A 72,089-nucleotide genomic window follows, 5' to 3' on the forward strand; every position below is an offset into this window, starting at 1 on the left:
TCCAAATGCCAGGTCACAGCTGCATCAGACTTTCTATGTCTCATTATAGACCAGCCTTCATCATAGTTAGGTGGTCGATTGATGACATCACCCTAGCCCCGCACACTTCCGACAGGAAGTAACCTCTTTCTTCAATTGTATGTCTTACTTTTACTCTCTAATTCTTATGGGTTTCATCCTGTGCAGACTGACATGAAATGAAATGATGATGAACTCTGCCGTGATGAACTCTACTGACCCGTGGGGGCGTGGCTAAGTCCCAAACTTTGAATATACATCATGAAACATGAATGTGAAATTACTTCCTAATGCCAGGTCACAGCTGCAACAGACTTTCTATGTCTCATTATAGACCAGCCCTCATCACAGTTAGGTGGTCGATTGATGACATCACCTTAGCCCCGCCCACTTCCGACAGGAAGTCACCTGTTTTTTATACTGTATGTCTTACTTTTACACTCTAAAACATGTTGGTGTGTCATGGATTCCAACCCTGTGCACACTGACATAACATGAGATGATGATGAACTCTGTCAATGCCTACAGACCCGTGGGGGAGTGGCAAAATGGCTGTCCCTCGCCATATGCATACGATCGTCTCTTATTCACAAACGCATCATCCTATTTGCACCTGACTTTTTATGAGTGAAACTTGTGAACCTCTGAGGAGCCCAATACAGTTTAATTGCAATTTGACTCCACTGCGCCCCCTAGGTTAATCAAACAGCTGTATCTCCTTGCCACATGGCCCAATCTGCTCCAGATTTTGGGTGCATGGCCAGTGAACGCTGCCGAAGACATCGAAGCGGATCGCATGGAGGACGGCGCGCGAGCGTCGGCGGTGGCCGGCGGGAGGCGGTGCTGGAACATCCGCGGTGGCTATAGGCTTGAGCGGCGCTTGGCTGCGAGGGCCGCTTGAGGCTCCGCGGAGCTTTAATTTTGTACTTGTAATTTCAAAACTCAGTCCTCCATATATTTGTTGAGGACAGTTACAAGTACCTGGGAATACCACAAGCAAATGGCAACCTCGATGAGGTCACAAGGAAAGGAGCCACAGTCAAATACCTCCAATGAATAAGGCAAGTCCTGAGAAGCCAGCTCAATGGCAAGAACAAGATCCATGCAATAAACACCTATGCCTTACCAGTAATCAGATACCCTGCTGGAATAATTAGCTGGCCAATGGAAGAGATAAAGGCCACGGATATTAAGACTTGGAAGCTACTAACCATGCATGGAGGGTTCCACCCCAAATCAAGCACCCTGAGACTGTACACAAGCCGTAAGGAAGGATGCAGAGGACTAGCAAGTGTGAGAGCCACTGTCCAGGATGAAACATCCAAGATCCATAAATACATCAAGGACAAAGCCTCAACAGACGATGTGCTCAGCGAATGTCTCAGGCAATGGGGAACAGAGGACGAGGTGCTAGAGGTACCATCATGGGAGGACAAGCCCCTACATGGGATGTACCACCGACAAATAACTGAAGTGGCTGATATCAGGAAATCCTACCAATGGCTGGAAAAAGCTGGACTCAAGGACAGCACAGAGGCCCTCATCCTGGCTGCCCAGGAACAGGCCCTAAACACCAGAGCAATAGAGGCTCAGATCTACCACACCAGACAAGACCCAAGGTGTAGGTTGTGCAAGGAGGCCCCTGAGACAGTCCAGGACATAACAGCAGGGTGCAAGATGCTGGCAGGGAAAGCATACATGTAACGACATAACCAAGTGGCGAGCATAGTGTACAGAAACATCTGTGCAGAATATGGACTGGAAGCCCCAAGATCGAAGTGGGGAACACCCCCAAAGGTGGTGGAGAATGACCGAGCTAAGATCTTGCGGGACTTCCAGAACCAGATAGACAAGATGGTAATGGAGAACCAACCGGACATTGTGGTGGTGGATAAAGAACAGAGGAAAGTTGTTGTGGTGGATGTAGCAATACCAAGTGACTACAACATCAGGAAAAAGGAGCATGAGAAACTGGAGAAATACCAGGGCCTCAGAGAGGAACTGGAAAAGACCTGGAAGGTGAAGACCACAGTGGTGCCTGTGGTCATCGGGGCCCTCGGGGCAGTCACCCCCAAACTGGAGCAGTGGCTAAAACAGATCCCAGGAACAACATCAGACAGCTCAGTCCAGAAATGTCCAGTTCTAGGCACAGCCAAGATACTGCGCAGAACCCTCAAGCTCCCAGGTCTCTGGTAGAGGACCCAAGCTCAGAGGATGAAAGAGACCACCCACGGACGATGAGAAGGATATATATATATATATATATATATATATATATATCCATGTTTTCATGGATATATGGATATATATATGGATATATGTGCCTTACCAGTAATCAGATACCCTGCCGGAATAATTAGCTGGCCAATGGAAGAGATGAAGGCCACAGATGTTAAGACTTGGAAGCTACTAACCATGCATGGAGGGTTCCACCCCAAATCCAGCACCCTGAGACTGTACACAAGCCGTAAGGAAGGAGGCAGAGGACTAGTGAGTGTGAGAACCACTGTCCAGGATGAAACATCCAAGATCCATAAATACATCAGGGAAAAAGCCTCAACGGACGATGTGCTCAGCGAATGTCTCAGGCAATGGGGAACAGAGGACGAGGTGCTGGAGGAACCATCATGGGAGGACAGGCCCCTACATGGGATGTATCACCGACAAATAACTGAAGTGGCTGATATCAGGAAATCCTACCAATGGCTGGAAAAAGCTGGACTCAAGGACAGCACAGAGGCCCTCATCCTGGCTGCCCAGGAACAGGCCCTAAACACCAGGGCAATAGAGGCTCAGATCTACCACACCAGACAAGACCCAAGGTGTAGGTTGTGCAAGGAGGCCTCTGAGACAGTCCAGCACATAACAGCAGGGTGCAAGATGCTGGCAGGGAAAGCATACATGGAACGACATAACCAAGTGGCGGGCATAGTGTACAGAAACATCTGTTCAGACTGGAAGCCCCGAGATCGAAGTGTGGAACACCCCCAAAGGTGGTGGAGAATGACCGAGCTAAGATCCTGTGGGACTTCCAGATCCAGACAGACAAGATGGTAATGGCGAACCAACCGGACATTGTAGCGGTGGATAAAGAACAGAGGAAAGCCGTTGTGGTGGATGTAGCAATACCAAGTGACTACAACATCAGGAAAAAGGAGCATGAGAAACTGGAGAAATACCAGGGCCTCAGAGAGGAACTGGAAAAGACCTGGAAGGTGAAGACCACAGTGGTGCCAGTGGTCATCGGGGCCCTCGGGGCAGTCACCCCCAAACTGGAGCAGTGGCTAAAACAGATCCCAGGAACAACATCAGACATCTCAGTCCAGAAATGTGCAGTTCTAGGCACAGCCAAGATACTGCGCAGAACCCTCAAGCTCCCAGGCCTCTGGTAGAGGACCCAAGCTCAGAGGATGAAAGAGAGGGTGAGAAGGGAATTTTTTTTTTTAAATTTTATATACATACGCTTCTATTGTATTTTAAGCAGTTGCTTGTCTCCTTCGGAATAAGAAAGATGTTCTGATTATAATGATCATCGATCATGATCTATGCTAATAATGTGCAGTATAAAAATAGTTTAAAAGTGAAAAAGTAAAACAAAAGAAAAAAAATGATCATTTAATAAACTCTGGAATCCTGTGCATAATATAGTCACAACTCACCTTTAAATGAATTGAGGTATTTTACATCAAATCCTTCTTTATCTTCACCTAAGGAGCAATAACTGGAATCATGTTTGCTCTCTGAGACCTTGTTGTTGACATCTCCTGCAAAGATCAGAGAATACAACATGATACTGTACACCAGGGGTGTCAAACTCCAGGCCTCGAGGGCCAGGGTACTGCAACTTTTAGATGTTTGTCTGGTCTAAAAAACCTTAAGTATATGACTGAATTAGCTTCTCAGTGCAATCAAGTTGATGACCACCCCATTTTATCCAGCCATGTGGCATCAGAAACACATCTAAAAGTTGCTGGACACCAGCCCTTAAGACCTTGAGTTTGACACCCCTGCTGTACACAATATGATTTGATGTTATTGTATGTGAAAATGTACTGAAGTACACAGTACTACATAATTGACTTTCTATTGACAGATTCTCAAAATCTTCAAATATTAAAACATTATCTTAATACTAATGATTATTACCTAGGATCATTTGTGCCTGTGAAATAATATCACTCACTGATATACAGAAAATGACCAAATACAGTTTTATCTAATTCTGGAGTGAGCCACCTTCCCTTTAAACTCTGGTACACTGACTAACATGGTTGGTAATTACTAGCTAAAATGCTGCAAATCAAATGCTTTGGTGTATCCAAGCATCAAGTAACCTACAACATTCAGCAAAATTACAAAACTATATGTACTTAAATGTCTTAAGATATTCTGTATGAGTCTTACCTCTTTCTCCACGCAAAACAAATGAAACAAGTTCAATTAATACTAATGGCTTGCACCTGGACTTGACGGATTGTACCACGTTGACAGAGGAGGAGGGGTACAACAAAAGGATTATTCCATTTTGTTTCTGAAGCACACAAGGTCTGATTTTTTTCAGGAACAAGAAAATTTTGAGTAATATTTTGTAACTTTCATTCAATATTTCAAAGTTAAATAGTTTATCATACATTTTTCTTTAATTAAGAGGCAACAGTTAGATGGTATCTCCCACCAGCAATGTTGTCACTTCCTTTAATCATTTCTGTTCAATCAATTAATCATGTTTATTTGTATAGCACATTTCAGCAGCAGGGCAGTTCAAAACACTTTATATCATAAAAACAAAAACTGTTGTCTAATGGCAGACACAACACCTGCAGAAAAAGATTGGCTGATGTACCTGCCAATAGACAATTTAGACTACCTAGACAATCTGCATGTATGCAGAGTAGAGACATTGAGATAACGACAAAATATCAATCTTTAAATTTTTGTCTTAACAGTAACATAAATAATCATGATATTTTTGGCACTTTAAATATTTTTTAAATAAACGATTTTTATTTTTATATTTCTAATTCTGTATTACTCCATGACTGGTTATCCCTTCTTTCAAATTCAAAAATACTTCATTGATCCTTGGTCTTCACAGTTTATTAGCAGTTCCCAAAGGTGTGCTTCTCTGTATCAAGAGGTCTGATCTATCTCCAGGTATTTGTTTGAGCCAGTCTTCCAGTTTAGGGGTCATTACCCCAAGGGTTTCAGTGACCACAAGCACTACTGTTGCTTTCACCTTCCACATTTTTTGTAATCTCCTAAGACCCAAACTCTCACATGGAGTGCATTATTAATTCATCTATGGGCTGATTGGGACCTAATGATTCCAAAAACAAAGAATTATTGTTTTACATGATATGTGGACAACATTTTTCTCAGAAAAATACTTATTCATTTTAAATCACCATGTTTAGCACCATGGTAAATATATGCAGTTGCTAACTTTTGTAAACTTACACAACAAAAGAAACACTGAACATCTTGAGTCTAACCTGTAATGTGTTATAATCTTCCACCACCACCAAGTCATAAAATAATGGCCTAACATGTGGACACCAGACCCCATCTAGAGCAAAATTTAGTATTGTGGACTAGACAGCCCAAAATAAGTCAACCACTCAAGTTCTAGGAGGATGATGGGGTTTTTTAGCCTTTGGTATTTCTCTAGTTTTTTTCTGTACCTTCTGTTCATTCAGGATAGCTACATCATAACAACTGCTTTGCTCTGCTGCTCAATGATCACCATGTTCAGTTGGTTTGCTTTTCCCATTTTGTCTTCCTGTATATGGAAGGCCCACAGGATCTTAGCTTGTTCGTTTTCTACCACTTTGTGTGGCATTTCCCATTTTAACGAGGTGTGTTCAAGGTTATATTCCCTTCAGATGTTTCTTCACACTATACTGGGTACTTGGTTGTGGCGGTTGTGGTTCTGTCATTGGACTTGCCTTACTATTTGTACAGTGGCTTTCTAAAGTATCCATAGCCCTTGAACTTGAATTTCCAGTTTTGTCACAACTGGAAATATATTTTCACAGAATTTTATGGGAAAGACAAACACAAAGTGGTATATACTTGTGAAGTAGAAACAAAACTAAACATGATTCATAACAGTTTTTACAAATAAAAGCTAAAAAGTGCGGTGTGCAAAAGTGTTCAGCCCCCTTTCCCTGAATGCAGCCAATTGCCTTCAGAAGTTGCCTGATGACTGCAAATGGTAAAAAAATTCAACTCCTCTATGACTGCCTCAAAAGTTGGCTAAGAGAATATTGGGGAACAAACAGCATCATGAAGTCCACGGAACACACCAGACAGGTCAGGGATAAAGTTGTGGAGAAGCTTAAAGCAGGCTTAGGCCATCTCACAGAGTACTGTTCCACGAATCATCTGGAAATGGAAAGAGCAAATTGCACAGCTGTGAACCTACCAAGAAAAGGCCATCCACCTAAACTTACAGGCTGAACAAGAAGAGCACTGATCAGAGATACAGCCAAGAGGTTCATGGTGGCTCTGGATGAAATGCAGAGATATTTCTGAAATGCAGTATAGTATAACTATTAGTCATGCACTGCAAAAATGTGGTTTTATGGAAGAGTGGCAATAGAAAAGCCATTGTATAAAGAAAACTATAAGAAGTCCCATTTGCAGTTTGCCAGAAGCCATATTGGGATACAGCAAAAACGATAAGACAAGACCAAAATTTAACTTTCTGGGAAAAATGCAGAGCACTATTTGTAGTGGAGAACAAACACTGCACATAACTCTGAACACACCTTCCCCACTGACAAAAATGGTGGTGGCAGCATCATGCTCTGAGGGTGCTTCTTTTCTTCAGGGACAGGGAAGATTGTTAGAGTTGATTGTAAGATGGATTGAGCCAAATACAGGGAAATCTTGGAAGAAAACCTGAACACTCCTGAACCTGGAGTCTGCAAAAGACTTGAGGCTGGGGCAGAGGTTCACCTTCCAGCAGGACAATTACCCTAAACATAAAGCCAGATCTACAATGGAATGGTATAAATAAAAACATATTTCTGTGTTAGAATGGCAAAGTCAAAGTCTAGACATAAACTCAGTGGAGAATCTTTGGCAAGATCTGAAAACTGCTGTCAAGTCAATTTTATTTGTATAGCACATTTCAGCTGCAAGGCAGTTCAAAGTGCTTTACATCAAAGGACTAAAAAGTGATAAAATTAACATACATTTACCGTAAAAAAAGAAAAACATAGAAATTAAATTCAAAGTAAAATCAAAATTAAAATCATATACATTAATTATATTGATACATGTACCAATGATTAAGATTTAGAAACAACTGTAAATTGTTGTTTTTTTGGGGGTGGGGGTGGGGGGGTGTTGCCTTGATTTAAAGGAATTCAGCTGTGTTGCAGTTTTCTGTAAGTTTATTCAAGATTTATGGTGCACTGAAGCTAAGTTCTGCTTCAAAATGCTTGGTTCTGGTTCTGAGGATGCAGAGCAGACCAGAATCAACAAACTGTTAGCAGTAGTTTGGTGAAAAAAATGGCTCTCTTATGGTTTATATTTATTTTAATCCACACACTTATTCCACACACGTATTATTCATAATATTTTAAATAAAAAATATTTGATCAAAAATATATATTAATTTCTGTATATTTTTAGGTGCCACATACACCTTTTGTCCAATGTAAGGTTGGACAAAAGGTTGGGTTTAGGCATCCAACTAACCTTTATAAAATATTCAGTCTTATAGCACAGAGTAATCATATTTCCAACTCATCCCCAGTGTAAGAGTTGGCAATTTACACACAATTCATGTGTGTAAACAGCGACGTGAATTAGAAAGACACTGTAGTAATTAGCGGGACCTTCCGGCAGACAACCAATCAGAACAAGAGCTTGTGTGAATATTCATAAGGTCCTGCTATTACACAGAGTTGCCACCGGGGGCACTGTGGCGATACACAAATTATACACAAAATCTGGTTTATGTGTATTAAACGGACATCTCGTTTTTTTTGCATTTTTGGGGTTATTGGACCAATAGAAACCTTTCTACGCTTTTAGATTTTTGTCAAAATTAGCAGGACACCGCCCCTGTCCCGTTAATTCAAAATGTCCTGCTAGTGTTGCGTGTATTCTGACGAAATGTCCTGCTAAACCACATATACCAACGCACACACACACACACACACACACACACACACACACACACACACACGCACCTGTACCTTTGGAGTGACCAGCTAACAGTCATGTCACTGACGGCTACAGGGAGCCGACAAACACATGAGAAGATCAGAAAACTCCAAGGAATTTGCTTCTTTGTACGTTAGGTGAATAAAATCAGAACCATACAGCAGCGTCTGTTAGTACTGTAAGCAATAACTGAATGTAAATACCTTCCTATATGTTGTTATTCTGTACCTGATTTGTGCTGTTGCAGTTAAACACTAAATTATAATCCATTTGTTTTCCATTTTTAAATCGAAAAGATCATCTGAAGATCCAGTAACTATAATAACGTGAAGGATTTGGACACCATCAGCGACAGACTGCTGCATCCTGGGTGCACAAAGGAGCGTGATCACAGATCCTTCCTACCAGCAGCTCGAACCAGGAATGTTCCCAATAAACTCACTCAGTCATTTTAAATCGCTTCCTAAAACTTATTTTTATTTGGTGGAGTTTAATTGAGGCCTGATTCTGTAACTTTTCTGTTGTGATGTTTTATTTCTATTCTTCTTTTCATCAATTTATTTTACTGTGTTTTCATTTTGTACAGAACTTTGATGCAATTTTAACCAGTTTTTAATGTCAGGTTGACATTTACAACATTGCTGGTATTTCCAGTTTTTACAAAATGTTCCTGTAAATATTGTTGTATTTTCTCTGCACCAACATGTTGTACATCTTTAATAATCCCTCTTATTTCTTCTTATCTGGAAAAGGTAAAGTTTTTAATAACTAACATGGTTCCATTTGTCAACTTTCTGCTGGTAAACTCAGGACAGAAAAGGATATTTGTATTTTATTTTCACTATTTTCTAATACTAAGTTAGATAAAATCCACCTTGTTTTCAGTAGTTTGTGTTACCAGTAGAGGTTAGTTTGGTCGCAGTTCCTTTATTTGACTGAACCCAGGTGATGAAATGCTTTGACATTTATTTTCTTTGACTTATTAATAGATGAGTAAAAGTTAAAAGAGAAAACAAAGAAAACAAATGTTTGCCACACATTTTAAAAGTCGGCTGCTGGTTTTGGACTTGATCTTCATATCAGTCTTCATCTCTTTCGCTATAAGCAACAGTTTGCCCAGCTTCTAATAGTTTACAGAGCATTCGCATATTTGATCTTTAATAATAAGCACATCCTTATTTAATGTGATTTTTATTGGCGATCCTCCATACTTCCCTTTTCTTCATGGTGCAGGAAGATCAGTGGCCCTGAAGGCAACATCTTCTTTAATCACCATGAATCAAGCATAAAAGCCTTCGCCTTGTTCCTTGTTATAACCGCCAGCATTCCCTTTTTGATATGCTTTTGCTCCCTCCCTCTTTCTCCCTCCTTTTTTTGACTCACTCTGCAATCTGTCACACTCTCTCCCTCCTCCATGCATTCTTTCTCCTTCATTCTCCCTCCCGTTCGCGTAGATTTGCTGTGCCGAGGCTTAGGGGTCTGGAGAGCAGCCTCCTTCAGCGAGCTTAGGTGAATCAGTTGCCATGGCAATCAAACCCAAATAACCAACAATGGCATGTTAATTATGGTTATTACTGTACGAAGACTGCTCCAAGAAAATGAGCGACGGTACTTTTCTTTGTGAGGATTAAAGAAAAGAAAATGTCAGAGGTGAGGCAGTTTAGACAACATAATTCATAACAGAGCCTCGGCTGCTGAAGTGTTCGGCTCTGCAAAGGGCTGCGAGTCGCCGCCGCTGTTGTGCTGCTAAAACGAAGGGTCCACAAATAAGCTTAGTGGCCTTGGCTCTCAGGAGGGGGACAGGAAACCTGCCAATATCTGAGCTGAAAACCTGGCCTGAATAAAGCTCAGCTGTAGCTGCACTAAAACCCAGTGATGTCATTGGAGCAAGTTCACCTTTGGAAAACAGAAACAGTGGAACAATAATGTGTTCGGTCTTTATGGCTGAAGTAAACGTGAATTCTGGGTGTAATTTAAAGTCTGAGGTTAATGTTGACATCTTTATTTAAATCGTTAGATTATAAGCTTTTGGATATGAGTCAAGACTCTGACTCGTTTTGCTGCTTCGTCTTTAACATTCATTTCTACACAATGTAAAAAATAAAAACCTCAGCGGTACCTTCAGGTGAAAATATCTGTGAGTTACATCAAATCTCTGTAACTTACTGGATGCTAAAATCATACAGGATCATCATGAACCTGATGAACATGATTCACTCTGAATTAGTATCACCCTCTACAAATAGAAATCCTCCTTCATTACATGTTTAAATGCCCTGAAGCTCTGCAGGGAGGCTGACATTCAGCTGTTATTAAGCTGTTATAAGCAGTTTTCTCTGTCCAGCAATTCAGGCTAAAAAAATATTACCGATGTTGAAACAAATAAAGTTTTTGCTTTAAAAACACAGAATCTCCCTTCTGGTTTCCTGGAGGCATTTATCAGAGTTTGACCTGAACCAAGTTCAGACCCTCAGTTTAAATTTAACTCTTCAGTTTTAAAGGCAGACGAGTCAAAACGTCGGTTAGAAACTGTCAGCCACATGGAAACAAAAGGAAGGAAGAGGATCGTTTCTTCTCTATCAATCAAAACAACTTCATTTTTAAGTCTGTGAATAATTTGAATATATTTTGCCAGTGGTGTTCCCAAAAGCAATGCTTATCTTTTTGCTAATAATTAAACCGTATAGCAACAGCAGACAGTCCCTCAGCTGCTGTTCGCTTGCACTCAGATGCTGTCAAGAATGTCACCGTTTTTGGTTTTCACTCCCATTTTCTCAACAAAAGTGCATTTTATCTGTATTTTCCTTTAGTGCCAGGTATTTTCTTCCTCCTCTCTGATGCTAATGGACCTCCCAGGTCTGCTAATGTACTGTAGCTGCTTCCTGTACGTCCCTCTGGCAGGCACGTCAACGCTCATCTTCATGTGAAAATCCAGCTCTTAAGTCTTTTTAAGAGGCTTTCATAACATCCATGTTTACCGCGGCGCGGCGCGGCCTACGCTGCCGGTGAGCAGGAAGGAAGCCGGAGTCTGGGAGATGAGAGGAAAACAGGAGGTGGATCAACAACACGATGCTTTGCCATTTTCCAAACCGTCTGTTCCCTTTTGCATCTTGCCATTACCAGAGTTAGCATCTCATTGTCAGCTTTCTGGCTAATTAGATCCAATGCCGTCTGTGTGTGTGTGTGTGTGTTATAGTGGTTGTCATGGGAACAGTCTTCCTCTATTACCCCACTAACAGAGCTCCGGCAACTTACCACCTTTCATACACCCACGTTTTGTTCGCTAATATGTAAGCTACTACAGCTTCTGGTGCTTGTTTACCGAGAAAAACAACTTTCAGGACGGAGTTTCAAACTCTTGACAAGAACCTGATGAACTTATCTGGATGATAATTATGATTATTATGCAGCCAGCCTGTTTGAAAAGCAGCTGCTTGAGCTCATCACATAAAATTCATCGATGCAAATCGCCAACAGAGGCTGAGATGCAAATGTCAGGTCACGGGGTTAGGTGGAGAAGTTCAGGGGTCAAACCCTTTAGCTGGTGTGTGTGTGTGAATTTTCCTCTCCGTTCTGCTGTTTCACAGGGTAAGTTCATTGTGTATCGGGGGAAGTGGAAGCCGGAGAGGGAAGGGAAAGGAAGGACAGCACCAGGGAGGTTTAAGCTGCTGTCAGTCAACGTCACTCTCCACTATTTAGATTCCAATTACACCTGTCAGCTCAGTCTGAGCCTCATCCGTCTCCCTGCATCTGTAAGCCCCTCACACACGCTACGGCCCGTGTTCTACAAGACCACGCGCTCATTCTCCTCCTTTCTGCTTCGCATCTGCAGCCTCCCGCCGCGTCACTCAGCATTACCGTCTCTGAGGTTCTTCTGCTTCTTCACTCCTGTGTATTCATCATCGCTTTAATCCGCCTCCCGTCTGCATTACCGTATGCGCAGAGTGTGCCTGAGTTTAATTCCTGACAGATTTCAAACATGGAGACGGGAAAACAGGAAATGAATCCTGCAGTTGCTCATGGTGGTTTCCAGTGAGTTCACAGATGCTGCACTGCAAACAGTTTTACCAAGTGATTTCCCTCCAGTTTCCACTGTAATTATCTTAGCATCTTGAAACAAGACAAAACTAACTTATAAGTAAGTTTTCAGCCAAATATAGGAGCTTGTTTTAAGTCAATAATTTCTTAATCTTGATGAAAATATTTAGTTCATTGGCAGATTATTTCACTTATAACAAGATATTTTTCCCATTTTACAAAGAAAATCTTATTCATCAATATAAAGAAACTATTGACTTAAAATAAGCTCCCTATTTGTTGGTGAAAAGTTACTTGTAAGTTAGTTTTGTTTCACGTCCAGTGCACTAAGATGTTTGCTGTACATACTTGGTAAGATTTTGTGTTTTTGCAGAAGAAGACAGAACTCCGTGTTTCAGCCAAAGGTTAATGAGATGATCCCATTTGATTATGGAGGACATTTTTAACACATTTTAAATTCTCATTAAGAATATTCAAAGTATTTTTCTATTCATCCATTGTCTTCTGCTTATCTGGGATCGGGTCGTCGCGGCTCCTCAGCCCCTCCACTGGGGGTCAGACAAATCCAAATAAGACATTTGATTCTGATGTAAAAGCAAAAATAGATTTTGATGTTAGAGTTTATTTTCATCTAGTTTCTGCATAGAATGTGCAGGACCAATGGTTCAAGGTTTGTAAAAGTCATTAAATGTTTTTTCTTGCTTCCAAAAACATTAAATGACCTGGTTCACAGTTTTAATATGAACATGGCCGAAGCTCAGAACAAACCAACATGATAATGTAGGAACTGCAGAGCAGTTGTTTTTTAATCTTCCTGGTCTTAGTGCAACACTAAGGAGAAAAGTCCCGTCAGACCGTCAGTTCCCAAAACTACACACAAATAAAAAACCTTGTAAAACCATCAGTGCAACCATGCCGGAGCGCACACAGAGTGAAAAACTCATGAGATCCAAAATACTCCAGCTCTTAAGACCACGGAGGGAAAGATTTCTGGTTTTCCTCGACCTGAAGCATCTAGACTTTCCCTTTGAGTTTGGAGCAGCTGCTTCCTTCATAACAGATCGCAGCTTAACGCTAACAAAATGAGCTGAAAAATGAGCAAAAAAGCAGAATTCTATCAAAAATATGCATTTAAAAAAATGGCATAAAAAGGCAAACAGAATAAAACCCTGCAGTTTCTGCATAATAAACTTTGGGGTCAAAGGTCGCCATAAGGATAGACACCAGGAAAAACTGCAAACAGATCTGAGCTTAACGTTAATTTGTTGGCTTCAGTAAAACAAAGCTGATGCGGATTATTCCTCCAGTCAGTCAAAGTTTTTCAGAGCAGAACCAGGAGGAGGGTCTTAGCGCTGTCAATCATGCTCATGTACTCACTTTGCTCTCTGCTACTCTACAGCTAATTCACCAGACTGTCAGTGCTAAGGCTAGTTAGCATGGAAACCGATGACAGCTAAACCGTTTTCCTGTGATGGTAAACTGTTTCTGTCATGATTGGTGGTGGTAGTGGTGAGGAGAGAACGCTGAGAACCCAGGTATGGTGAAGATGATAGTTTAATGATAACTTCACAGTCCAGGACAGGCAGCACGGTAGCAAATTAGCACACAGCTAATACCGGTAGCAACTGACAAAGACTGAAGACTGACACAAGAAACCTCAGGACTATACAGTTCAACTGAGGAAACTGGCTGACTGACGTAAGACACGACGAATGACGCTAACAACGACGAGGATCTGACAAGAGACAGAGACAACAGGTGGACTTAAATACACACGGGGTAATCAAGGGGACGAGACACACCTGGGAGACAATCAACGGGGAAGACAGGACTGAACACAGAAAACTCAAAAACAAACATACAGAAACACGGAACATAACAGTACCCCCTCCTCAAGGGGCGGCTACCAGACGCCCAAACATAAAAGTCCAAAAACCAAAAACAACCCATCAGGGTGGGCGGAGGGGCGACGGCAGGAGGGCCAGAGTCCAGAAAACAGTCCAAAACCAAAATCCAAACGGGAAACTAAAACACGGAAAAACAGTCCGGGGGCCGACCACGGCACAGGAGGCGGTGCTCCTGCGGGAGATCCGGAGGGCGGCGACGTCGGAGGCGGAACTGGAGCCGCGGCAGGCGGTGACGTCGGAAGCGGAGACGTGGAGGCGGGTCCGGCGGTCTCCTCCGCCGGCGCGGGAAGCGGAGACGTGGAGGCGGGTCCGGCGGTCTCCTCCGCCGGCGCGGGAAGCGGAGACGTGGAGGCGGGTCCGGCGGTCTCCTCCGCCGGCGCGGGAAGCGGAGACGTGGAGGCGGGTCCGGCGGTCTCCTCCGCCGGCGCGGGAAGCGGAGACGTGGAGGCGGGTCCGGCGGTCTCCTCCGCCGGCGCGGGAAGCGGAGACGTGGAGGCGGGTCCGGCGGTCTCCTCCGCCGGCGCGGGAAGCGGAGACGTGGAGGCGGGTCCGGCGGTCTCCTCCGCCGGCGCGGGAAGCGGAGACGTGCTGACGGTGGCGGCCGGAGACGGGCTGACGGTGGCGGAGCAAAGGTCCAGCTTGGAAGGTTGGGAACCTGCAGACAGCACCGCCCTTGCTGTCTGAAACTCCCGCTCCACATCCTGGAGTATCTCCACTAACTGCCCCTGAGGGAGATACGGACCCCACTTCTCCAAATAGATTGTGATCCAGGTGGCTGCGTTAAGCCGACCGGCCGCCGAGTAGGGCTTGGCTAACTCAGCCTGGTACTTCCTGATTTCCCCGATCAGGAAGCGACGCTCTGCTGGGTCCATGTTGTTAATCGCGTTCCTCACCGGTAGTGGTCAGATCCTACTGTCATGATTGGTGGTGGTAGTGGTGAGGAGAGAACGCTGAGAACCCAGGTATGGTGAAGATGATAGTTTAATGATAACTTCACAGTCCAGGACAGGCAGCACGGTAGCAAATTAGCACACAGCTAATACCGGTAGCAACTGACAAAGACTGAAGACTGACACAAGAAACCTCAGGACTATACAGTTCAACTGAGGAAACTGGCTGACTGACGTAAGACACGACGAATGACGCTAACAACGACGAGGATCTGACAAGAGACAGAGACAACAGGTGGACTTAAATACACACGGGGTAATCAAGGGGACGAGACACACCTGGGAGACAATCAACGGGGAAGACAGGACTGAACACAGAAAACTCAAAAACAAACATACAGAAACACGGAACATAACAGTTTCTCCACTTTTAGCGCATTGAGCAGCGTGTACACGAGCATGACTAACAGCACTAACATCCAATACAGATTCATAATGTTTCTGTAGCCTCTAACTATGCTTGTTCCACCAGTGGATGACGTGAAGAGGAGAGATTATTTTTCTTTGGCTTTGCTCCATATCTGGGCAGAAGAGAATCTGACAGATTGACAGTTTGTCATAATAAGGAGGTTTTTTTCCACAGCTGCTAAGGTTGACATCAAACAGACTGCCAAAAAATAAAATAAAATACAAGGCCACATAACCTAAAATAATCATTAATTCAAAGGAAGTAGCTGCAGAGAGATGAAACAATGGAAGCTGTGTCCTTGGACTCGACTCGCCGTCAGAATGAAGAACGTTTCGGAAACCAAACGTCTGCTGCCAGATTTAGTTCACGAGTTTCACTCTTTATCTAATTTTTATTGCTAACTGAAAAATGAAATGGCAGAGGTGTTATTAATGTTAGCTGGCTTTTTAGGAAAAGAAACAGCTGAAATGGGTCCGTTTGACAAGTGGAGGCAGAAGCAAAATTTAGAAGATGAAGTCAAAACAAAGTTTAAATCCTTTAAGTGCTGGAAGTGATTTTGAGCCGGAAAAGAAAGTTTTCCGGATGGATGGATGGAGAAGCCTGGCAGGCAGGGAAATCAATAGGAAATCGGGTATTTGGCTTTATGGATGGATACATGCTGCGCAAGCAGGATGGATAGATGGATGGACTGACTAATAGATGGATGAAAGGACGAATAAAAGAGGTCTGCAATGCGAGATGGGCAGCAGGGTGGAGGAGGAGATGGATGGATGGACTGATGGCTGGCGAGGTTGGCCTGAAGGGGGAAAAGCATTAATCAGGACTTTTGACAGTTTGAGTGACTATATCCTGCCTGTCTGAACCTTCGTGGCGTAACCTGCCGCCCCGCAAGAAAAAAACAGCAATGGAGGCTGAGTGGGGGGAGGAAGAGGAAGGAAGAGGAGGAAGATGGGGCTGGGGAGGGGGAGCCACTAGATTGGATGTGAGGAATTAAGGAGAATATTCAACATTTCCGACTTCCTTAAACTCCCCTTGATAAAGTCTGTATTTATCGCCTCTCTGGGTTAAACGGGGAACCAGAAGCAAAGCGTTTCCCAGCTGGAAGGTCCCGTTCACAAAGCAACATCAAGGCCGTCAAAGGCCGGGCCGCGATTCAAAGAGTCGTGACGCAGCCCAGCTTGCACACAGTCGTAATAAGAACAGCATTGAGATTTAGGATGAAAGGCGCATGCCTCTGAAGTGATGTGTGCAACCGCTGGACGCGGAAAGCCGTCAGGCTCCATCTGCGGAGGATGATGGTTAGCGCGTCGGAGGCCTTTCTCTGCCACAGCTTCTGCCACTCCATAAATCACAGACATCTGGCGGCTGAAGCTGTGCTGCTGGAAACTGTCAGCCATGTGGAAACAACGAGGAGCACGCTCTGAACGCCACCCCCAAATTCATTTACGGCTTTTGTTTGTGAAAACGGCATCAAAATGCTAAGAGTTTTCAGCTGCAGTGACGCCACATTGGTTTTTGTTTTACTACTTTGTGATTTTATGATGAACTTAAGAATTGAGCTCAGCTAAGAATATTTTGAGTGACTCGGGTTTCCTTTTGGTTTGAGCTCAATGAGATAAAACACCAAGTTGGCCAAGCAGCCAACATCTTTATAATCCACCTGGTTTTTAATGCAACCTGTCTGCCTCGCATTAGACACAATCTGAGACTTTCAGCGTTTAACACAACCTGAAAATCTGCTCTGCTGCCAAAACGGTAAAAACTTTTTCTAATGTTAACATTTGAGACCAAAAATATCTGATAATGATAAAAGAGGAAAATGGTAAATTAGATTTTATTTTCTTCTAATTTTATTTAAATTGTCTGCAGTAGATAAAATCTTTCCTGGTTAAACAATTTAATAATGAAATATATTTGTGAATAGGAAGCAAATGATACAATGTTTTCTAAATCCTTTACAACAGATTTGGAATATGTTGACAATTTGTTCAACCTCATTTATTCTGACACCTCAAAATAAAATCTAATACAATCAATTGTCCTCTGAAGTAACTACAGAAAACCTGCATGTATAAAAGTTGCTCCTTATCCAGCCTGGAGGAATTTGAGGCATTTTTTGAAGTAGAATAATCAAACATTTCAGACTCTAGATATTAAATCAGATTCTCCTTCATCTGTCGTATTAAACCTGATTAAATTCACTCAGTTTGTGGTTGTAATGTAACATCTAAATAAAAAACAACAATAAGTGTTTTCATTTTTACAAAAAACACATTTTCTGTAACTGAGTCACACATTTTAAACCAAAGTTAGACATCAAGTTGCACAAAGAAGTTTTAGTTTGACTTCATATGAAACATGATACATTTTCAGCGTCACATTATAGCCATGCTGTGCTTGCAGCGCATGCATTTGATTTATTTGCAGCCAAAAACAAAAGGAAACTGTGTTGCTATTTTACACTGATGGCGGTGTTCTTAAACACATTTATAAAACGCTACACCCACTAAAAAGAGCTAATTAACTCCTGTAACATTGCCCCGAGGAACATGCAGCATTTCCCCTCATTGCTCAAAGCTGCAACGTATTTAGACACAGAGCTATGACTAGCGTGCCGCTTCCCAGGGGACATGCCGTGACAACGTGAAGTAATGGCGTTACAACATGTCCACAAGGTTGTTTTTGGAGTTTAGTTTCTTGAAATCACCTAATTCTAAAATAATGAGTCATGGAAATGTTTGTGATGCCGTTATAAAGTCAGCTACAGCAGGATTACCAGGTAAAACGGTTTATTTTTTTATTTTAAATGTGTTTCTGAGCCAAAGCTGATGAGTCTCACTGACCAACTGAGTCACAGTGAGTCGTCACAAAACGTTTAATTAAAAAAGAAGCTCGAATGCGCTAAAATGTAAATGGACATAAAAACAGACATTTTCAAAGTAACAGCAGGAATGGATCATTTTAAAGGTTGTTATGTCAGAAAACAAAAAAATCTAATCCATTTGCCCTTCATGGCACATCAAATTATAATTATTTAGGTTTTACTTTTTCAGCTTACAGCTCAGAAAGTCAAACCAAAAGGTTTGAATTTAAAGTGATAAAGTCACGGCTCTCACCAATAAGGCATCTAAAGAGAAACATCATGTTTAGTTTGTAGGTTTCTTCTGTGAACGCTTTGCAAAAGTTTTTAAAAGGAAAACATGCAAAGAAATGCATTTTTATTTATGCATTTTTATTTATTTATGTTATTCCCTGTCAAAAGTTTCGTTTTGAGCGTTTATGGAAAACAGCAGATGAAGCAGCTGGGATGATACCCGACCTGTTTGCAGATCAACCAATCCACCATTTTCCCAAGAAGCAAAGATAAAGAAAACTAGAAGTTAACATCTGTGATGGTGCCCAGTTGGTTTCCACCGCAGATATTATGGAATATGGAGAAATGTTGGGTGTTTGAACTACTAAAGGTGTTTTCATGTTTTCTGGGACCGAAGTTAAACCGTGTATCAGAGTCATTTTACCATCAGTAAATCCATTAAGTTCACAAAATGTTAACACTGCCAAGAAAATCCCATTTCTGCAGAAGTTGTCTCCTCCCAGTCCAACTGTAAAACTGGTCTATGTCTCACTAAATATTTTATAAATTATGCTAAATGGTGGCTGAAAGTCAGGGCGGCTTTGCACTGACTGCATGTCACAAAAACAGCTGCATTCAAGACAAAGGTGGCGTTTGTATTTTTATCTATATTAGTTAAAGGATCTGATTCAGGAAAACCAGCAGAAATGTGATTCTTTACAGACTCACCACGTATCTTTATACATTTTTCCTGCCTGCTGTTTTTGGCAGATGATTAAAGTTACAGTCTGAGGTGACAACTCTTGCTATCTGATGCAAAAGAGAGCAAACAGCTCATATTTTAGCACATGTTTTCACCAGCCTGTCAGAGTTATTTGCTTTGCAAATTAGATGCTAAGACTAGCAGAACCTAAGCAGGCACAAAACGTGTAAAAAAAAAAAAAAAGTGAATTAATACCTTGCAAAGCGAAGTGATGTGTGATGGTGTCTGTGGAGCAAAGGGAAACTTTCTGAAAGTAATGCATGAATAAATGACACGGCTCAACTTTTCTCTGGTTTCGATGAGAATGTACCTTTCTTCTATGCCTTCCTATATCGTCTAACCCCTGATGTGCAGCAGTCACTTTGCGTTTACGCCAGCTGTTAATATTCAGTTCATGTAAAATGCAGAGTGCAAATGCATGACCTACAGCTGAGTTTAGTGACTCATGCGCTACGAAACGACGCGGCGGCTGGGAGTCCTCTCTCAAACTCCCTGCTTTCTCTTGACTTGACCTCCATCCTTTAGCAGCAGCCAAGAAAAAATCAGCATGTTGCTTTGAATCATGATGCAACCAAGCATATTTATAAGGCAGCGTCTGTTCATCCGCACATGTCGCCATAGAAACATGAGTCACATGAAAGTAAAGGACTGAGCGCTGATGTCCAGAGGTGACTTGTGGGAAACTGTCTGTGCTCCACTTAGAAAGGTTGTTTGCACAGATGAGAAAAATGTTTAATAAAGAGGGCAGTGCAATTTTCAATTCAGTTTACTGTGAAAATAAGAAACATCCCTGATGTCATATCTACATCAAATACTTATTTTAACACAACATGATAAGAGAGCAGACTCTGCCCAGACAATAGATGCTTTATTGAGGGTAACTCTGTCATATCCGCCCCCACCCCTCCTGGTGTTACCCCCACCAGCTCCACCCAACAATGAAGACAAAAATCAACCTCATGCGACGTCTAAGTGGGGCATTCTGGCCCCTGACAGCCGCCCACCTGCCTTGATTGATGATATTGTTTTTAAAAAGTGAAAATAGTTTAGACGGTTTTTCCTGAGTGGTGGAGGTGACGGTGTGTGTGTGTGTGTGTGTGTGTAGGGGTGTGTGTGTGTGTGTGTGTGTGTGTATGTGTGTGTGTGTAGAGGGGAGCGCTCTTACTAAAAAGTCACATTCCATTGGGAATAAAGGCTGGCATTGTGGAGACTAATCCACTTCAGTAAAAAGACTGCTGCTCTGTGCTGCATGTGTGTGTGTGCGTGTGTGTGTGTGTGTGTGCGTGTGTGTGTGGGTGTGTGTGTGAGAGGACAACAGCGTTATCTGCTGTGGAGGTCTGAGTGTGTTTATTCCTGGCTGCTACTTTGTTTAAATGCAGCAGACTGAGCAGCAGGGGGAAGTATTTTAAATGTCAGTGTTTTTCTCACTACTAAATATATTTCAGATATTTCTGATGAAACCACATCATGTCAGGCGTTTATAACAACCCAAAAATAAAAAAGAATCAAAGCAACAAATGAAATAATTACTGACTTTACAAATACTTTGTGAAAAAGCAGGTTTTTGTTCATCTCAACGTAAAGATGTGAAAGAACGAGTCACGTCTCTGATGTGTTTCTGATCCATTCATGAACATTTTCTTTTTTCCTTTCTGTGAACTTTGACCTTCAGTTTTTTCCATTGTTTTTCAATTGAATACCAGTCAGGTGGTTAATTTGGCCAATCTAGACGTTTATTATTATTTTTCTGAAACCAGTTATTTTCCAAGCATCTTGTTTAGAATCCATTCTCATCTCATCTTCAGATTCTTGGCATTAATGTCCTTCTTTATTTCCATTCATCTTCATGTTCCCGCCTGAAATTTTCCCTGTCGCCATGACGTAATTGATGTTAAATGCAGAACTATTCTTCCTCCAAACATCATTTCTGTAAATCCTGACCACTCAGCTTTAAACCTCACCAAACTATTTCCTCCCTATTTCACTGGTTTCAGCAGAAAACTTTAAAGGATCAGTATTTATGTTTCTCAGGCCCATAGCGCCATTTATAGCACAATCAAGTAGCTATCAGTGTTAAAAAAAATGCTATAAAAGAAATTTGATTTTGTACTTTAGAACCTTAAAATTGGGCCTCTGTCTCTTTAAGAGGCTTCAGCTTTTTCTGAAGCTCCGCCTTCAGGAAGTCATCACAACATGGCTCCTCTATTAACCCTTTAACAAAGTTTTTACCAGAATTTCACTGAGAAGTAGCTCCTATGATGAGCTCAGCAGTTCCAGCAGGTGTTTGCTAATTGCTGCTGGCTAGTCTGAAGGAGCTGAGTGAAGATCTGCTCTGTGAGGTGGGAATGCTAAAGCTGGGAATCTGCAGCTGTGAGGAGGAGCTTTTGTCTCGGAGGCGGAGCTAGGTCCACCCAGGTGTTTTGCACATCTGAATGGTTGCCATGGAGATTAAACAATTTCTTAAACATGAACGAACGGATCAAAACAAAACTCAGGCATGGTTTTAATGAGGGAATAACATTATATCATGATGCATAGCTGAAAAAAAGTTAACTTTACACAGCACTGCCCCTTTAATGAAGCTTCAACATGCTTTTTCTTCAGCGGTGGAGTCTTGTGCAGTAACTATCCATGGAGGCTATTGTAATAAGTTTCTATCTTGCTGCTGTTTCCAGGTCTTTCTGTTTTGATTATTATTTTAAATCTCTGCCCATAAATATGACAGGAAGCTCCAGTTGGTGGTGAAATAAAGTTTTTCCACTCATAGATAAAGACTTTAGGGAGGTTTATGAATGCAGCTGCAGTGTTGGGCAAATAATGAGTTACAGTTACCAGTTACTTAAAAATAACGTTAATAAAACAGTTATTAAACTGTAAAGGTAACTAATTACCAGGGAAAATAAAAGTAAAAGCATTTTAGATCCCCTCTTATTATAACTTTCAAAATATATGTTCAGATGTTTATCATAAAACTGAATCAATAAATTGAACTATGTGTTGCAAGAGGAAAACTTTAGCGTTGACTTCTCTTTGTTTTATCAGCTAAACCTCTTTATATATATATATATATATATATATATATATATATATATATAGGTAACTTTAAACCAGCTGATGTTGATTTGCCCATTACAGCAGGAATGTTCTGTAAAAGAGAGACGACCAGAGGAAGCAGGGAGGTTTTTCATTAAATATAAGCCGCTGACAAGATTAATTTAGAGGCTGCCTGAAGTCTATCAGTAGGTGGAGTTTTGCTTTCTTTCAATGGATGCTTACTTTTCAGAAATCCGACATTTTTCATGCCTTTACAGCCATTTTGGTGGGTGGAGTAAATCCTAGACCTTTCTGCTGACCTCACTGAGGCTTAACATCCTCGTTGCTCAGCAGAATTTCCTAAACCACTGAAACCAGCAGAGCGTGGCCTTCAAAGTCAAAAGAGGTTTATTTTCATCTCCGAGTTTCGTTCTACAAGATATTTTCTAATTAATTGGCTTCCAAGCCAATTACAGGTCCAAAGCCGGCCTTTATGCGGAAAGCATTAGTCCTGCTCCTGAACTGTTGGGGATGCTGATGGATGTTGAAGCAAAGCCTGGAGAAAACATGGATACCAGCCGTTAAAACACTGCTGTCATCATTTTCAGATTACATCTGCCTAAAGAGAAAATTTGTGGATGAAATAACTTTTCCGGTTTCAGTCTGACCATTTATTCCTGCTAAACACTTTTCAGGCTCAGAAACTGTACCGTATTTCAGCGGCGGATCAATAAATGCCAGCCTGTGAAATAAAACCAAATCGCCGAAAAACTTTATGAATAAAGTTAGGAAAACGCTTTATGAGTTTTCAGGAAATCAGCGGTCAGGATTCTAGACATAACCACCTCTTACTGTTATTATTATTATCATATGGCTGTTATAGTAGGGAACTTTATTATCTCCAACCTCACCAACATCTGCTGCCTCATTCTTCCATCCTTTCTTCTCTCTAATCTCTCCTGCTCTCTTCTCCACACGCTGCCTTCATCACTCCCCTCGTTCCCGCCTTTCTTTCGCTCTTCCCCAAGTGCCTCTCGTTTTCCTTCCATTCATCTTGGTTCTTTTTCACACTAATGCCTCCTTCTGCCCCCTCCCCCGTCTCGCTCTCCCTCCTTATCAGAGATGAGGATGAATGGTGAAAGGCGAGGAGGCGAGGGTGAGACTCGAACCCGATGCCTCGTGTGTGGGAACCTCATTGTGGCTCCGACTCTCACAGGGAGACGCAGCTAAGGTGTCTCCCTTCTTCCCAGTTTGGTCGATAGAGCAGACCCTCTCATCTTTCCACGCCTTGAAAGGCGTCGCTGTGCAGGCAGGTGGATGGGGGGCAGGGTGGGGGAGCCTGGGGCTGGGAGTGATGCACAACCTGGGAGAGATGCAGGGGAATATTTTAATCTGTCCAACGTTTTCAGAAACATGTTTTTGGGTCAGCAGAACAACAAAGCAACAGCGACGTTTTTCATGAATAATTTTCAGAGGAGTGCATTGAGTAAAGCAACTGGGAATTGGACTTTTTCCCAGCTTTCCATTTCATTTAGTCGCCATAAACTGCTGATTCTGATGCGCCACATTCTGCGGTCCACTCTTACTGTGATGTAAAATTGGCTTTTTTGAGCTTTACATCATGTTATGATGTTATTTCCTCATCAGAAACGCACCTGGAGTGTTAACTCGATTCATGCATGTTAGGGAAATCCTTTAATCTCCATGGCAACCAGTCGGGTTAATAGAGGAGCCATGCTGACGACTTCCTGAAGGCGGAGCTTGAGAAAGAGCAGGAGCTTCTTAAAGAGACAGAGGCCCATTTTAAGGCGTTAAATTATGAAATCAAATTTCTTTTAAGTCATACAAGATAAATACAGAAATTTTATAACAACTGGAGGTAACAGTTATTTGATTGTGCTGTAAAATACAAATAAGTTTATATTCAGTGACTTTGAGGATGAGCGTGTTGCTGCAGCTTCTCATTATTAGATTTGCAAATTCTCCTGAATTTGATCTAAATTACGCACCTTTTACAAACATAACAAAATGGCAAAAAGAGCATTTAAATGTAAAAATCAGTCAGTGACACAGACAGGCCCAAATAAACAAAATAACTCAATTCAGGTTATTTATTTTACACCAGTTCAGAAACGACTCAAATAATGTCAAAGAAAATTACAGGATAAAAAGATGAATTTAATCCTGAACCTCAAACAAAGCATCAAGCTCAGTCCATCATTCTTTACTATGATGAAAACAGAAATGTTTGGGTTAAATAAAAATAGCTGACACTGCATAAATATCATCCCATCGTGATGTTTTTTTAAAATGTAAGTTTTAAGTGTTTCACCACCAGAACCTTTACATTCATCAGGCTGAGATTCTCGTGACTCTTCTGTGATGCTGCCGCTTTAATAAAGGGATAAATGTTTTCATTTACTCCTGCTGGTGACGTCACCAAAACTGGCTTTGAGTTTAAACCACAACTGCATCAACATGCATCAGCACCAATATAATCTCTTTCTGGGATTGTCTCCATGTTTTACATGTGGAAGTTGATTTATGATTGTTTCACCTGATTAGGATGAACTCAGCAGCTCTGCCTCTCAATTAGATGGTAAACTCATGAAACACAGTTTTAATCTTTTAGTTTCAGATTCCCTCTAATCTGACGTGTTTTTGTTGGACTGGGACAGACTGCCTTTCCATAAGCGGACTGTGTGTGTGTGTGTGTGTGTGTGTGTGTGTGTGTGTGTGTGTGTGTGTGCGTGTGTGTGTGTGTGTGTGTGTGGGGGTGTGTGTGTGTGTGTGTGTGTGTTTCCAGTCGGCTCTCACCTGTCTGCTCCTATCAGGTTGTGCAGTGTGGTGTGTGTTCATTCGGTCCCACTTTAAAACCTCTCCTATCTGCACCAGTGCAAAGTCTCTCCTCTCTTAACATAAAATATTCAGGCAGAAGTCAATTAGTGATAAATAATTCATCTTCTAAGTGTCTGTTTTTGGTAAACAATTTCTTGCAGCTTTTCGTGGTCCTACAAAGTGTTCAGCTTTGCTGCTCTGCACAGCGGCTCTCAGACCCAGACATGGTTTGGTATTCAGGAATCATCCTGTAAAACATTCACCGCAGCTTCAGATTTGGCTTTGATTTAATTAGGCTACACTTTCTGCAAATGAAAATGCATAAAAGCAGCGTAATAGTTTTAAGAAATAAGGCAAAAACACTCCAGTGAGCAAAGATTTCACTGCAACTTGACATTTAATACAATAACTGGGTTTTAGTAAATGTATAGAGAAGATTATTTTATAAAATCTCTGTTTAGGTCCATCCATAATTTCAACTTCAGTATAAAAAATTCAAGTCAAGCCGTAACTTGGAGCATTTAGTGTGAAGCAATCAGCTGAGTGTCGCCTCCTTCACGTCTGGATCTGACCTGCTGCCTTCCTCCCTGTAGGTCTGGGAAATAAAACAGTTTCACAAAAAATCAGTAGCAGAGCGGATGTCCAGCTTTTTGTCCCAGTACTGCAAAAAATTACTTCAGAAAATAAAAAATAAATGCATAATATTTTCTGTAGCCTTAGCTAACATGCAGCTGTTCAGTATCCTGGACACTTTAATATTTTATCTGAACAGGAACGAACTGAACAGAATCTCTAAATTATCTTTTTACATATCAGAATGAGAGACACTGGAAAGTGTTTCTTTAGAAACAAGATCAATGTTTCTCTGTTCTTTCGCTTATTTACATAAAATTCAAGTCAATCTACCCATTTATGAATAACTTTCGATGTGATGTGGAGTAATTTTTGACTGCCCTTCCTTTCAACAGTTTAGGAAAAAAAGACCATCACTCCATTAAAATTTAAAAAGTTTCATTTCAGGAATAATCCTTCAAAGTGTGAAAAGTTCTGCAGAAAATAAAGTTTTGTTGTCCCCGGCTGTGAGCGGCGTTGAGGTGAGCAGAGCGAGGAAAGGAGAAGGGCAGGAAGAAGAGCCGCCGCCGCCCGTCGTCATGTCAACCATAACAGCGGCGTCTGTTTGGACGCAGCTGGTGGAGACGCAACTCATGACACACTAATCAACGGCATAAATGGGAAGTTTCTGAAAGTGCTGTTGGAGGAATCAGAGCGAGAAGCGGATGAATTAACTGAGCCGGCCGCAGAGCAGCTCATGCTTTTCTACAGCAGGACGCCCAACGCTGAGGGAAACGGTGACAGACATTCAGCTGTGACCTTTGACCTTATTCAGGGTCCAGTCATCCTCAAAACCTGTTTGGATTCCCTGAATTTTTTTGCATTATTGTCAAATTTCAAACACAACCTTCAGTGTTTTCTACTGGAATCGATAAGCACAAAGTGGAGCATAGAAACGCTCAGCTCTACGTTCAGAAACTCATCAGTAAATACTTATGGAAACATTTATTTTGTGTTTATCCTCTGATCTGAATCAGTTTAAACCTCTGCAGGTGTTTTTGCATCTTTTCAGACACAAAACAAGTAACCACATTTTTTCTAGATTTTTATTCCAGGCCACATTAATTTGGATATATACATAATTTTTCCCAAATAATATTTTTTTTTTATTTTATAGCCAATTTTTGGCCTTACTCGGCTCATCTTCATCAGATATTATAGTTTGTTTAATAATCTGAAACATGTAGGGTCATAATTAAAGTTGTCTGAGGAGCCAAATGGAAACTTTAACAAACAAGATGAAACAGGAAAGCAGCATAAGGGAGCAGGAAACTCAAAATCCAACAAATCGTGACATGAAAGGTGACAAAACGCAGAGAACCGTAGATGTGTTCAAGAGGGTTATTACATTCCAGCTGCAGGACTTTTATAGCTTTGTTCTGTTCAAGCAAAAATAGCACAACATGTTGAGATGCCGTCAGATTAGCAGAAAGCCGTCGGAGAAAAAGGGTTTACAAAGATTTTATTCCCTTACTTAAAGACGAGGTGCTTAACCCTCCAAAAAGTGAAAAGAGCAGCAAAGTTTTTCTGTAAGGTTTCTGCTTAGTGAACAGAAGAGACCAAGTTCAGTCCAGCTCCTGGATGGAAGCAGCAGTTTAAGCATTAAAAATATTACATTATATTTTTATACTGAGTCAGGCGACGATGGAAGCAGCTATTACCAAACTAAATGGATTTAATCCCAGCTGTGTGAAGAAGTCACTTTGGTTGACATCTCTGCATGAGGCAAGTGGATTAGTGCTGCTCCCTTTACATCCCTCCTCCTCTAATATTGCTCTCTTCTCTCTTCTGTCCCTTTTGCCTGAAATATTGGAGTTTTTCCTTGCTTGCTTATTTTCTTACAGTCATTAGTGTTTTTATTGTCTTCATCTTTCAGTTCAAATGCATAAGCTAACCTCTTCATCCTCCTGTTTTTTCTCTGGCTGTCTCTAGCATTTATTTGTGTGCATAATAAAAGCCTATAATCGTACTCTACACCCCCACATACTGTGTGAGGCTTTAAGCTTTGGCTGTAAGAACAACAGAATCATCATATTAATGGTAGTGGTGGAAGATCCTCATCATTGTTGCAGTAATGTTTATTATCCACTCTGTCTATCAAACTTGCCAATTATTTCCTCGTCTGACTCATGGAGATAACGGAGAGCAACAGATGCCTAAGAGCACAGAGACAGAAAGCAGCTGAACACAATGAGAGAAACCAGAACGGCAGACAGAAAATATCACGTCTGAAAATGGCAATATCCATGTCAATATTTGGGGTGATACAGCCTTGTATTTCTCACACTGCTGTGATGCTGCAAATGTTTTTCATTTGTTGTACTTTTAATTCTGCTGTTGGTTTTTCTAAACCACTGAAACCACAATGTGATAACAATCTTCAGAGCAGATGTTTCTGAGAAGAGTAAGGTCTTTATGAGAGAAGCAAGGATATGAAGTAAGATGTATTAAAAGATAACATTATTATAATTACTGAGACATGTATGTAGTTTAGACAGACTGAGAAATTTGGTGCAGCTTCAGCACCAAAATGAAGATTACTGCCAACCCAGTGGAGGCTACATCCATTTCCAAGCTAGCTACTGACCTGATTAGTCATTGGTTGGTGTCGCTAACTCAGCAACCGGCTCTGGCAAACGACATGGAGACTAGTAACTTGCATTAGCTTCAATTGGGGGCCAAATTCAGCTCCGTATAATAACAGTATGTTTACGCTTGGTGTCACGTTGGATTGAATGAATGAATCTAATGTAGCTTACAAATGGTCAACCATTTTCTTTTAAAGTTTTCTTGAAAGAAGGAAGTGGGAGTCATGGGTGATGGGGCTAAACATGCTAAATGCTAGCTTATCCAAGGCTAATGCCATGAAAATCCAATGCTATGCTAAGGTTAGCCTATGCTAATAGACAGCTGGGTCCACAATAACCCAACTGCACCATAACAAGAGAGAGCAAGACTTTCAGCGACTAACAGGAAGGCTGAACTGATTAAGGTTAGCATGTGTTCTCTTGGTGTTACAGCCACATACAGAGGGGTGTTTTTGTAATGCTAACTATGCTAATTGCTAACACCTGATGTAATCATTTTGTATTTATTTTAAATAATTTGTAAAATCCTTTTGTCAAACATGTGGCATAATGTTGCCTCTGTTTGAGATGCAAAAATATAATGAACCCTCCTGCCAGGACGACTTTAAAAGCAGTTCACACATCTTCCCACATCATTAAAATACAAAACTGACATTGGCTATAAAAGCAGCTGTTACTTTTCATTCCCATTCTTGCTTCCCTGGGATAAACGTATTGCATCAAAGTAAAAATAAAAAACCATCTGATGGGTTTTTGAATCTTGTACTGATTGACCTCAGCGTCATTGTCAGCAAATCCATTTCAGCGAAGGTCAAACTGGACTCATCATCTTAGACGGCATCAGAGGAAAAGTGAACAGCAATTTTATGACAACCTGGGTTGGAACTGGACCTGCTTGGGTTCAAAATGTCCTGATGACATCTTGATTTAGAACTATGGAAACAGTAAGATATCAGTGGTGACTCTAATATAAACTCTATTAAAGGGATGAATTATTGATCAATCAGAATGGATTTCTGCTCACATATTCACTCACGAATTGCAAAAACCTTCTCCAGACACCAGCATGCAAACACTGCAGAGCTCTAAAAGCACCTTGTGTGTACATGCTCTGGATGTGTATATTTATCTGTGTGCATGTATGGATGTGTGTCATTTCCGAGCAGCTCGCGTTTTGTCCCAACCCCAAAGCTAAATAAATAGCTCGACACTTTTCCTGCCTCTCAGGCTCCGTGAAAGACCGCTCTGTGGGGGTTTTCTTGCTGTGGGGTCTGTCGTCTGTGCTGAGTGTTGCCTCGCCTTCACTGTTCCCCCCAATGCTGCAGAAATTAGTTCCTACGCTGCATTTAAATCACTTCTGAGGGGGGAAAAAACTGCACATGTGAGTGCAAACATCAGTGCAGCACTTGTTTAGACTTGATATGAAATTGATTTTTGCTGCAGAAATGTTGAGACTGAACATATGTGTGGCTTTCTTCATAAATCTTTGAACATTTACTGCAACAACCAGGTTTGCAAACAGAACAAAGAAAAGGCCTTCAGTCTGGTCAGGTAGTATAAATCACAGCATTGTGAAAAAAGAAAAATGCAGACGCCTTTTTATTGAAGTTTATTTCCCCTTATTCAGTCAGAGGAAAGTGACTTCACTGCTGACACAAGCTAACCGATGCATGCTGAGTGAGTCCACCTGTTCACAATTAAAGGCAGAGACCCACCAATGAGTCTGAGGGATCCTCTGACATCACCAGGAACCAGCAGGAGGTTCTGCAAGGAAGTTATGAGACAGACAGAAGGCGCAATATTTAGTAAAATAGAGTATCCGTCACAACATAAACATCTTAAATTCAAGATGTTCACATGTGAGGTAATGCTGTTAGGTGATCATAAGCTAATCTTTCAAGAAACCGTTTTTACCCCCCATCACATCTATCATAAATCCTTTCACTGTTGAAAAATGATGCTCAAGCATAATGTCCATTTGAAATAACCACATAAAAAGCTATTGATGCTAACCCTACAGCGCTAATTATAGACAACTAAAGCACTACATTTAGTGGAAGCTAATGCTAAAGCACTAACTTCAAATTAACTTATTTCTGTACCTGAAAGACAACGAATCTCAAACACCAATTTAATTTTGTCATTATACGAAGGCGCCGCCCCTTTATGAGCGTTAGCATCTCAGCTGCTAACATGCATCAGGTGTGAGCATCCAGGCCAATCCCACTAACTAAACTTATTATCCAGAGTTTGCCTGCATGACACTCATTTAGTACCATTCTACCAAATATTGCATACAGGAAGTCCTTTGCCATTGGGATTTTGCGTTCCAACATTCTGTATCTCTAGAATGTCTGCAAAACCAAAAACCATTCAAACACCCCAAATAATAAATTTTTCTATGGGTCCAGTTCAGTTCAGATAATGTGATGCTCTACATTCAGAACAAAAAGAGACTGAAGACTCTTCGTTGTTCTGGCGTGTTTGGTTTATTTTTCTGGGGTCGGGATCTTCCTGAAGGACACTTTGAACTTGTGAGAAAAGAGCAGCTGGGTTTTCAAACCTTCGACCCGACTCTAATGGCCGGACCCTTCTCCCACCTGAGCCCCTCCACGGCACGAGCTGCATGTTTTATTAAGCAGCTGACAGAGTGTGTGTGTGTGAGGGTGAGGGTGAGAGTCGAGTGTTTCAGGTTCGTCATGAACAATCCATATTGTGCAGAATATTTAACATGAAAAGTTAATTTTCCATCCTCTCATCCAGACAGAATATACACACACATGCAGAAAACCATCCGCTCACTCCTGGGGCCAATTAGTCAAGTTGAAACATCTTCATTTTTCATTTGAGTGTTCAATGATCAGTATAATTGGAATTAATAAGCCAATTTTGTTTGGCGGAGCTGGGAGTTTTTTGGCACTTGTTTTGAGCCCCATCACAGTTGGTTTACTGGGGAAGAAACCACAAAACAAGGGTCTCATTAACTGGGTCAATTATAGCTGAAAAACATCACCTTATTAATCTTCCAGCGCCTGACATCATAAAGATGCTTTGGTTTGCTTCTCAGGCTGTGTTTATGATGTATGGTGTTTTCTGCATCCCCAGCCATATGCTCACTCCAGCAAAGCAATTATGCAGGTTTGGATCTTAAGTGGATTTCTTGGTTTTTACAGTTTGCATCAAACAGCAGAGGCTCATTTATTGATTTCAGGGCGATAACGGTTTATGGAACGATTCAAGTACCTCGATTTTTTAAATTCCTCCAGCAAATTGTCTGCCTCGATTATATTTTACTGTTTGGGACGCCGTATTCCCGCCGAATGATTATTTGTGTTGCACAACGCTCTCAATTCCACCACTGAGCTGCTGATTATTAGCAGAACACAGAGTAACCAAACATCCTCTTTGCCCCAGACAAGATCAGTTTCCACATTATGTCAGGGTAACAGGAAGGATTTCATTGATTGATGAAAATATCAGAGTTATTATCATTTTTCAGGAGACTTAAGGGATTTCTGAAGGTGACCTTTCATGCTTCCTTGCACAGGTTATCGTGGGTCTTTGGCCTTTACAAAACATGTTTGTTACATTTTTTGCACATAATTTTTACATAATGAGATTTTAATCTGCTCAGATTTGCCTGTTTTGAGCTCCGTTCAGAATGAGGTGTTTTGGGGCCTCTTGTCACTTTAAATTCAAATAAGCCCCGACTCAACATTTATGCTAACAAACAAAAATGACTGCAAATAGAAGCACAATTATACAACCATATATCTTTGAAAAGCAGAAATGGAGTCTCCTGCACAACCAACAAGAATGCAGCAAGTGGTTTCTGGATGATAAGTCAACAACAAAACACTTGTCTTTTCCAGCAGCCATTGTACAGCACACAGAGAGGTAAAACCAGCTGACCAAATGTGCTGGGGCTCCGTTGGGGTTGCTAGGTTGATGAGAGACCTGTGACGTTACATTCCAAAGGTTTTGAAACAAATTATTACATAAACCTTTTGTCGCTGGTTTTTTTTTAGAAGTGTTGATTTCAGCTGTTTAATTTGTTGACATCAGTGGTAGGCAGGAGTCTGCTCCAGCAGTCAGTGGTCAACACGCCGAGTACGCTCTATACGGGTCAGATATTCACCGAGTAATTTTAGAAATTGTATTTGGACGCCCTGGAGTCATCCTGTTTGCTTTAGGTAAGTTCGCTCTGATGAGACGGGATGGTGTGGATATGAAGAGATGCTTCAGAGACGACATGTTTGTCGTTTCTACTCTGAGAGACGTCTTCCCTCGTTCTTTCATCCTCTTCCTTCCCACACTCCTGCCGATGAAGAATGTGTGTCCTCTCTCTCTCTCTCTCTCACACACACTCCCAACACATCTCGGCTCCTACTTCTTTATGAACACATACAAAGGGCGACACACATGTAGTGAAGCACAAACTGTTCCCGGCTCACAGTAATAAGAACAGACATGTTCGCGCTGCTTCTCATTTGGATGCCTCTGCACGGCCTGGCCTCCTTTGCTTTATTAAAAACTCAATTCCTATCATTGTCAGAGCTACAAACAGATGGCAGCAAATCTGCTTGGCTCTCGCAGAGGTCATGTTAAAGCTGCTTTTTTTTTTCCCTGCTCGGTTTATTTTGGGGGCTCCAACTTGAGTCTCCTCTCTCTGCATTAAAAATGATGCCTCTCATGTAGAGTGTGACACATCTTTGCGAGGGTGCAAGATTTTATTTTTTTGCCTCTTCACACCATATTTCTTCGCGCTCTCAGGGGTGGTATTTTTGCACTCGCAAGAACATTATAAATAACCCGGTTTGGATTGAGTGGCTCATTCGCCCATCTGTTGAGCGATCTCATTGAAGACTCCGTCTCTCAACGGTTGGAACTCAACTTGCGAATGTGTAAATGCACTGACTGTGGCACAGAGCATTTAAACATGCATGTTTGTGTGCATGAACCATGCAAACACGAGCAAACATGTCTGAGCTGTAACCATGTGTGATGGTGTGATGTTAGTGTTTCTGGTTTGCTCTTAAAATCAGCGACATTTGAGTCATCTCTGTGGTTCATTTGTTTTCACAGTAGTGAATCATGAACAACTCCTTTATATTTAAGTTTAGTTAATAACTCCTCCTCATTGATGTCATGCAGCCTCAGTGCTGATACCATAACCAGATACTAACTTCACTGCTCATTTAATATGTTTTCTGCATGATTTCAACAATTTCAATGGTCAAAATTGCTCAGTTTATGCATTGACCAGCATTTTTGCAAGGATAGTTTCTAGTGTAACTATCATGATTCACTAAATAAGACTAAACTAACAAGTTGGCTTTCAGCATAAGGTAGGAAATTATTTTATGCAAATAATTCCTTAATATTGATGAAAACCTACTAATTATTTCACTTGCAACATGGGAAAATGTTAATTGAATATTTACCTAAATGTTGCTGAAAAGTAACTTGTAAATTAGTTTTATCTTATTTAAAGGAAACAAAAATATTTGCACTAGAAACTATACAAAAATTACATGACAAGATTGAATGTTTTTGCAAATACATGTTGAAATACAGGGAGAACGGTGAAGTGAAGCAGTGCACACAAACATTATGCACTCAAATTTATTATATTTCAATATTGTTCTTCCAAATCTGGGGTTATTTATTCTCCTGAAGGTTTTTCCTCTCAGGGTTGAAGAAATGTTTTGATACCAGTTACTGCCTCAGTTATTCTCTGTGTTTTTCTCTGCCGGTCTGATGAATCGCGTTTCGCTGTGGTCCCAGCGCTCCTCCCTCCTAATGGAAGAATCGCCATGGCAACCAGCTATTCAGCATTTTCCTGCTCTCTGTCTTGTCTGTGTTTTATGATTTTTTTCTTTCATACTAATCATGTAATTAATAATTAGGTAAGAAGCATTTCAGTAACTGACTGAACTGAAGGAAGTTGGTAGATGTTGGATCTTTAAGTTGCTACTTTGGCTTTCAGAGATGTTACAACTTAGTGACAGCTGAAATAATCTGGTAGTGGAATTAGTGCTTTCCATCAATATTTAGACATTATGTACCCCAGTCAGCTCCTATTTCTTGATGAAAGTACTTCTAAAATAGTTTTGTCTTATTTCATGGGAACTAAAATATTTGCACTAGAAATAAACCAGAATTACTCGACACGTTTATTTTCCTTTCCTCATTTTAAACTGGTTTTCTGAAATCGTATTTACAAATTAGCCAGTTGTAAAAATGCAAAACCTCAACAGGTTGAAGTCACAGCTACACATTTTTACGCCCTATATTGAAGACATCTTGTAAAAAGTTGCTCTTATGAATGACATCAACTTAAACTTGACCCACCAAAGGCCACATCTGCCAAAAACATTGAAACAATATGAGAAACCACACTGCTGCAGGACTTCTGAGAGGAACGCTGAAGCCCAACAGATTCTGTAAAGCCCTTTGTTCCCATCAGCAGACATTTTGTGGCAGCCAGGGTCTGTGGGAAGCTGCTGCTTTCAGCTGAAAGCATGCCACACTCCATCCACTCACTGCAAAACATTCAAACGTTCTCGTCTCTGCGCTGCTCTGCTCCTGCAGTCAACATGCATAGCACCGTTTCTGTTCTTTGTTTTCCTGCTCCCGGGTCCGGCCTCCGCCGTTATTGGCAGCCAGGGCTAATCAGCAGCCTCATTTTAGACGATAGCAACATAATGACCACTTCTGAGTATGAAAGAAAAGTTTTTTTTTCTGATTTGAAGGGAGAAGATTGCAACGTTATGCAGCACTTAGCAAGAAAAGCACTTATGTCTGATATTTCACTGAGAAAATGACAAGATCATTGTTCCTATAGAAGTGAAAAAAATTACATTCCTGTCTTTAAACCAGCTGATGTAACAGTTTTCAAGTAGTTATATGAATATCAATGTAACTAAGAGACCAAAACTTTAAACATTATAAATATCATTTTGATAAAATGATTTTTTTAAGTAAAATGTAACCAGTGAATGATATAAACAAGCATTTAACATCCAGCTCTGCTGTTTTGGTTAAAAAATTATTTTATCCAAATGATTTTTGATAATTTGAATAAAAAATGACTTATTGTGTCTAAAGCTTTGGTCTTTCATATTGATACAAATCTACATGAATATTTTATATTTCTGCAGATGTGAGACTTACATCAGTTTTCTTAAACACACGACTGCGTTGTTTTATTTTCATTCCATAGGAACAATAATCTTGTCATTTTTCAGAAATCTTGCAGAAAGTCGCTTTGACTCGGTACCATGACGTGTCCTGTGGTTCTGCTGGGCTCCAACAAACACAACTCAGACGTATTGATCCGAAGCGAACCCTCCAGACAGCAGAGGCCCTGCTACAAAACACACAGCTTATAAATATAAATGACAGTATTAATAAAAGATGACCTTTTATTGATATTCTTCATTATGCATGCAAATAGGTTTTAAAAGAGAACACGGGCAAACCGTGATCTAATGTGCAAACTGTAATAGTTACATGGCTGCTGACCTGAAATCATTAATATTAATTAGAGAGATTGTTTGAGTCGCGGCTGCAGCCGATGACCTCACACACAGGTCAGTTTCATTTCACTTTTCATCACGCGCAGACATGCACAGCTGAAATTACAACTCTGTAATATTTACACTTATTCAGAAAGACTTTGAGGTTGAAGACGGTAAAACTGATATTATGTGAACAGCACAGGTGGAGATAAATCCACCGAAAGTGCTGCAGATGCAGAAAGACTGTGAGGCAAACGCGTCGCTAACCCAAAGTTTAACAACAACAATGACCAGAGAGAGGATCTAAGAAGAAAGAAAGAACCTGGAGGTGTAAAGACTGATGGCTGCGGTGATAACTGCTGTCCAGGTGGGCTTATTAGCACCAGGTGTTTCAGACGGACAGAGCAAACGGGCTCAGGAAAAATTCACAAGGGTGTAATGCATAAAAAATAAACAGGAGGTAAAGTTAGCCAACGGGCTGAGATTAATGTACGAGAAACACATATGAAAATGAAACCTCGCTGCAGACTCTGGAAACAAATAAAGTTTAAAATGCCCGGCAGAGGCAGATCCTCCGTCCTGGTCGTTAGGAACCTGCTGGCCTGCCAGCGTTTGATGTTTCCCTGGTGTGTTGGAGCAGCAGAGCGTCTGAAACCTGCAGCTCCCCAAGGAAAACTGCTGCGACTCTGAGGAAGCAACGACAAGTCTGAGCAAAAACATGTTAGTATTTCTCCTTGCAGGCTGCAGGGTGGAGTTCTGGTCGGTCAGGTTTCCTCTCACTGAGGTCCGGCTCCAAATCCAGCTGGAGAATCTAAACTGTACATTTTTCAATGTGAATTCTAAAAACCCTTTTAAAACCAGAGCTGAATTGTTTAACTTCCAATGTCTCATGCAAAAAAAACAAAAAACACAAACTACAAATCTGAAGTACCAGAACTACTCCAACAAATAATTATACACTGTAGAAAACGTGTCTGTCTAAATGTCTGACGGCTTTTCTTTGTTTGGTTATTATGCAGATTATCTCAATCCAACGGTCAGGAGGGACGGAGTGTCAACTGCTGCAGTTTCCTGCAAGTGTTTGCAGAATTATTCTCGTCTATCTAGCAAACCTTTCAGTCCCACAAAAGTAGTGACATAACTGCCTGACAGCATCGACAAGAAGCTGAGAATGTCTCAACAGAAGCACGTTAGTGGCAGCAGCAGCAGTTTGCATGAAGTCTTGGAGAGTTTCTGAAATCTGACGGATGATGTTAACAAATCCAACACAAAGACAACAGTGAGGAAAGAGCAACACAACATGCTCTCCATCCCAGTTTCATCATCTCTGCTGCATAATGAGCAAACAGAGACTTCCTGCGACGGCCGCGCTTTTACTTTACGTATCAATTTGATAATTGGGAGTTTGAAGCTCAGCACCAGATGAGCTCCTGCTCTGCATCATCTGGACTGATCTCCATGATTTTTACGTTGTTTTTCTATAAAACCTCCTGTCGTATGTTTCATGCATGTGGAAAACATTTCATCATACTACCTCAGTATTTATAGACTCGTAGCTTACCAGCTCATGAGTGGATTTAACCTCGACTCCTTCTGTGCCTCCAGTTTGGTTGTTTTTAGCAGCTGAAGACAGAAACCTCAGTTAACCTCTCCTCATCCTTCTAGCTCCGTTTCCTGAATATACTTTGAATAAATGTGTTTGCACTTCCTTTTACCTGTAACATTTCACGGTGCGTCACCTTAAAACAGTCGCTGGTCGACATCATCCCTCAGAACCAACCGACATGTTCAGTTTTATCTATAATCTATATTTTATATGAAGTATCTATTCAGATATTCTGAAACACACTGAACTTTTCATTGAATGTAAGAGAAAATCATCAAATATGCATGAAGTAAAGAGAATAATTCTCTCTATGTGTAAGGACTCAAAGTAATATTCTACTTTCTCTTTCTGGAATAAGTTACAAAGAAAACAGATTTTTTTTCCATGATGTTTAATTATTTTGAGCTGACTTTGACTATTCATTTTTTGTGACCAAAGACTTTATAAAAAATGTATCAAGATGAGAAATTTGGGTTCCTTGTGTAACTGTTATGTTTGTTTTGTGTCGTTTTTGTGGAAACTATTTCTGGTACCTGATATTTTCATCCTGGTTTCTTATTAAGCAGCAAATATTTTTAAACTTTCCATTTTAAATCTTTGAACATTATTTTGTTTTGTGTAAATTGATTATTTTGTTAATTATTACAATGATGTATCAGGGCCATTGTAGATAAAAAAGGATTACATTCCCACCAAAAATTCAGAAATTTAGAGGTTAATCTCAGAAATTTTCTGGAAAAAAAATTATTCAAAAGCCGTAGATTTGCGAAGAAAAAATTGGAAATTTTGAGAAAAAGTCTGGCAGACAGTTTTTTGTCCTTATGAACTGAAACATGCATGAATTTTACGTTGTTTTTCTATAAAACCACCTGTAATTTGTTTCATGCATGTCCAGTTTTTCTAGAAAATTTCTGAGATTATTCTATGTTGTGAAGTTTTTTTTTTTTCCCTTTTAAATTTTGGAGCTTAAAATTGTCCTTATTTTTCTAGAAAATTTCTGAGATTAATTTAAAATTTTCTGAGTTCTTGGCAGAAATGTACTCCCTTTTTTCTCTCTACAAAGACCATAATTTACCGTCCTAAATTATTCATCTTTTAAACCCACATAAATCTCCCGGTGGTTTTATGCGCTTACTCACCAATCAGGTTTTGTATCCCGTTAAATGTGCTGAAATAATGCCAGTCCTGTGCTGAGCAGGATTTAACGATGCAGCCTGTCCAGATGCTGCTCGACTTCCACCTCCTCAATGAAATATTAACATCTGCTTTCACTTCGATGGCACTCCAGCTCCTGTGAGGTTCACTTAAAAATCCATACAGCCACTAACAGACTGAGGAAGTCGCGGCGCTGCTGACCTGCATGCCAGCAGCCTGAGATCTTTGTGTCTGTCACAGGGATCTTTAACACTGCAGCTGAATTATTCATCAGCTGAGGACTGGATGTGTTTGTGTTCAAAATATCCAACAAGATATTTGTTGCAAAGTGTTTTTTATTGCACTTCTAGCTGCTGTCTGGCTACAGTCATTTATACAGTAAAAAAACAGCTGCTGCCTCAACAACTTGTTCTAATTTCCTCCAAAAATGCATCATTTACTTGAAGTTTTAGTTAAATGTTTTCTCTCTAACAAAGGCAAAAAATATGTTTAGGAAATTGCTGCAATGCATTCTTAGGTCGCCTCAACATTTTTTACAAAGCTGTAGAAACCTGCACATCCTGATGAGTCGGATAATAACACATACATATGACATCAAACATCAAACGCTGGAAACTGAACATAATCTGGACAAGTACAAATATTCTGCCAAAGTTAAAGGACTGGATAAACTTTCAGGCATGAATTCTCCATGAAAGTGTTCTTCATAACTAAACTCTCACATCTGAGTGCTGGCCTGGTTTTTTGTTAGATCTCGTAACATAAAAACGTATTTCTAATCGGATGTCTGAAACTTCTCCGTTTTAAAATGCCTAAATAAATGAATTCCCTCTCCTGGAGGAAGCGCCAGCTCTTGAATCGTTGCAGCCTCACAGACGTCGTCACAGCAGGTTCAGAGTAACTCAGAAACTCACTAAATGAGAGATCACTTCCCCCTGATACTTCCTGCGTTTTGATGGATATAATTAAGGGGATTTGTTAATGTTCCAGACCACCAACGTACATTTGATCTGTCGTCAATGAATCCAACAGCAGAGCGAAGCGGGAAGAACAATTGTTGTTTTGTTGTTCTTGAACATGCTGCCAGAAACCTCCATTTTTCCCCCAGGACAGCATGCCTGTGCCGTCTGCCAGAGCTGTGCTTCGCTTTAATTCACTTAATCAAAACTCTCCCTCAGCACGCTCCTGACTGTGGGAAGAACAGGGATTATGAAGTCAAATCTGAGCTTTGTGGATGCATACATTTTTTCCAATTTCCGATAAAGGGAATTACTGTAAAATGTTTCCATTTTTTCCTCTTTGCTTCGTTCCTTTTGTTTTCAAGATAATGCAAAGTAATATCCTGCGAACATTGTTCCTGAGGCTAAATCTTTTCACAGTTGTGTAATCCTCATACCTTTGCAAAAAAGTATCGAATATTTTCCTATGCTATGTGCTAATCTGTGTCATGCAGTTGGAGGGCTTCATCCTGACCTTGAAGCCCAAGAAGTCAGCATCTCTCCACACACACACGCCTTTTCACTTCTTCATGCAGCCTGCGCTCACTTGGCATCAGTCCACATAAACAGCCTCATAAATGCCCCCCATATTCAATAAAGAGCTGCTGATGAGAGCAGACATTCCTGCTGGACCCCATGCGGCGCCGCGCTGAATAGAACCTGGGTCTCCTGTCACTGCTGCAGGGGAACCTGGCAGCTCTTCTGTCCCTGCTGTCAGAGAGGCTGAAGCTTTGGGTCCGAGCCAGAACAGAGCCGCCCTCATCTGGGCTCAGCCGCCGCTGTCCCGGCATCTCACTGGACTCTACCGTCTCACTGGACTCTACCGTCTCACTGGACTCTACCGTCTCACTGGACTCTACTGTCTCACTGGACTCTACTGTCTCACTGGACTCTACTCTCTCTGGACTCTACTGTCTCACTGGACTCTACTGTCTCACTGGACTCTACTCTCTCTGGACTCTACCGTCTCACTGGACTCTACCGTCTCACTGGACTCTACCGTCTCACTGGACTCTACCGTCTCACTGGACTCTACTGTCTCACTGGACTCTACTGTCTCTATGGACTCTACTGTCTCACTGGACTCTACTGTCTCACTGGACTCTACTCTCTCTGGACTCTACTGTCTCACTGGACTCTACTGTCTCACTGGACTCTACTCTCTCTGGACTCTACTGTCTCTCTGGACTCTACTGTATCTCTGAACTCTACTGTCTCACTGGACTCTACTGTCTCACTGGACTCTACCGTCTCACTGGACTCTACCGTCTCACTGGACTCTACTGTCTCACTGGACTCTACTGTCTCTATGGACTCTACTGTCTCACTGGACTCTACTGTCTCACTGGACTCTACTGTCTCTATGGACTCTACTGTCTCACTGGACTCTACTGTCTCACTGGACTCTACTGTCTCTATGGACTCTACTGTCTCACTGGACTCTACTGTCTCACTGGACTCTACTCTCTCTGGACTCTACTGTCTCACTGGACTCTACTGTCTCACTGGACTCTACTCTCTCTGGACTCTACTGTCTCTCTGGACTCTACTGTCTCACTGGACTCTACTGTCTCACTGGACTCTACTGTCTCACTGGACTCTACTGTATCTCTGAACTCTACTGTCTCACTGGACTCTACTGTCTCTATGGACTCTACTGTCTCACTAGACTCTACTGTCTCACTAGACTCTACTGTCTCTCTGTACTCTAATGTCTCTCTGTACTCTACTGTCTCACTAGACTCTACTGTCTCTATGGACTCTACCGTCTCACTGGACTCTACCGTCTCTATGGACTCTACCGTCTCTATGGACTCTACTGTCTCTATGGACTCTACTGTCTCACTGTACTCTACTGTCTCACTAGACTCTACTGTCTCACTAGACTCTACTGTCTCTCTGGACTCTACTGTCTCACTGTACTCTACTGTCTCACTAGACTCTACTGTCTCACTAGACTCTACTGTCTCTATGGACTCTACCGTCTCACTGCACTCTACCGTCTCACTGGACTCTACCGTCTCTATGGACTCTACCGTCTCTATGGACTCTACCGTCTCACTGGACTCTACCGTCTCTATGGACTCTACTGTCTCTATGGACTCTACTGTCTCTATGGACTCTACTGTCTCACTGGACTCTACTGTCTCTATGGACTCTACTGTCTCACTGGACTCTACTGTCTCTATGGACTCTACCGTCTCTCTGGACTCTACCGTCTCACTGGACTCTACCGTCTCACTGGACTCTACCGTCTCACTGGACTCTACTGTTTCTCTCTCTGGACTCTCCTGTCTCACTGGACTCTACTGTCTCTCTCTCTGGACTCTCCTGTCTCACTGGACTCTACTGTCTCTCTGGACTCTCCTGTCTCACTGGACTCTACTGTCTCTCTGGACTCTACTGTCTCACTGGACTCTACTGTCTCTCTGGACTCTACTGTCTCACTGGACTCTACCGTCTCACTGGACTCTACTGTCCTGTCGTCCGTCTCAGTTCATCCAAGAAGCAGACACATACATCTTTAGAGCAAATCTATAAAATATAAAACGGTCTCTTCCTGTGTCTTCCTGAGCATGTTGGCGTTTTGGATCATTTCGCTCGGTTAGTTTCAGTGAAGGACTTTCCATTTCCCAAATCCAAATCATTGTTTGTGTTTTTTCAGAAACTTTACAGAGCAGATTAACAAAGATAAATAGAAACATAAATACACCATGTGGTGAGCATATGGTACGTTAGCTTTACTTAAGCTAGCATGCAGAGAATGGGAAGATGCAAAATGGCCCAGATTAAGGTTATTATACGTAACTAACAAAAATACTTTTTTCAGTGTCCGTTCCATGACCCAGTCGTTGTGACCTTACACCCTCTGATAAATACAGAAAAGCTGTGAAGTGCAAACAACCTAATAAAACTGCACTTCTTATGATCTTCTGACAGAGTTGTTTGTAAATCACTCCAGTCCTTATTTCTGCCAAGTCTTCCTACTTTTAACACGTTCAGGACAAAATGTTCATTTACCACCCAACGTTTCCCACCCACTAACAGGAACCATTAAAGACTGAAGAAATTACAGGAAAACAGGGTTTTTCACTCGACATACCTGTGATCATCATGACGTAGATCTGGGTCTGCTCTGCCAGTTCCACCGGAGATATTCCACAAACACAGGAGAAAATTTGGTTGCACTTTGGTGATCAAAGTAAACGGGATACATTGGCGGAGCTCCACTCAGCTACGAGGCTAAAACTTGGATCTGGAAGGGACATCAAACCCCAATCAGCCCCGTTTCAGCTCCAAGTTTAGGAATCAGTGATGTTTGGCTGGTTGTTGTGTTCTGTTACCTTTCTAACCACTACTGGTAACACAAACTAAAACCCAAGTGCTCGAGCAGTTTGTGAAGTACTCTGTGTACAAATGATTTAATGGGATTTAAATTGCCAAAGAGGTTATATACCTTCACTAAACTTTTACCACATGGAAGCATTTTTAAGTCCAGCTTCATTGGAAACTCTGAGTTTCCAGCTTGGAATTGTGACTCCAAGGGATCCTGCTGCTTTTCTGTTACTTGCAAACATTAAAACTCCAACCGTGTGAAAGTGAAACACATTATTAAAGCATGTCATTCAACCAATCAATTAGTGCTTGGAAGGCTGAATTCACAGAAATGGAGCTGAAACTCCTCCAAAGCAAACATGTTTCTGCTGAGAGGCTTTTAGAAACCATGAAGGTCATCAGATTCATTCCTCATTCATTCCACCTCCATTAACTTAAAAACAGTCGTAATTAGCAGCATTAGCTCCTGATTAATACAGTACAACTCAATGATGAAAAATGTAAAGGATTCTCATGTTTTAATGAGCTACGCTAAGAGCTGAGGAATCCTCATCACTGATTCAATCCAGTGTGTCTGAATGGAGTAATATGATTTTTAATCTCATTCATCTTTAATCGTGAAGGTTTTTCAATTCAATTATCTTTGTCAAAAGCATATTTATAGTGTGTCAATATTTGGCACAGAGTTTTCTTCGACCCTTCCCAGAATGAAGCACTGAGTTTAATCTAAACGTACGTGTGAAGCGATGATAGCCGCCCTGCTGGTGGTGGATCTGCAGTCAGTCTGCAGCAGCAGACTCAAGTGGACTAAATGGTCTGGTTCCATTTTATCTGATGAATGTGGCTGGGCACACATGGCTGAAATTCTCCTTAATGATAGCAGTTTGTGATGAGAATAACTTACAGCATGTGCAGCCGCTGCACCACCAGCAGGACAAAATCTCAGCAAACACCATTAACAGAAAACTAGAGATCATTACGTTGTTTGGACTCAAAGGTAAATGACTTGCACAGTCTCATCGCAGCATAATCTATGTTTTTAATTACCTGCACAAAGAACTGTAGTTTTGCTAAACTTCAAAACCTAATTGGTTCTGTGATGCAGAATCTGCTGCATACCATGACAAATGGCCAAATGGCCAGCGTATGAATGCATTTTAGGGGAAAAAAGAGGAAGAAAGGAACAGAAATGAATCGCAGGTGTTGATCTTGTTGTGGATAATTCAGATGACAACCTCAGGAGAATAATAATACAAAAAACTAAGACATGTCTCTTAAGTTTTCATTCCATGCAGATGACAATGTCAAAAGACCCGCTGCAAAAGTCACAGATAAGAGCTTGGCATGCTGGGAAGGCCTCTGGCCAGCAGGTCAGCCAAGCGAGCGGCCGGCTCAGAGCGCCCCTGGTGCCACTTAAGAATCATGGGAAAAGAATGTTCTCAGCTCTTTTTGTCCTGATTATATCAGATGTGGAGGAAACGGAGGGACTCTGGGTGGACGCCAGCACCACAGGGCCCTGGGGACCGGGGCAGGAGGAGGACGGGGCAGGAGGGGGGAAAGGCTGGATGGCAGGGAGGGAAGACGGGCGATATGAGCATGGGAATGAGAAGACAGAGGTGCCCCGGACCTCCAGGGACCGGAGCAGCACGATTCATCAAAACTACTCAGAGGGTTGATCCCTGAACGCAGCCGAGGGCTGGAGATGGATGCAGAGGAGGTCTTCAGGAGTGAGGCGCAGAGGAACACATGATAAATGACCTGGTAAATATCTTATTTATCTTTTCTTAACTCCTAAGGTCATTTTGTCCTCATCAAGTCCACAACATCCTGCTCACTAAGACAAGAGCTGAGGAAAGTTGTGCTTCCAATAAGTTGATAGATGCTGCACTGCAAAAACAAACAGTTGTACCAAGTGATTTTGGTTTAGTTTTCAGTGCCGTTATCTAACAAGACAAAACCAACAAGCAACTTTTCAACAACACACAGAAGTTTGTTTTAAATCAATAATTCATTCATATGGAGGGAAAAGTAGTAGATAACATATTTTATGCTAATGGAACCAGTATTTTTTGTTAATATTTGGGAATTATTGATTTAAAACAAGCTGTTTATCACTGAAAAGTTACTTGTATGTTAGTTTTATTTTATTTTGAATGTGCTAAGATATTTGTGCTTGAAATGAGACAGATGTACTTGGTAAGATTTCATGTTTTTACAGCGATAATTTGAAGGTTATTGCAGGCTAACTGATGCTAATGAAAAACTAAACTTTAGTTGAAAATCACAACATTCACTAAAATCCGCTAGCAGAAAAGATGTGCTAGGAATATTTCCTGACATTTTCAGAAAATATTCAGAATAATGTGATATTTAATGTGTGGCAGACGCCAAAGTTGATCTAAAAAACTTCATCTGTCTCAATAACATCGATAAAGTGAGTTCTGTTGTTCCTGAGCTCTGCTTGCAGCAGAACATGGACCGAGCATAAAACTCTCAGTGACATGGCAGCTTTACTTTAACTCCATGACACAGAAGCTTTGTATGTCAGGCTGAATGCAAACCATACACACGCCAGCGGCTCCTGCATGCCTGTCAGGCTTTTCTGATACGCATCTATATGCAAATGGAGAATGTTCTCCTCGATCTGATACGCTCTGCAGTAATGGCTCCTTGCTGTACTTTATCCTGTTGCATAACCGTCGTAATAGGACTCTGACGTTGCCCCTTGACCGCACATGGACTGCCCCTAATTTTTAGTGGAAGTTGTATTAGTGCAGAGATTTGTACTGACATACATTATACATGTTTAACTGACTTTAATCCAGTTATAAGACCAACAGTTAAAATATCCTGTTGCTGTTTTATTCATTTTCTGCCCAGGATCTGTGAAGATGATGGTGGTACAAACAAAATAAAAAAATAAAAAATAAATAAAAAAAAACGTTATAAGTGTCAGGCTACATTGTTCTAGCAATATCCTGTTTGCATAAGGTAATATGATTTTATTGTAAAATATTTTCACAGTTGAACAATATAATCTCATGTTACTAACATATTCATGTTTGCATGTTATATTAAAAATGCTAACCGTTAGCATTCTAACGTGCAGCTCTAACCGTAAATTAGATTGTTCTTATTTTATATTGCAAAAACAAGAAAAGGTTTTGTTCTGATGTGATTAATATGTATATTGTAACAAAGTGTTTTTAGGTTTGATAAAAGTAAAATAAAGTTTTCATGTCATTTTGTGATGTAGCTCTACTTTTCTTTTTGCTTGAAAAACAGAGTAAGAAGGAATCTGTTGAAACAAACACGGTTTTCTTGATATCATTCTTATGTTATGGTTACAGCAGAATGTCATGTTAATGCAGTAACTCCAGAAACAGCTTTTCCCAAAGTGCAATATTGCAACATAAAATTGCAGAAATCAGAGGGAGTTGATAAGTAACCAGGGAAAACTAAAAAACAAAAGTGTGTGAGAATCAACGTCTCTCTTCAGTTTTTTATCTCATGGTTTTTTAATTACCCTCATAAAAAATCTGAGTGAAATCAACATGTTTTAGATTATAAACACATCGCAGCTTTTTGTTATATAGCTTTCACAACATGGTGAGGATGTTTAAGGTAAATTTTATCCCACAGTCCGTCAGTTCCAGTGAACTCTGCTGAGCATCACAGAGACGTGAAAACTGAAAGTTTGAACGATTCAAGTGTTGGGGTAATCTCTGCTTTACCTGATTTTAATAAATGAGCTGAAAATATCCTTTTTGTTTGTCTTATTAAAGATGACTTTTAAATATGAGCGCAAGGCAAGGCTGTTCTCTAAATTACTGTTTGGACACGTGTGGCATATAAAATGTACCGACTGAATACTTGGAGGTAAAACAGATTTTTTCCTGTAAAATAACAGAATAAAGTCTTGTACTGAATGAAGTTCTGCTCTGTCATCTGAGTTTTGGTTATAAAAGGTTTACCTTTCTGTGACACACTGTCTTTTTGAAACAAAGTCTCAGAGAGGAAGTTTTCAGGAACACCCCCTGCAGAGGAGTGAGGTACTGTGTGTGAAAGCAACAACAGGCAGAACGCTTCAGGGTTTGATCTACGAGCACACAGGCAGATAGCAGCTAAAATAACGTACTGTGTGTGCTGATTAATCTTGTAATTTTTACATGAGCGCTTGGTTCATTTAATGCAGACACTGACTCATGAGGCGAAGAAGAATTGTTAAAACCACAGCGCCCCCTGGAGCCCTGGCATGAAACGTACAGCGGATTCAGGGTTGCTATGGCGATCTCGTCTAAACAGTGATGGAGAGCCTCTAAACATGGAACTTTTTCCCACCTATAACTTCCATAGCAAATATCTTTGAGACAGATAATCTGTGTACATGAGCATGATTGACAGCGTTAAGACCCTCCTCTTGGTTCTGATTGGATGTTTTTGGTCAAGAATGATGCATTTTTGCAGATCGCCAAGCAGCACAGGGAGAAGGTGGAGGAGTTTGACTTTTTCACAGATCATCTGCCTCATGACACAAAAACAGATTTTTTTTATAGAAGTAGAAAACTGGAGCTTTAAAATCTGATAATGTTGTCAGTTTCCAGACAGCAGTCTGGTGTTTACAAAGACCAAGTCTCGTCTAAGAACGCTTCAAAACTTAGCTTTAGCTCACAGATTTCTCTGCTTCATTTTGGTTCCTGAATTGCTTTCACTGTGACTCCTCCACTGACCCCAACCTGAACAGGACCAAGCCCTGGACAACGCTTCCCCCAGGTTCAGAAGTAATCCAACCCCTCCAAGACGTTTCACAGGCAGTTCTGTGGTTGTCAGGTCTTGCACACTATTAACGAGTAAGTCGTAAACTTTTACAATGATGGGAATTTCCCCAGAAAGGAGGAAGAGAGCACACAGTTACCAAAACATTTACATGTCCAGGAGGCATTTCTGATTTCACACCAAAACAGCAACATTCGATTAAAACAAACTCTGCTGTCTCAACACTTACTGAGATTCATCAATCAGTGCAAACAAGTGCAGCGTTTGAAAAGGAGACGACTACGTTTGTTTAGTATTATCAAACTAACATTGATTTTTCTGGGGCGCTACATCACTGAGAGCAGACACTCGTCTTCACTGTGATCAAACTTTAAGAAATGAGTAGAGAAGTTATTTTCTGAATGAGATTACGTCTGTTTACAAGGAGCCTGAAGAGAGGCAGAGGGACGTTATCTCATAACACTGGATGTTACAGATCCAAATCTTATTTCATCCTCATGGAGTTTTATTTCACCATAAAATGGCCTGGAGGGTAAGAAATAACATGTGACAGGATTAAAGCTGCAAAACAAAGAAAATAGGTGACCTTTTCAAAATGGATCAACTTTAAGGAAAAGCTAATTAAGACAAAGTAAACAACTCATGGCTGTCAGTGTAAAACCGTCCAAAGCAACACCCAGAACAATGTGGCTTCATTGTGTTATTTTCAGCAGCAGCAGGGTGAACTCAGCCTCTCCCATTTCTATGAGATGCATTAATTTGTTTACTGGAAACTCAAAGAGTGCCTTGTTTTTGGTGAGTCCTAATTAAAATGTTGTGAGCAGGTGCACCAGGAGAAGGAAGCAGCTGGTGGAGGAACCAGGAAAACATCGCAGTGACACATGTGGATATTAAAACAGGAGTTTACATAGGGAGGCCTAACCAAACGTAAAATGTCACAGAAATTAAAACCAAATGGCCTCATGCTGAGCTTCATCAGGACGAAGGAAGTCAACAAAGTCAACACAAGTTTGCATCTCTTTGCCTAACAGCAAACAGCAGCAGGAAAATGACAGAATCTGAACGTAACTTCCTCTGGACTTTATTTAAAAACGATTTTAGAAGCAGGTGCAAAAAATGTCCTAATAATTTCAGACCTGTAAATAAAGTAAATGATAATGCAATAAACAATGTTAATGATTTTACGTATACTTACACACATACTTGAATAAATGTCAGCAAGTTAAAGAGAAACTGCAGTTCTGGCCTTTTATTTGACTCTAAGCAGAAATAACAGAACTCCTTTAAACTGGTGACTTTACTGACAACAACCTGACTGAGGCAGTAAATCCATTTTCAATAGGATTGAGGTGAGAGCCTAGAACGACCTTGGAAATACTGAGACATGCGAGTGACTGTCCACAGTGAACCCAATTATATCACAACAGACTGAGAGAGAGAGCAAACCATGAAGGAAGCCGCCGTTCAACCTCTGCTCTCATGGAAAACCTTCAGAAAGTACATGGATGTGCCAAACAGAGACAAAACAGTAAGGCCCGACCTCTGACCTGAACCCTCAGAGGCACATACAGACGGTTACAAAGACAGCCTCCTATCACATTTACAGGACCTTGAGAAACACATCTCACATGAACAGAACTGTACAAAATCTGCAAGAGTTTGATAAAAATTAAAAATCAAGCTGTAAACTTTAAATATATTTCGGGTCAGTTGAGTGAAGTTACTCTCCAAACAGTCATTGGACATGTTTTCATTAGCTATTATGGTTGACAATCTGCCCTTTTGTCCCAACTTTAGATGTTGTTTTGTATTAATCCATGGACATGTTGATCCAGGAGGTAACTAATTTTATTTAATGTTTATTACCAACAAAAGAACCTGAAGGAATAACACACTGATCCCACTCAGTTGCACATTTCTTTGGAGTATAACACTGTTTTTAACAACTGCAGTGTTTTCTTGCCTTTACTGTACAACATGTTATTTTTACTTCTATGTTCTATATTTGTGTCACTATGTGAACCTGCATACTGTAAGTAAGCTGTGTAAATTGTGTACATGCTTCGACTTGCCTGTCACTTTGCTGCTGCTACATCTGAATTTCCCTCCTGAGGGGGAATAAAGGTTATTTCTATTCTATTCTGTTTTTGTGTTTTATAATGCACTAAAGTAAACTTTAGTCAGATTCAGAAGCTGCAGATACGTCACCTCCACCCTGAGATCTGGCATCAGCTTGTTGTGGTTTTTCTTGCCAAACTACAAACGGTGAATAAAAGTGTTTGTTCCCATCAGAGATCAGCCGTCAGACAGAAATGATCTCCGTTCCTTCAGGTGATTCTGATGCAGCTGGTCAGGTGAATTAAACCGGTTTAAATGCAGGTTTACATTATGTGTGTTCACACAGCATGGGGCTGGGTCTGCTTCAAAACATTTTCCTCCAACAGGAAGCAGGAAGCTCCAGCCTGAACACACATCTCAGACTGATCTGTAATTTAATAACCATATCTGTTTTTATCTGCTTTATTTCATTCTAATCTCTTTCCTGCATCTTAAGCTTTTCATTTTTTCCAGCCCCTTTGAAAATTTAATTTCTTCCTCTTTGTTGTGCTAATCTTTCCCCACATTTATCTGTATCCATCGCTCAACTTTTTTTTTTTTTTTCGCAGTTTTAAAACTATTTTTTCCGCCCAGCGTCTTTGCAGTTCTTTACATTTAATGTCACAGAGGTGGTGGGGGGTGAAGAGCTGATTTATGTGCGATACATCCCCTGCATTGAGATCCATCGATTTCCAGCTTAGTGAAATGTCAGAGATGTGTGATGGCAATAAAATCAAACATCACAGAAACGTAGCATTAGGTCTGCAGAACCGCTCCAACATGAGGACGTTTGGAAATGTCACCCCAGCAACCGTCCACTTCCCCGATTTAGGACAATTATTTTTAATTACAGACCTGGTGATTATATATTTGAACATATATCTATCTGCATGTGTGATTTAAAAAGAAATAGCTGAGGCTTTTGCAGCAGTGAATCTTTAGAGTATAATATTATCTGACACAGAGGTTTTGGTTAGGTGGTGAACAGTCTATAATCAGTTATGACAAAAAAAACTCTGTCACACTCACATTTAAGTAGAAAAAAAAAACTCTCCATGAGTGAGAAGATCAGAATGCTGAGATGATTTAATGAGGAACTTTTTTTTCCTCTTCCTCACACAGTTCATGTGGTGATTAGCTCAGCCTCGCGCCCTCGTTTAGGCTGAGACAAGGTGATAATTAAAGTCACACTCTTGGATCTAAAGTGTGTGTGTGTGTGTGTGTGTGGCCGGATGTGATGAGTTTGTGTGTGGAGGTTGAGATATGGAGATGTGCTGCATCAATTTTAAGAATTTAATCAGAGAAAAGAGAAAGTTTCCAGCGTTGTTCTTCTGAGGTTGATAAAACGAGGCTCTTGAACGCAGCAGTTCTTCTCGTGTGACGACAGATGAACTGAAGACGTGCTCAAACCAACTGTTCCGGTTTCTTAGTTTCAACACGCCGACAGTGTTAATTGGCAGCTGGGGAAATGTGAAATTGCCCTCCATGTGTAGACACAACGACCTGACCTCCTTCAAACACACAATATGACTCCATGAGCGCCGCGTATCGCCGTCTGACGGCGTCTCTGCTGATCTGCTCTCGCTGTGCTGACCGCCTGCTGATGACATCATCAATGCCTCCATTTGTCCTTTCTGGAGACCTGCGAGCTCCTTACAAATCCAAACCTTTAGAAACTCATAGCTGGTCTGGATAAACATCACATTAATTTAAAATCAAACGTTTTTTTCTGTGCGTAGAAGAAATTTACCAGAAAATAGGCAGAACCATGAATATTATGTCTGTAAAATGTGTTTAACTTTGTTCAGAGGGACAACAAACATTTTTAGTATCTGCATCTCAGCAGCAGCAGCATGAGATTGGATTACTTATTTTAGAAATAGATGTAGCAGAGATTTAGGATGTGTATCAAGGTTTGATGTTTAAAATAAAGTCCCTCAGGTAAAGGGAGGGTGGTACCATAAAAAATGAAAAGCTGCATTAAAAATAGAGTTTTAGAAATAAAAGTGGCATTTTCCAGCTCAGAGCGTTTCGTAGTGCAGGAATCATCCGGAAACATTTACGGGATAAATCAAACTTTATAACCATATACTGGAAGTACAGCAGGCCTGTGGGAGTTGACCAGCCCGGATCTTTCACTGATTAATATTTACATTATCTGTGCAGAAGTTCTGGACCGCCTTCAGCTGTTCTGTTTTCTAGAAATGAGAAGGAACTCATAAAGACAGCATAAAACTTAGAAATGAAATTGTTATTGTATTAACTTTAAAAATCATATTTTATCATTCATCACTGGGACAATGTCTTTATAAGTTAATCCATGTTCCCATAGCAACAAACCAACTCTGATGTCTGAAACAAGCCTTAGATGAATGTCTGCTAGTGGCCCTTTGTACTGGTTTCTAACAAGATTAGAGATAAAATAAATAACCAACTAATATATATATAGAATAACAAATGTGTTTTTAACTTTTGTCTGAAATATTTTCACAGAATTTCCATCAGGAATTATACCATATTAATTAAGTGCTTTTAAAATTTTAAGTAATTTTCTCTCACATAGAAGAAAACTATTAAAATGTAGATAAAATTGTGGTTCTTTTTTACTATTATTTGACAGCAAAATGGTTCATTAGGTAATAAAAAACATAACATTTTATTTGGTACTTTTTTACTTCCCCACTGACTTTTCATTTGTTGGTCAGTCACTTGTCTACATGGCGATACTTTTGGAAATCTGTCATGATGCATAATCATGGGAACAGTTTTTATTTCTTACTTTACAACAACAACAGCTGAACTACAGGGAGTCGAAAAGGAAGTTCAAACTCTATCGTAACAGACAAGAGTCAAATCCCGACTCCATCTTTCCCTCCATACGGACATTTAACGAGGAACAGCAAAACAAATGAGATGGATCAACACGGCTCTTCAACAGCCGATGATGTCATCAGGACTGTTGCTATGATACGTCGTCTCTTCTGCTCGAACGCTGAGCTGTTAGCATGTCATGACCAAACACAGCATCATGCACAACATCTCTTTAAAGATGTGGGATTATACAACTTCTGGTACAATTTGATATGCCTGTGGGATGAATAAAGTATTTTAGATTTGAACTGAATTAAATTTTTATCACTTAAGATTCCAAAAACAAATGATTATTCGCCTGACTGGGAGAGAAAAGGACCTTTGTTTAGGATGTAATCCAGAAAGCCTGTTTTAAAGTGGATTGTCTTGCAGCAGCAACTTTGATGCCAAGATAATATAAGACATTCATGGATCATCTAGAAAAGCCAGAACTGTATCATGAGACCAGAAGTGCTTAGGCTGCAAAACAATTAATTCCAGTAAATCTTTCTATTACATCCAGAGTCATAAACATAAACTTCCCCTCATGTACAGCCGAGGCTCCTCAGACATGCGCTGAAAGACAAACACACACGGCCGAGAGTAAAAATATAAGTAGAGAGAAAGAAACAAGCAGACTTCTCATCTTCCCCAAAGAAAAACATATGGATCCACCCACAAGCGCTGGATCTCTCCCATGCACTGTATATTATTGCCATCCATTAAAACAATCATGGCAGAAGAAGAATGTGCCAAAGCGTTTAAGGCGATCCAGTGGATGGGTAATGACCCATGTGTCCGACACATGGGACACCTCACTAACCGCTTCATGAGCTGAGACCGAGCTGATGAGTGTGTGTGTGTGTGTGTGTGTGTGTGTCTGCGGCGGCGCTCGTCTCTTTGTTAGTCTAATGTATTGGAATGCATGTTATGTGCGAGCGTGCGTAGAAGATGCCAACGCAAGCAAAAGAGGAGCAAAGACCAACACGGCGGGAGGACAGGCAAACCAGTCAGCAGGAGGCCTGCAACAGATAAACTCCGTCTTCAAACTCTCTTACATATTTTCTTCCCTTCTTCTTCTTCTGTTTTTCTCAGAAGCATAACTACCTCAGGTGCAAATTGTGACTATTTTAACATATATTCAGTTGGTCTTTTTGCCTAAAATGATCTTTATCTGTCAACCTCAGACTCATCTGGACCCATGAAGGTGTGTTGTAGATCCTGGTTCTGTTAACTCTGTAGATTTTACCTATTTTGTCCTTAAACTACAGATCCTTAATTTGATTGATGGAGAAAAAATGGAGAAAAGGTCAACATGATCAAACTGGATGTTCTGATCCTGCAGCTGGTCTGGTGGATTTCTGGTGGATTGTCCTAGTAGATGGAGGCTTACAGTAAACTATTATTTACCAATGCAGGTCTGACATTTAAGCTACATAAAACCTTTTTCTTAAATGCATTTGTCTTATTAATTCTCAGTGCAGAGGTAGTCAGAAAATGTTTAGCTGCTGTCACAACTTCTTATTTTCACTTCATAAAACTGATTCAATATTTGATGCATTTTATGCTTTACCAGATAAAGAGACAGAAAATCTGCAGCGTCTTACTGACCTCGTTTCTCCTTGTATATTAATTACTCCAGTTTATCGCAATTACACGATCACAGAATTTCACATAAAATCAAAAGGTCCCCACATCTTTCAATCCTAATGTATCATAGTCAGTTCATTTAACATTTTACGTAAATATTGTCCAAAACATTAGGATTAAGTAAATGATAACTCTCATCTTTATTTGGCGAGTAACAAAAAAAATCGAGCTTTTGAATTTCTGTAATGAATCAAAATGTTTGTATGTCTGTTTGTTTTCTGTATGTAGAGTTTGGATCAGGTTTTATGAGGAAAATATCACAAAATTCCTTGCAAATATTTCTAAAGTATCACCAAAAAATTTGAGATTTTGAAAAAAACAATCAAAATCATAAAATCAACATTTACTTATGGCTCCACTGACAAAGAGCAGGTCGAAATTTATATGATAAAAAACTAATTAATAAGCTTAATTTCTGAGAGCTCAAGTTTCACTGCATACAACAAAGTCAAGTTAAAGTGAAAGAAGCAGATCCACCTCCATTCCCCAAAGAGACAAAGAGGGAAAAAAGAAAACATTTCAGGATTAGTTTCCAATTTACTTCTGTTATCAAGCCATCACAGGAAAACAGCTTACGGTGGAACAGTGAGATTGTTTGCAGAGGAGGATTACAGCACTAAAAGGATCAGAAGCTCAGGTTCAGATGCAGTCGCAGGATGATGGAGGCTGCTGGACTGGAGCTGGAAACACACGGCTCCATCAACTTTATTTATTCATCTGTCTACCTGCTGCTCTTTATTTCTGGGTCATTCTGATGACAGAAACGCTGAGGAACACACTAATGGCATCAGGACTGAGCACAATAACAGGATCATTTATCTCTGAACATATTTAGAATCAGAGACGGTCGTTTGATTTTATTGTGATACACTATTAATGGATGAGATTCTTCCTGTATTCAGTGTCCAGCAGCTGGACAAAAGCATGTATTCTTACAAATATTGCAGCCACTGAACACAGCTGGCATCTTAACCTGACATGAACAGTCAGTGGGCTTGTTGCTCGGTCCCAGCAGCCCAGATGACTAACAGATGATGGCATGGTGGCAGCTTTGACTGACAGAGTCCGGCTAAAAGCTGCACGGGGCTCAGAGTCCGGGCTGACACCTGCAAACCGCCTGGCTGCAGAGATACAGCTTCGACATGAAGCTGCAGCCACAGGCAAAATACCAGCCGGCCCTGAACAGAGGCAGAGTGAGCTGCACTAAACACGGAGAGGTTTCCCTCCAGGGAAGCCAGACTGCAATCTCACATCACTTTGAAACACATCCATCTTTTAAGAGATTTGTTTTTTTGGCCAGCTAAAAAAAAAGTCTGAGTATCACATGAACACAGTTTAAGACAGGTGTATGTCTGATCACTGAAAATTAAGCTGCACTCAGTGATGGAAGGAAAAAAGAAAAACCAAAATCCCAACTGAATATAAACTGTTCTTTTTATTTCCTTTTTGCTGCAGTAAAAGCTGAATAACCTTGAGAGCACTGGAGGAAGCACGCTCCAGCTGGATTTACTGGTTAGCTAGCACTCAAGTCCATTAAGATCACAAGGATTAGGTCAGCAGATCAGATTTCATGTGATCAACAATAAAAAAGCTCGTCACCCGCCAATGCTTTATTTCCCCTTATTTTCTAAATATTGTGGCTGCAGCTCAGCTGCGTCCAACCAAGCAAAAAATGACCTAAATGGCTGTAAGTGTTTGTTTCCCCGTTGGAAAGGCAGCATGGGCCGTGTGTGTGTGTGTGTGTGTGTGTGTGTGTGTGTGTGTGTGAGGGTTCCTGAAGCGTTTTCCAATGCGAGTAAGGCCTGAGAGTTGTGGTGTGAGGTTAGGTTACATGTGATGGTGCCGGGCTGTTAGTGGGCAGCCAGAAGTGACTATAAAAATGGCGTCTGCGGGGTTGCAGTGCACGCTTCACAGTATCAGGAACATTACTCATTCCTTCCTCTGACGCAGAATTCAAATGCTGCGATCACTTCACGTCAAAGTGCGTGGAAGAGAGGATTGCGCCTCGTTGGATGTTGACTTTGTTCCTGCGACCTGACCAGGCCGCTTCTCTTCTCCTGCATAGCTAATTAAATGCAACAAGATTCTGCGTTTTGACTTTTATAACCTTGAGCTATTGACAGTGGAATAAAAACGATTCTTCTACCAAACTGAAATAATAAATGGCTCTTCAGATGATCAAAGGAGGAATTCCTCTTGATGAAAACCCTGTTTCTGATTAGTCTAGTGGTTTGTTTACCAGATGTCTGATGATGGAAACAGTGAAACCCTCAGTCCTTTTTCCTGTTTCTAAATGCCTGAAAAGGACAACATATCATCTGATTAATAACTAAGTCGAATTCAGTCTTTTTTTTACTTGTATGTATAAAAGTTCCTCCTTGGTGTTACTATATTTTAGTGATCTTCTAGTGGATCATCCTTCTCCATCTCATCTCTCACTAAATCCATTATGTTTCTCAATGTTTTTCCTCTTCTCTTCTTTCCCAGCGGCTCCATGTGTAACATCACATGTCCAGAACCCACTACTCTCGGACCACGCTTTGGGACTGGTTCCTGTGGGACCCAAAACAAATCTCCTGGGAGTGAGTGGCTTCATCAGGACTGGAGAAATATAAACTGTTTATTCAAACATCATTAAAGAGGGGAAATTATGTACTTTTTATATACATAGTAACTCTAGTAACTATGTTATGAAAATGCCATATTCATCAATAATAACTCAGTTTGCATAATTAGTTTCTGAAATACGCCTCTGTCTCTTTAAGAAACTCTTTCCAACACTGCCGTCGGTATGTCATCACAACAATGCTCCTCCATTATCCCGTTTACACCGTTTTCATGAAGTATTTCTCAGACATCCTCGAACAAATCAACTCGACACTCCAGATGTTTCTGATGAAGGAATGACGTTATAAAAGCTCAAAACGTTGATCTTGACAGCGCAGTAGCGATGTATTTCATATTAAAGTGTAAAAAAAGAATCCTTTTTAAATTTAAAGTCCATTGATAAAGAAATAAATATTTCAGCGTCTGATCATCTGTCAAAGCTGGCGATGTTGATTTTCAGTTAGAGACCGTTTACCTTTCCATAAAGCATGTAGTTTCATAAAACTGTCATATTTCTAGATTCTGCATTTCTGACCATTGTTTTGTATTAAGTTCCAATTTTAGCCTGTTTTTCATAAAATGTTTAAATGTTCTTTTTGGTTTACATTTGAGTTTGTGGTTCAAAGCAGAGAGAGCTTTGCTGAATATATTTGATTAATTTTGCTCCTGCTCAACATCAAGTGGATATGCATTTATTGAATTGTGAGGTGAGTGGGATTGGTCATAAATACTGCAGATAATACTGAGAAACTCAGCAGCAGTTCACATCATCTCTCAAACTTTCTCTTTCCAGGTCCTGAGATTCTGACTAATCGTTCCTGCACTCATGTTTTTTACCTCTCTTGTGAACCAGTCCTGGTTTTGGAAGGTTGAGTTAAAGTGTTTAAACTCTTTCACCCTCTGAATGTATTTATCTTACAGCTCCTCCGTTCCGTCTGCTTCCCCATCATCTTTCTCATGTTTTCTCCATATTTGTTGTGCCAGTGCATCTTGCAAAAGTGCTTATTCTGAATTCTGGTGAAACTGACTGGCCACAGCATAAATGCACTGAATTTCCCTCCAAGTTTTAGTATTTCTTTGTGTTGCTCTCTTATGGTTGTGAAGACGTAGCTGAGATTAAATAGAAAACAGCCAGAAATGAATTTGGTACTTTTGGGTTCCAGTAGCTGGCTCCTTGCTTTAGTTTTAGGAAACCCTACATTTCCTAAAAATTGGCTCTTTTTCTTTTGATCATTTTTTTTCCAAATAACATTTTAAATCTCCAGTAGTCTATCATTTATTTGATACTTTGTTTTAGTCATTTGTTCACCTTAAAACAAACGTTTGTCCTGCAGCTCGTCTGTCTTTGGACATTTCTCTGATAAATATTTCCTTCCTGTAATACTGATCCCAAATTTCACTCCTATCCAAACATCACCTGAAATGGCAACTCACTTTTTTAATACTCAGTATTTAGATTCATCTGCACTTAATAATCCACAGATTTTAACGTTCATCAGCTGAATCCTCTTTTTTATTTCCTTATTGAATCTTCTAATAGTGTGAATCCAGTTTTTTTCTTTGTGTCTTCATTGTGTTGTTGAATCTAATTTTATAATTGATTTGTTTTTCTACCTAAAGTATCTAGTTGGTGCAACTGGGGCAAATAAACATACAATCTGTTCAAAGAGTGTAGTTTAAGATAAACCTCAGATTTCTGCTCAGCTGACTTAAAGTGTTATTCTTTTCAATCAATCAATCAATCAATCAATCAATCAATCAATCAATCAAATCTTTATTCCAAACACGAAAAGGTCCATCATGAAAAAAAAGGTAAAAAACAAACAAAATAAGAGAAAAATAAAATAAACATGACATTTTCACCGAGTCACAAACAAATGATGATGCCAATGTTTCCACAATCTTGAAGAAAATCTCACTGTACTAAATATATATATATATATATATATATATATATATATATATATATATATATATATATATATATATATATATATATATTGCAATATATAATTGCATGACACAGATAATCTACACATGCATTGATACATAAGATTCCTGAGCACAGCTGCACATGTGGGAACAGCATTGTGTACACACATCTGTCTAGCACTGCTCCATCTAGGCTCTCTGAGTAGGAGCCTCATGCCATCATTTTATGCCACATCAAGTTTCTGCAGGCTACTTTTTTGTATCTTCGCCACAGATGGGCCGTGTAAAGTACAAAAAGCTTTAAAAAGAGCTGAACACATACCAAACTTTCTGATCAGAGTATTAGCTTGTGCATACATCATACAATACAGCCTACGGATGTCACGATCATTTAGATTTCGAACCAACCTGAACAGCAACTAAAAGGCTAATAAATAGATTAATAAACACAGAAAGAAAGGATTTTATATCTATAATTTCAGTATGTTGTAGTTTTATAAAAGGTCGGTATAATTCCAGTTAGTTATAGTTTTTCCCTATTAATTAGGTTTTCATTTATTTCGGTTTTTTTTTTTCTCGATTTGAGTTTTTGTTATTTAGAACCTAAAATAAGGTTAATGTTTTCAACATTTACTTTATCTAATGTAGATGGAGACCCGGGAATTTGATAAGGCTACTGGACTTTATTTATTCAAACAGTTTATGATTAAAACCTGTGAAAATGGAAGTGTTTAGTGCAGATAAGTACATTAATGAAAATGTATTTACACTCAGTCTTGTTTGCTTTAAAGCCGTCATCAAACTGCTGATTTACTGTCAGATAATCCACCAACTGTAACCACACAGCAGGATCTCCCTTACTGAGCCCTCAGCCATTTTCCCTCCTTCGCTGCACAACTTCCCCAATGCAATTACAGAGAAACATGAGATCAATTCAGCTGAATAGTGGGGTTTGTGTTTCCAGTGTTTTGGGCCTCAGTGCGGAGATACACGTTCCAATATGTTCCTTTGTGCCTGAAGATAATTCAATCATCTTCACTTCCAGTTACTCTGAGGGCCAATGAGCAGCCGCCTCGGGCTCGCTCCGATTCTCGTAACTGGACAGAAATGTGATTAGGTTTCCACTCAACTAACATATAAACAAACACGTTATATCTTTTCTTTGTATTTTGTTGTTTTAGACAAGCACAAATCTCCTTCAATAAAACATAAGCTTGCCGTTTGCCTCCGAGGAATAACCAATGAGTGATGACCTTCTCCAGGACTGTCCGGCTCGCCTATCATAAAATCTTCTTCTTTATGTCTTTGTTTGTGTCACCCTGTGCCGCCTCCAGGTGCAAATTAACCATCATCAATGTGTCAACCCGAAAATATAGAGTGCATGACCAGGAGCTTTGGTGCTAATGCATGGTGTTAAGTAGGAAGAGGAGGAGATGAGATGCAGCCAAAGAGGCAGGCGAAATTATACAGATCCAGAGAGGTTTGCCATTTGTTCTATGCTAACAGCTGCTTCCTGTGTGACAGGCTGCACTTACGGCCACAGAGCCGGCCAAACAACAAGACATTTATACCCGCCTCGCATGCGAACCAGGATGAGTGGCCGGGCAGCCGCAGAAGCCAGAGTGATGGATCCCCTTCCTCTTTGCAAGGAAGCCGTCGCCTATTATATACTTCTGAGACGAGCTCTGACAGCTTTTGGTGTTGGAGGCAAACCAAAGGTCTTTGTTTGCTGAGGGGTCATGGCTGCAGACATGCAGCACAAAAATGAAAAGCTGAGCAGGAGTGTTTTGTTGCAGAGCGTGGTTTTCCAGCGAGATCCCCAGACTATTGTTCAAACCGTCTAAAAGGTGAACTTCTCCACCGTTCCATCGTCATCTGCCCATCCTTCCTCACTTTGTTTGGAAGAAGAGACGGGTGGAGTCGTTTGTGGGTGTAGAGGAGGCTGTGCTCGGTGGGAGGGTGGTGATGGACTAAGAGCCAGATTCTCCAAGCTTCGAGGGGAAAATGTGGCCAGAATAAAGAGGAGTTAGATAAAACAGACCGAGCCAATTATTCACTGATGTTCACATTAAGTAATCAGTATTTAATTCATAAGATAGCACTTAGAAAACTAATTTCTATTATCACGTACATTATGCAGAAACACTCATTCCTTATTAGAGTTTGATATCTTCTATTTCTGATATATTCAGCAATTGGATTTTTTTGTCTTTCGTCCAGTGTAGGCTTTATTCATTAAAGGACTTTAACAATTTTAATACTTTTTTTTCTCATCATGATATAAAGTACTTCAATAGACTTGTTAAAAGGGAGAAATGTTTAAATGTGCCATGACACGGAAAAGATGTAATTCTTTATAAAGCGGTGAAGTAAAGAGAAGTAATGAAAATCTGCAATCAAGACTGGAATTAATCAACGTTCCACTTATTATTAATCAAAGGAAATTCTAAACAAATGAGTTTGATTTAAGGGAATTCAGTGTTTCAGGAGTTTTGCAGTTTTCTGGAAGTTTGTTCCTCATTAGTGGAGCCTTTAAACTCAACGCCTGGTTCTGGGGATGCAGAACAAACCAGAACCAGAAGACCTGAGTTGTCTGGTTGATGCAGCAAAAAACCTTTGATGCATTTTGGTGACGTTGATTTATAAACTAACACCCGTATTTTAAAGTCTGTTCTCTGAGCTACAGGAAGCCAGTGGAACAAGGCCGATGTTTTCTATCGTCCTGCTTGTAGTGAGAATGTGAGCAGCTTTGTGCTGTATTGTCGACACTAATATGGTTTGTTCTTTTCTCCTTTTAATCCCAGTATTAATATAAATCCACTGTATACATAGACAAGGCATAACATCGCATAGCATAACCACTTATAGGCATGCAAATAACACTAGGTCCTCATCATGTGGTCAGTTTGTAGGTGGGATATTATTAGGCAACTTTTAATTTGTTAGCTGAAGATTAGAGTATCTTCTACACTGAAGCTGTTGCAGGTTTTTTGTAACCTGCAGTGATGTTTGAGGGCAGTGGATTCCCCGAAGGATGTGGCCTCGTTTAGCAAGGCGATGCTGATGGTTTGGGAATGATATGAGGAACACAGCAAAGCTGGTGACATTAGGATTTCTGAGCATTAGAAGACAGACACATGAAGCTAATATGGCCAGGAGCAGTCAGATTTAGAGAAGGAAAACTGAACGAGAGAAAGAGTAGGAGGTTTGAGCCTGAGAGGTGGAGTGGTCCTCTAAGGAGAAAAAGATAGAGTCTGTGAAAGAAAGTAAAGTAGAGGAAGAGAGGAAGACAGATTGTAGTACAACAAAGGGCTGCTGGGATGGTCCGGCGAGATTGGATGGGAAAATACAGGAACAGGAACAGCAGACAAATGAAGGAAGTTGAGAGAACTGAGTTCAGAGAGAAAAACGTGAAGTTTGGCACCTGAGAGTCCCGTAACAATACTGACCTGCCCCTGTGGATGACACACACAAAATGATGTCTTCATCAAACAAGGAAAACTGTCTTAATGTGTGTGTTTACATGTGTTTAACTGGTCAAAAATATACATTAAATACTTTGGAAAACCTTCATAGAAACTTTTAAAAAGCGTGAAAGGTTTATTTATGAAAACATGGCATTTTGAGAGGAATTTCTCAACAGAGGATTTCTTTCTTCTTTTTTGTTCCAGTTTGTTTGCCTTGGACAAACTTCCAGAATGTATCCAGGATAAATCCAGATCCATCCGAAAACGACCCTCTGTGAGGAGGAGCAGCAGCTCCTTCTGCCGACAGAGGTTGCCATGACAACATCCTCCTTGTAGTAACAGTGTCATCTGACAGCCACTGAGCTAAAGGCTACATCTGGAAACAAATCACCAATGCTCCTCCATAAAACTGTGTTGGGTGATGGATCATCCACATTTCATTTACTAAAAACAACAAGAACGAGCGGTTAACATAAGGATCCAAGTTTTAAAAGCATTCTTTATGCAGCATTTAACTTATTACACAATATTTTATGCATCTGACATCCTTTCCTAACATTCTGCTCTGCAGTTTTTCCCTGTGGTATTTAGGCTGTCACTCAGTCCATTAAGCGCTTTTCTCTCAAAGAAATAATTAGCAGCTCCACCCAGCCTGTGCTTTTCATCTCCTATTAAAATCTTTACCCTCTAATTTTGAAATAAATCTGATCCATTTGGTTGCACAGGAACCGAATGCACCAGAATTAAGTTTGAAACATGTTAATGTGAAAACTGTGGCAGGGAGCGGGGTTAATTAACGGAGCGTGATGGGATGGAACATTTACGAGGGAAGTTACATGAAGCAGGTGATGTCTGCAGGCGCATAATTCACCTGAAAATGCACAAAAATGTTAGTGTGAAGCCTCAAACGGTGGTTATTTAACACTGTTTTTAACTACATATGTTATTAACAGCAATACAGCAGTCAAAGAGGAAGCACTCAGACAGGCTGAATATCTGCCTGCAGATGAAACCGCTCCCCAATATTTTACTTTCTAGGTAATTCTGGGTGTACAATTATGTTTAATGTGGATGCGGCAGTAAAAAGCAAGTCCATCCATTATTGTCTATGAGAGCCATTTAGTACATTAGGAGGTTACGTGCCACCAGATGAATGTAATTATCGATTCAACCCCAACACTGTAATTTGGTTTCTTCCTTTTAAATGTTTGCTGCTACTGAATTTTGCTCATAAAAGCTTTGAAACAATTCATTTAACCACAGAACGTTGATCTCTTTGACTTTTCTGTTGAAGCTTCAACATTGGACATTTCAATGTTTGACAGATTACCTGAATATTTCACTAAAATATGTTGAAGTAGCAATACTTTAACATATTTTCACTGGAGTAAAAGTAAAAAGTATCAACTGATCATATTATCAATCATTTAATATTTGAAAATTACATCATCAGACGGACCAAAATATAAAGTTAAGTAGAAATTTCAAAATGACAATAATTCATAAAAGCAACAAAAAATAAAACCGGGTAAAAGAAAATTTTTACAAATCAGTTTTTCAAGAAAAAAAAAACTTTTACAAAAACTGCAGGTGTGTCTCTGTGGTGAATGTTTGGTTAAAACATGTTTGTTCTTCATTCAGTGGATAGAAAATCTAGAAATGTTGTAAATACTTCATAATAAAATTACTTGAGTTAAAGTAAATATACAGCACAGTAAAGACTCCCAAAAGTTTGTTTTTTTTCTTTCAAAAAAGGTAAATGCATTCGATTAACTATTTACTGCCCAACTCTGTATTTCCATAGTCTGGGTTGCCAGTAACTTGGTCAGACTAATAAGAAAAGAGCAAATTGGTTGTCAGCTCTAAAATGATTACTGTCCTTTGAAATGAGGTCAGCAACAAGAGTGACCTCAGTTTCAATCCAACATGTCGGCCGTTAACTGCTGACAGCGGAAAAATCCTGGGGATTTATTTAAATTTCAGGGTTTCTAAATGTTGAGGGGAACGTAATGCACAGCCCTGCAGCTGTGTTCCAGCACGTCCAGAAGAATCCAGACGGATGATGGAGACAAACAGGACATGCTAAATGCATTGTGGTTGATGCTGTGTGTGTGTGGGAGTGTGTGTGTTTCTAAGGGGTGTTAACTTCAATTTGCTTTGAAACATTTTGATCATTTGTCATCGATTGGTTTGTGCATGTATTCAGCTGTCCAGATCAGGCTTCACTGAGATTTACTGGACTCTGTCTGTCCTCTGACAGCGTAAACTAATATCATTTTGCAGTCGGGGCTTAAAAAAAATCCCACCCAACTTTTTACAGCGTCAGACTCGGCAGCCATGTCTAATGGGCTTGGCACATACAACACACACACACACACACACACACACACACACTCGTCAAAATGCACTCAGCAAGATGAGCTTACATGACTGATTTTTTATTAGCATGCCAAAGGAGAGCATGTCTCCAGATGTGGGCTGGGAAATTAAAGAAGCCTTTTTCCACAGTCAAAGTGACAGTTTGGAATTAAAACTTCTCTACATGCATCAATAATATCAATGAAGATCAATCAATAAAAAGGTTTTTCATGTGACAACATTTTGGCCATTATAACCAGATTGCTAATCGTCTCAGAATTTATATTATCACTTTTATTTGGGTTTTTTTTAAGTGTGTCACGTACATAATGAACCATCACAGGACAGATTTTCTAGTTGCAATAATGAGAAACCAGAACTGGGTTCTGGTCCAGAACTGGGCACTCATGGGTGACACAACACTTAAAGAGACAGAGACCAATTTCAAGACCTCAGATATGGCCAGGATGCAAAGTCAAATTTCTTTTGTTTTTGATATAAAACAATGGCTACTACTGATGGCACCTGAGCTCTACCTTAAACTGAACACCTTTGTAGCTTTGTAGAAACAAAGAGCGGTAAATATGGAAGCAAAAGCTCAACTGGCACCAGCTTCTGTTCAAACAGAGTCATGATAGAATATGGTGAGATTTTAGGATTTCTATGGTTAAGCCAATATCAACAACCACAGCTCAGCAGAAAACTCCACTATTTGTTTTTCTCCTATTGAATATTTTTCAGTTATCCTGAGATTTCCGGAGAGTTTTAAAACTCTTAGGGTTGGTGTTGTTTTGGGATTGCTCCCTAAATTTCTTCCATCGCTACGATTCTCTGGTTTATTAGAACTGAAGGCTGAATTCGTTTCGATTTAAAATCTGCTGAGCTTCAAACAGCTCATTTCCCAAAGAATCTCAGTGTTCAGGTAAAGACGCATCGCCCAAAATGTTCAGCAGGAGCATATTTCACAGAGTGATGTCCATTTTAAAAAACACACTCCACTGCACACTCTATTAACCTCATTGATTGGAGATATTTTACCAGCAGCTGAAAAATCATTAATAAACCTAGATGTTTTTATTGCTCCATGATGACCATCCATCTGCTGCAGGGAGGCAAGGAAATGGATGGCAAGGCAAGAAAAAGTTGCGGTTAATAGATTTTACTTCCTTTCTGGAGTTTGACTTATGGTTTGGAATTAAATTCAATAATTAGATCCGTTCTTCCTCACAGAGAATGCATTTGTTTCTAAGATGACTAAATAAAACCCAGAGCTGAAGACAAGCGCAGCACCTGGAAAGAGACCCTGATTTATGAATTTCTTCAAGAAAGGATGAGACTATCAGAATTTATGGCTAAATCTGCTTTAGTGTGCCAAGTAGTGACTCAAAGTGTGTAAGTGTTTGAAAAATGAGTCATGGCATTGAAAAGTTAACATGATTTTGCATTAACCAAAACCTCATGAGAACTATTGTTTTTTGGACCTTGGGGAAACAAATTTCCTCTTTCCAAGGACAAACCCGAGGCCCGAGCTATTGGATAATTAACCTAATACAATCCCGCTTCTCACAATTACAACCATGCCGCGTTTTGCTCCATGTGGTTTTAAAATCATCTCATCTGCCATCAGAGGCGGGACGAGTGCAGACAAGGCCGCTGGCTTGCGTCAGAAGCCAGTCGCTGTCAGCTGCCGTGGCAGATATTCCTGAAACGCCGGGGCCTCCCCAAGGACACGGGGCCCTCTGCTGAAACGCCGCCTATCACCGCTCTGTGATTGCTCACGCAATTCCTCTCTAAAAGCATGAACAAACATCGGCCCTCTTCTTGTTTGTCGGTTCCCTGGAGCTCCGAGCATCTGCCAAAAGTTTTGTGAGTGGGAGCGAGGGAGAAAGACAGAGGGAAGGCTGCAGAAGCTCTTTATCGCTCTGCTCTTTAAACTGCAGCGATCCTCCAACGGTCTATCGAAGGAGGCAGAAGAAAAACGGTCAAGTGTGATTTCATGATCAAAAGCAGCTTTTGCAGTCTGCGGGTAATAGTTTGTTGATTTTCTACTGGTGTGTTTATACTGTGACTGAGAGGATGGGTATTCAGCCACTGAATCAAGGCCTATTGTGCTGGAGAGCTTCTCCAATCCAATCCACAAACAATCAGCACAGCACACTCTGCGCCCGTGTGATGGAATGGTAGTGAGGCTTGTCGTTGTTCTGGTTTCTTAATGCCTTCCTGCATCTTGTTTTCTACTTTTCTCATTTTCCTTTGTTCTCTCTATTTGAAGCTTTTGTGAAGCAGGTAAATGCAATTTGTACAACTCAGAGGCCAAAGAGAAAGAATCGATCTGTGTCTGTGAATGTAATACAAAAAGAGGCGAGCATCCTGGGAATCCTCAGGAAGAGCTGGAGGTTCGATTATTGAATCATCCGCAAAAAAAATGCACAAAATTACAGACAAAAACTGAAGATAGATCAAAGTATTCACTTTACTGTCAACATGTACATTGGATGCCTCCATGCACACAGGAACAGCAGGATTCAGTTAACACTTGTGTAGTCAAAGAAATCTGTGGCATTGACTTTTCACTTTGCACTTTTATTGTTGACTCATGAAATCCTGTTTAATGCCATCAGGGCACTGGAAGCTCTGGAGTGTAGTAAAACTCTAGGAACAAATGAATAATTCCTCCAATCCCTGGAAATATGTGGAGTTTCCCTGTTTGTTTGCTGAACCATGAGAACAGGGAGTATAAACAATAAAAACTTACTTTCCCACCACATTGTCCATGTGCAGTGTGCTGCACAATGTCCTACCCTTCAGGCTTACGTATTGTCAGGTTAATACAACAAGAAACTTTTATGTATTTTATCGAGATTTTTACCTCCGTCTTATACAACCAAGTACAATCTGCTTAATCCAATGATCTAATTGGTAAAAAACATCAGAAGCAAGTTCACAAAAATTCAAGAGTAAAAAGCTTCATGGAGACCAAGGAACCCAGCAGACAGTCCAGGTTGGAAGAAGAAACTTGAAGCATGGTCAGCTTTAAACACACAGAGCTCTGTTCAATCCTCCACTCAGAAATGGAAAGGGTCTGGCTGTCCACCTAAATGGACGGGGCAGCAGAGCATTGATCCAAGAAGCAGAGATCTAAACCTCCAGATCTAGAGCTGGTTTTATGTTAGCGTGTCCTGAAAGTCACTGCTGACAGAAAACTGTTGATAAAATTATTGTATTTTAAGCAGCAAACATGTGGAAGGGGAAGCTTTAGGTAGACAAGACCATTCCTGAACATTTTAACCTACATGTAAAGCACTGACAGAAAACTAACGCTGAACTAAAGGTGATACATGGTGGTGGCAGAATCATGGTGAGTAGACTGAGAAGCTAAACAACCACAAACGTAAAGCCTGAACCTCAATGCTATGTTTATATCAAAGCCAGTAAATCAGTTTGGTCAAGTCAAAGTAAGGATCTAAATCCTCTTGAGTTTCAAATCACTGTTCTTAGCGGCTCTGCTGAATCTGACTTAGCTTCAGGTAGAAACAGCAGAGCCAGAGAATAACTTCTGCTCCAGGTTCTCCTGTCACAATCCTCCTGATATTCATGAGGAATATTAATGCCATGTTTCTGCGTTCACCTTCAGATTTATTAAGGTGGAAACACCAGAAGTCTGCTGATCAGCAGCATGAAAGGATGCAAGTTTGCTATCCAGATGGCTGAGCAACACTAGCTGTACCGTTCTGCAGGCGCCATGCCTGTCATATTAATTATAATAATCAGATATGTGACGTTACCTTGTTAGATCCAATCAGAGGGAATCATGCACAGTGTTTCTGAACTGATCAGCATTAAGTTACTTTTCATTTCCAACTCGTAACAATAAGATTCTGTCACATCACATGTGATCTTTATAACACGCCGTCTTCTCCTCCTTCCCTCCATGGCCTGACAGCTACACACTGCTCTCAAACTGGAGCATAAAACCTTCTACCAGCAGGCAGACATGTTGAGCCCGGGGACACTTGGCAGATGTGCAGCCGTCTCTCATGATGGAAGTCCCACTCCAGAGGAGTATAATGCTATAAGTTCAGAGCATATAGCCTGAGCATGGCACACTCAAGTGGTGAGTCTGAACATAATACTGGAAGTTTAGTGCAGACCATAAGACTTCAGTCCAGGATCTTTTCTGGTCTGTCAAGCATCATGAAATGCTCACTGCATTCCTGAAGACCGTCCACACGCTGCCTGATGTTTCACAATGAGACAAGCTCTGAAAAGACACAACCACCATGATGCATAAGTCTGCAAATGCTGTGCCTGATATTTGGTTGAAGCACCTTTGGATTTAATTTCAGTCTGTCCTTTCTGGTAAAAGTGAGATGTTGCTTAGCATTTTAAGTTGACATTATTTGTACCTTGCAAAGGTTTTCCAAATCAATCCGATGTTCAGGAAATCTTTTGTCCATATTTCAGGTGACTAGTTCTGAACAGTGGCTTGACTATTCTATAACTTTAGTTTTCCTTTCAGTTAGTCCCTTTGATGATCTGAACGTATGTTTATACTCAAAAAATAAAATCCAGCTTCCGTTTCAGTATGGCCTCAGAAACCTGAAAGTTTTAGACAAAAACTTTGGAGTTGTTCATATTTTCATCTGTCTTGACAGAAACTCAGCTGAGTCTGAAGAACAGTAACCCCAGATCATGATTCTGTCACAACCACATTTCACTGTGAGGAAGGTGCTCCTCTGGTAATACTGTGTGTTCATCCTTGGTTTCATCAGACCATCACACATTCTGCCTCAAGGTTTTGAACATTTTCATCAGTCTGAATGTTTTCTTTCAGCAAAGCGCTACTGTGTTGTAACTCTACTCTTTAGACCAAGTGCTTGGAGAAATCAACAAATTTTGGGCACAAGTAGAAAACAACAAAGGGGAAATTTAAACTTTTTTAATATAATGAGGCTGTTTCTCCGTCTTCTTTCCTTTAGGGCGAAAAAATGATACTGCGCAATATTTTTCAACCTTTTTCCAAACTGATTACTTTTCACAATCAGATCATTTTAATCATCTGTAAACTTTCTGTAAACTGTGGCTTTGGCTAAATGATGAAAATTGGAAAATGTCAGGAAAAACTAAGTGGACTTGGTTTCTGTTTCATCAGATTCACTAGAATTGATGCTAGATATTTACAAAAGAAAAGGAATGCTGAAATTAATCGCAAAAAATTGACAAAGTATTAAATTAGGGGTGTAAACACATGCAAACTATTGATTGCAGATGTTTCATTTTTCCTTTGAAATTGTTTATTTTTCTCTTTAATTGCATGGAATAAACATCACATATGTTGAAAAGGTTTTAAAATAACTTTTCATGGTTTCAGTTTTTTGCATCACAGAAATCTGTATCTTTAGCAGGGGAGTGTGCACTTTTCAGAGCAGATGTATTATTATCATCAATATGTTTGGGCCAAAAGCAGCAGATTTCAGTTAGAGGGAAATGCAACACGTCTTTCTACAGTTTTATGTGGGAGTATTAAATGTGCCCTAGTTGAAACAGTTATTTATTACGCTAATCATTCTGCAACAACAATTGGAATATGGGAATGTCATTTGTTTATAATGCAAAAACACGTGTGTTACAAACTGGAAACGGTGTGTAATGGTTTTACACATTTTCATTTGTTATTGAGAAAACACATTTTGCATTGGCAGTCATATTCTGGAGTCAGAGCTGCATTTCTGCATGCTGCATGAAAAAATGTGTTAAGTTATAAGTCAACACTAAAAAGCTTTGTAAATAATACACTGCAAAAACATCATATCTTACCAAGTATTTTTGGTTTAGTTTCTAAATGTTAACACACTTGTAATAAGACAAAACTCACTTGCAAGTAACTTTTCAGCAAGGAATATCCTTTAAATAAATCCTTTAAAAATATTTATTCCACTGGCAGATTATTTCACTTATAATTAGACGTTTTCCCCGTGTTATAAGTGAAATAATCTGCTAGTGGAACTAGTACTTTTTCACAAATATTATGGAATTATGAACTTAAACTCCAATATCTTACTGAAAAGTTACTTGTAAGTTAGTTTTGTCTTATTTCAAAGGTATCTGTACTAAAATAAGGTCAAAAATACTTGGCAAGATTTGCTGTTTTTTCAGTGCAACCAATGTTAAAAAAGATGCTTAAAATGTGGAGAAAATGCATTTTTAAGCCATCAGATCCAAAAAACAGATTAGAATGCTATATGCAGGTAATAAAATTACTAAAAAATGCAAAACTGGAAGCAAATGGGGAAACATATACTAATTCCCATTTATACTGACATCAAATAGAAAAACGTGTGTTAGATGAGTCCCTTCCTGAACTGTATTCACACATTCACAACACATTACAGGATAATTTATGGTGTCAGGCAGCTGGTAAAACATGGCTGAATTTCTAGTTGACCTGGCAGGGCAAAGGGATATATCATATATCACTGACAATATTATATCTCTGTTTGACCCAGTGTAAAAGCGGAACGTCCAAATGTTTAACTGTGGATGTGTTCATCAAAGAAGAATGTCTGTATATGATTTCAGGGCTTTTCTGGCCTCCAGCACCTGCATTTGAGGCTTGTTAAAACTTTATGAACAAATGAAAGGTCTGGCCTGTCTTTAATATGACATGGATAGCCCTGTAGAAGTATGATGAGGTTAAGTGAATGTGCAGGGTGGTGTTTTATTGAAGGAGGTCAGCTCTTCTATAAAGAGGTGAGCTTCGTTCCTCTCTGCCTCGTGGACGGTGCTCACTTTGAAACCTGATGGTTATTTTAAAGCAGAAACGGTTCAGAGTGGAAGAACCTTAACAGGAAGTCATAGCAACAGAGAAATATCAATGTTTAGCTTAAAAAAGATTTAAACTTCCAATATTTTGTGAATATCTCTATAAAAACATGAGATTCAGCACTTTGCTGATCTTGGACATAGCAGTGAGTGTTGCCACAATGTGCAGATGAAGAGACATCAGGAGGGACAAATGTTTCTGCGAAGGGTCCAAAGAACATTTAAACTTTTATTAACTCTGATTCCACTCAGAAAAATTTATCAACATGTCCAAAACATTAAGACAGCCTTCTGAGGAATGGATGTCTAAGCAAATACAGCCAATGTGTGGATGTGCCAAAACTTTCTGCAACTGAACAGAAACAAAACTGAAGTTTATCTTTGGACCTAAACAGGAACCATCAAGAATCATCTCAGCTTCAGTTATTACAGACAGAAACTAGAGATCAGACCTGAAATCTGGCTGTAGTGAAGAACTCAGACCTGAACCTTCAGAGTCACATAA

Source organism: Poecilia mexicana, unplaced genomic scaffold (assembly GCF_051168715.1).
Source record: "Poecilia mexicana isolate PSO_F unplaced genomic scaffold, ASM5116871v1 scaffold_2, whole genome shotgun sequence".
Classification (NCBI taxonomy): domain Eukaryota; kingdom Metazoa; phylum Chordata; class Actinopteri; order Cyprinodontiformes; family Poeciliidae; genus Poecilia; species Poecilia mexicana.